Here is a 72,089-nt window from a genome sequence, read left to right as displayed (position 1 = left end):
CCCATCGTGTGCACTTGTCTTTGAGCGCTGACCTTGGCGTGGAGTTCCCCAGCGACCAAGAAGAGATGGAATGCATGTATTGGAGATCAAACCCTCTGCTCAGGAGCTCACCTGGCTCTGAAGTCTCACTCCTGTGCTGCAGTTTCATCGAGCTCCATGGCTGCAAATTAAGGATAAAAGTTAATTAGCTTCGGTTCCCCTCGAATCTGCAGCAGATAAATGATCTGACATTGACAGATCGGTGGAGTATTTACCATCTTATACATGCCAGCCGGATTTTTATAGCAGTATATGGACACAATAAAGTGAATGCATATAAGAAAATGGTTACTCATGTATATTAAAGGAACATATAAGCACACAGCAAAAATGTATGAGATACATGTTTGTTTTTTTATCAGACTCTGGCTTCTGGTTCTTTGGGTAATTTATTAGCATATTTTGCAGTAATAACAATTATCTCCACAGAGGCTAAATACAATTCCTATATTAGATGATCAATTTCCAGAGTTACCTAGCTAAAATCTCTTAGCTGACTGTGTTAGAGTATCTTCACTGCAACAGTGGAATGGGCATGTCTGGTATTACCAATTTCACTTGCATTTGCAAGGCTATGCTTTACACTGCAATTGGGTTTGCCAAGCACAAAGGCCACAATCACAGAGCAATCAATATGGAAATATCCCTGTGCTTCCAATACATGCAATGCAGCCGGTGGAGGTGAAGTGCTAAGAGTCACACTCCCAAAATGCAATGTTTGATGGACGCGCCATAAACACGGCTGTGGTCCTTACTGATCCACCTTGTCAATCGGCGGGAACATAATTATCGATTTGGCTTCCGTCTCCTGTGAGCCGGTGGGAGCAATCCCGAAATGCTTCAAAAACTCAAGCTTAACAGCCGATGGCTCAAAACGACAAACTTTGGTGAACTTACTGATGAGTCTGAATTACTTCAGCTGTGGCCCTGACAGTGATACTATGTGATTCTGTGCCTGAGAACTTTCAGTGCTTTCAGTTATCAGGCAGCTGACAAACACACACCACCATAGTGCAGACCTCTTTCATAAGAACATCAGCAACTGGACACATGATGTTTAAACACTTCTGACGAGCACCTGATCCGCCAGGACAGTGCTGATGAAGGCCTGTTAACTGTAGAAGGAGGTTTCAGGAGAAGCTCATGGGGGTTATAATCTATGTTGAATGATGTAGATTGACAGGAATGAAGAATGGCGTTTGCTTAATACTATTTGAAGCAGCGGAAATCTCCTATCTGTTCCAGAGCTTGAGGGAGAAAAAGAGGAAAGAGAGTTGCTTCTAAAATTTGCTATCAGTGCTGATGGTCATATTTAAACGTGTAACAGCCAATGAGGGAAGATGTTAGCCACATGCTGTAGTGAAGGTTGACTAGAGGGATCTTTTAATTGCACTTGCTACACTGCAATCAAATGTGCAAGAGATCTGCCAGTTAGTTGGGGATAGAATAATTGTTTGGAATTGGGATTCTCAGTGGACTCCTCAGAGCGTGTTGGCAGGCGTTTGAAGTTTGCCCTGACATTGGAAACACTCGGGGGGGGTGGGGGGTGGTGAGAGATATAGGCTGGTTAGGAAACAGGGGCTCTCAAACAAGACCGGAAAAGTAAGCAGAAAAAGAAAAAAAAAACAGATGGAGGTGAGTCAACTTCAAAAGTCATAAGTGCCATTTTATTTTGAAGTCAAGAGGAGAAATAAGCAGTCTTTGCACACTGAGCAGGCTCTATGTGTGTGTGTAGGCGTGCGTGTGAGTGTGTAAGAGGGAGAAAGCTCAGGATTGGGCTGGTTCTGAGCTCACTGCTCTCATTAAATATGAGAGACAACTGTTACCCTGAGAGACTTCAGCAAGGCTCCAAAAGCCTGTGAACCTCAAGGACCCTGTGTAAGACCTTGAGCGTCCCCCCCCCCCTCCCAAAAAAAAAAAAAAAAAAAATCAACATAAAAATTCACCGGCTCATCACCTTGAGAGTCACCCAACAAGAACCAGGAAGGAGGAGGCGAGGGATAACTCTCCTAGACTTCACACAGGTGCGCTGCCCTTCATCACATATGAAGAAAAGACCACATCTGAATCCATTGTACCCTTAACTACCTTGAAAACATTATCAAACGCCACAATGCCCGGCAGCCTGCCCTCCAGCATGTGCGAGGACGATCATCTTATTGTGTTGGCAAACTGCTGGAGCACGCTGGGCCCGAGCAGCAGGGACACTGATTAAGGCTGCAGTGCCCTTAAGCTTTGCACTGGGTGATGCCCAGCTCCCTTTGGTTCTCCTCATTTAAAGCAGTTGTATTCAGCAGTAGCTCTGGGTTGAGTATAGTCTATCTGAAATGACACATCACATGCATGTAACAGGAGAGCCATGGTCAATTAAATATATTGGAAATAAGAGAAATATATTTGGCCAAATAAATGATGAGGTTGCTTGCTTCAAGATGGCAGCATGATTAAAAAATATAAATCTAACAATATTGTAAGCTCCCTGAGGTATGACATTTTCCCAATAGCCAAACATGTGTCATTGCAAGCAAACAGTTGTATTTCAAAGGAACAAAAAATATTTAGTTCACAGTCTACACATAAAGCTGCAGCCGTGCTATTCTCACACACTTCAGAGTGAAAATGTGTAGACTCAACCCAGAAACAAGGGGATAAATTATGGAAAACAAAAAGTTGCAAGATGTTTCCTCGAGTGTCCTTATGACAGCCAGCAAGGCAAGTAAAATGGCACGTCGTGACAAAGGGGACAACCCACTAGACAGCTAGATAAGAAAGGCAGCTGTAGTGGAAAAAAGGAGACCTTCTTATTCTCTTCTTCAATACTTTAAAAACGAGCTAAACAGGAAACGATTAAACAAAATCTAGCATCAGGGGGAATATACAGCAAAGTTTTTTTTTCTATCAATCATGACTGACAGAACCGTGATGAGCTCTTTTGAAAACGTTGGGGGAATCTAACTGGGGACCTCGAGCAAGTAAATAAAACACGGCGCTTTTTCCCCTCTCCCCTCACCTCCGCTGGTTAATAGGGCAGCTCCCGCTGATCAAAAGAACATTAGCTTTGATTAATCAATCAATGCCTCTCCCGTCGATGACAGGGGCCTGGAGTGAGTGCAAGGGATGGAGGTCAGTGCAAGCGTGAGGCCCTGGTGTGCAGCATCCCAAAACCTCGTCCGTACTTCTCATGCTGCACTGCGCCTTCTCGAATCCTCGCACATCGATTTTCTCCCCTTCTCACTGTCTTCTCTTATGCATTCTTTGTAGTTTCTGTATTCATTTACAAAACAAAAAAATAGGAAATCACTCCATATTAACCTGTTCTGTCAATGGTTGTGAAGATCACATTACATATAGTACATGTATGAAGTTGGATGTATGAATACCATGTTATTAATGAAAGAATGTAAGTGAGCTAAAGGATATTTTCAGTGGTTTTCAACGCTTGCCCTAATAAAATGGCGTTTACCTATAATTATAATCAGTGCAAGCACAACTTATAGTTTAGTATAGTACAATAGTACAGTATAGTAGCTTTAGTACTGACAGACCTACCATACTTATGCTTCTCAGTTAAGAACAGTCCTTTAAGTAAAGTAAGTTTTCATGTTTTCAACATCCTAGACAAACCTTTTTTCGTAAATGTTAAATTCACACTATAGTCACATGGGTCTTCAGATGTTCTACCTGAAAATGGATGTCACAGCTGGTATAACTCAGGTTTGTTTGTTTTTATATTGCATTAATGTGAACATATTCTCTCTTGTGTTTAAGTCCAAAGGGAAGTTGTAGAGGAGTGGTAAGTTACTCAGTTCTTAAACCAATGGTGTGGTTATACTACACACAATTATATAGTTATAATTATATGTTTTATATAAAACTATATAAAACAGCAGTTTTAATAAGGTCTGAGATAAGAAACATTGAAAAAATTATTGACTCAGGCATCCTTTAACTCGAATCGCATTACTTATAACCAGAATCAAACACTGGACACAGTCTTTATGGTATTCCTTATATCCGCTGTAACTGTGCTAGGACTTGAGTCTAATATAATAACCATCCCGTGACACGGACAGTTTGGTGCAATGCCGAGGGAAAATATTTGCTTTTATGCATTTTACAACATTTCTTACATTATGTTCTTTAATTTTAGACTGATGGAATGAAAACATTTAAATTTGAACATAGGCAAGTATGAGAACACATTGTACCCAACTGCAGGAAATATTCTTGCAAACAATCAGGTCTGAATTGGTCCAGAGCTGTGTAATATAAATTTGAGTAGTTTCTAGAGTCACGAAATGCCAAAATAAAAGTTCCAAAGAGCCTTGCCAAAAAGGTTTCCAATACTTGCCTGTCTAAAATTTTATGAAAAATAATTTCAAAATCTTTGTTTCACTAAACATTCATATCCAAACTGTCCATATGTAGGAAGTCTTCATATAATTGGTACTATAGTGCACCTTATGAAGAGTCCATGGCCAGAATTCTCCTATAGACAACCAAGTAAAGTAGAACAGCCTGGAAACACCTTCAAGGACTTTGTCGGTCTCCCTTGGTATAGGTCAGAGTTCATAAGTTCATCAAACACAAGACAGAAACAGCTGTTTATTTGTATGGCACAGAACACATACACAGTCTTGGAATGCTGTTTTATGGCTATGTGAGCAAAACGGAATAACTACTATGTATAGCTAAAAACAGACACGAGTCATTAATATGGACGACTTTGGTCACCAAATACAGGAGAGAGAATGACAACATTTGGAACCACTGTACTCCATCAGGAACTAACCAGCAATGAAGGAACTGCAAAGTGCTGACAGTATGCCATAACTTGTTCTGAAGTCAATGCCCACAATTCTGTTCCTTAATACTAAAAGCTTTTAGACAGCTGTCGCAGGCCTTAGGTCAACAGCACTTTAAATCTTACTGTTTCTAAGTTGTCAAAGCTGGATTGGATACTTGAAACACTTATCTCTAAGATCTGGTTTTCATGGCATGCATTTAATCCTAGACCTGGACAAAATGATAAAGTCAGTAGGGATTTGTCATTCAAAATCCTCATACTTTAGAGCAGATCTTGATTTCTGCCTATTTTGTCACATTAAGGTCAGGAGCTGGAAAAAATACAAACAGATACAATATATAAAAAATAAACAATTTGTAAGATGCCAATTAAGGCACCTCAAGTTCATTACGGCCCAAGCCATGTTGCTGCTGGGTAATGTGATGTCTGTCACGACTGAATTACTCGTCTGAGGTCAGCAGAGACGACCCAATAGCAAGGACGCAGGTGCTTTGTTTACAACATAAAAAGGGTCCGTATGAAAGAGCCCTTCCTCACTCTCATCTTATTTTTTAGCACCACACTGTGTTCTTCTTCTCAAGTGGCCTGCTTCTCCCTGCAAATGCAAATGAGCGTAATTTCCAATGACAAGTAAAGTAAACTTTCTTTTCAGAGTTGTGCGTGTGGCGGGCTCCCAGTGGGGGACAGTGAGCTGTGGAAGCCCTGCTCTAATTCTGTCATTGTCAAACTTTGACATAATAAGCGACTGTTCACGCGCCTTTGTTGAGTGGTACAATGCAATGCAGAGCGGGACCCCAATTCCTCCCTATTAATTTTTTTTTTAAAGCAAAGCTCCCCTTCCTTTAAGGGTGTTTGCCGCTGCTTATGCTAAATACTATAGCGTTCTTGGCGTCATGTCTTTTTGAGCATCCCTTTTATCTCCCCAGATCCACAGGAGATGTTTACCTTTGCCATGTTGCTGAGTGTCGGCATATCCGAAATAATTTAAGTAGCCCCTTTTTGAAAGAGTATGAGTAGTTGAGAGAATGCAGATCTAAGATCAAAGCCTCACAGTGGCATCGCCACTGGAGTACATGTTGACTCTCTCAATTTCTACATGATGAACAAATGTTGAATTTTGTTAAAGGGTTGTCCTGGATCTCAAAGCGTTGTCCATAATTCACAGACTGACTGCATATTTACTGCCAGGTGTATGTATGTACAGCAAATGAAGTGTCAAGTTGAATGACGTACACAGATGGAGACCAGGAATTCATCATTTACAGCTTTATCACTGAGAGCAACATTAATATAATGTCAACACTGCCCATTTGCCCTGTTAACTGATGTTATTTCTGCAGGTCTTCACTACTTAAGTGGACACTAAGCAGTATTTTTTTTTAAACCTTGACATTTTACATGATCCATATTTTTTCACTAGTTGTTTCTGGGGAAGGTCAGACAGGCTATAGAAGTTTTCATTTTTTTCTGTTCCAACTTTCTCTAGTTCTCCTTTTCTGACAGACAAATCTGCAGGGATTTTTTTTCTCTGCTTCTTATCCAAGAACTTCTCTAATTTCATCAGCACCCCAGACTGACAAGTATCATTATGGATAAAATTATCTTGGTAATTATCCTGCCGAAAAGAGATTTATTTCCCTTTGTGTGGAGCAGCGAGAATGTGTGGGGCTGTGCACAGATCTGCAGCGGGGAGATGCCTCGTTAAATAAGCAACCCAATGATCCTCGGGCTCCCATAGAGAGCTGTGGGGTCTCGGCGTTACAGTGTGCAAAACGCACTTTCGTTCTAACATGCATCAAGAAGAAGCGAATGCACAAATGCCTGCATACTGAAGGCCACTTATGGGGGACCCTGCTGTCTGTAATTATCTTAATTTGCACCCTCAGGTCATGTCCAATATAAAGTCTTCCCATTGGGATTATGCCTTATTCATAGGCATATATGTACCACTGCTGCAGAAAACGAGATAATCCCTTTAGAATATGTTCTCTACAGACCACTATGCACCAAACTGACATCCTCTATAACCAGCAAACTCAGACGCTGAATGGGTGTGTTTGTTTGGGATTGTTGAAAGTGATCAAAATGTTCTCCTTCATATAATACAGGATTACTGGACTTAATATTTTTATGTGAAAACTGTAAAGGTGCCAAAGTTATAATGTATATGCTTGTTGGTATATGCTCTATGTAAGAAAATGCTTGTGGCTTAGCTCTGGTTGTGAAATGCAACACAGCTAAACTTTATGATAGAAAAGAAATCAATGTAACTACACGAGAGATTTCTACATGTGATATATGCCAACTTAATGCATTCAGGAGCTCTTCCCATTTTAAAGTGATGCTCAGGGTCATTCTCTAAAATCTTGACAAAGACTTCACAATGCACAGGCCTCCTTAGCATAGTCCATTTAGCCAACTTTCCTCCACGCTAAGGGCTTTGAATCTTATTAATCTTATGCCTTGACTCATAATTTGTGAAGAATTATGTAGAAACACAAATGATATGGCGCTTGTGACTCTATATCCAAAAGTAGTTGTTTTTTTTCCCAATAGATACTTCATTCACTTTTTTCCCTTTCCTTAACAAATGCCTGAGGAGATTACCTTGACACGGAAGAGGGCCTACTCCATAATGAATCCCGTTCTAACGCCGCACTTTATTCACTCAACAATTTCACTCATACTGCCACTCAAGAATGACACAAGGACAGTTAGTTATGTTAGATATGCATGAGAGAAGGAAAATTCAGCTGAACAGCACTTTTATTAAGTCTAGTGTTTGTCTTACCTCTCAACCTTAAGGAGTGGATTCTTTGTGAACGCAGATGCAGGAGATATAGATAGTTAACTCGCTTATAAATTCTTTGACATCTTATACAGGAGTGGATGCCAGTGGGATTCATTGTTACCCACGTGTGACCTTTGGAAGTGAGGTATTTCTGTGTATATCTTCCTAAATGTTCTGTTCGTTCCATTGTTGTTGTTTTTTTTGTGTGTGTGAATGTATGCTTTTGAACCATAACCTCACACTTCAGTTAACTATCCTGAAACTGAACAGTGACTAAATGGCTCGAAAAAATATTTTCCAGTTTAAAATGACCTCCCCCTATTAATGGATGCCTTAACTTTGTTGAGTACACTCAGCTGACATAAAGTAAACAAGAGGACAAGGACAAGCTGTGCCCCTTTGCCAACGACTTTTCTGGACAGAGAGTTGTGGTGTCTCACCCAAAGCTAATGAAAAACATGCTCTTTGATGACAGAGGACAATGAAACTCTGTGATGCCTTTAATTAACAGGAAAACAACCAGCTGCTCAGTCATGGCTTTGTTCACTGCTGGTCACTGGTCAGTGGATAATGTTTAAGAGGACATTGAGGTTTACTTTACAGGAGCTACAGAACTCTTAGATTAGCTGGGACCAGCATCTTAGTGTAGACACTGAACAATGACCAGGTAGAGAAAGGGAAGTCAGAAGGCTCCATTCAAAAAGCATACTGCATTACTGATTACCTTAATTAGAATATTAACTAATTAATCTTAGAGATTGCATTAAATTTGGATGACTTTCCATTCATTTAAACATACATGCCCCTTATTCGCTCACCATCATCTGCCGTTGAAACCATTAGGTGTTAGAGCCTACCTGTTCACAGCGAATGATGCGCTAAATGATACATTTATATAATACACCTAGAAGTGTACCAGGAGGTGGTCAGTAGGTGTAGGTGCAAAGTAAGTTTTTCTATTAAAGTGTTTGTGGCATTTATGATTATAGACTTCTTTCTGGGTCATTCTTACTGCCAGGCTGTCAAATTTAGCTATACTTTTTGTACACATTTTCTCTTCTGGTGAGAATTTATGGGCTAGTATGATGCTTGAATAATTCTTCTGATCTGTTTCTCCCCTGTACATTTTTCACAGTATTATAATGGATCACATGTTCTCAAGTTTTCAGTTTACTTCAGTTTTCTAGTTTTTAAAGACCAGGTCCTCAGTCAACCTGTACAGCAAAGGGAAGACTGTTGAGTAGGTTTATGCAGGTTTATGCAACACTTCATAAGGTGGAAGTGTTACCTCCATGCTCATAAAGGACATGAGCAGAAGTGAGAACTTCATTCTTTAGGATTCCTTCATGAGTGAGAGCTTGTGCATTTCCCACCATACTGCAGTTTCACACTCATCTGCCCTGCCAGTGGAGGCCAAGTCTGGACAGTGCCCATATGATGGAAAAACTCCTGTGCACACCTGCGTTCAGATTGTGCTAATGCACATGCTCAGCATTCCGCAAGCATGGATTGGTTGGGCACAGGGCATGTGACAGTGCAGGAAGAAATGTGGACATCACCCCAGGTCGATAAAAAAATGTATGTGCTGGGAGCCAAGGAGGCTTTCAGTAATGAAATCAATAGCTGCGCTTGGCTCCGGGCATTAAGATCATCAGGCGGGCTGTTATTTAGTCATCGTTGTCCTAACAGCTCTAGCACAAGCTGGATACCAGTTAAAAATCAATAGAGTGACACCACAGCCAGCATCCCAATTACTGGTGAGTCTGGTGAGAGATCAATGGAAGAGTTTGCCATTACCAGGTCCTGGAGGAAAATCATATTGCATTATTTGTGTTGGGGGGGGGGGTGTCCCTCTCACACTCTGCCCAGAGGAGCTGCTGGATTGTAATATATAGGCATGCAACATTTCCCTATGCTAAACGCATGGGCATAACTAAACATCATACAGATATGACAAACAAAATTAGACTTCAACAATCATAAACTAAATTATCTAATAAAATTACATGAAATTGTATTCACTCCGGTTGTATTCACTCCGGCAGCCTGGCGTATAGGCTAAATACGCAGTGTTTTACGTTTTGTTAAACTGAGGAACAGGGAAACAATATACACGCACGCAGAATTCTCTGAAACCTAACGCAAAACTTCGCAATCTCGTATGCTCGTAAGAGTATGACTCACCAAGGCCTGCGAGAGCTCCTGCTGGCTTTCATCTCCCTATCAGTACCACTGATCAAACCGAGCACTGCTCACGCGACTCCTAGTATTACCGAAGTGATGGCGAGCGCATCGACACGTCACATCGACTCCCCCGCTCCCACTCGTGCCCCTCAGGCTAGAAAGAGGCACCTCCTCACCTCCTGTCCCGTTGCTGATTGACATCTCTCAAGTCTTCTTCTGACAACGGAGCCCCCCCCGCTAGTCTTTAGCATGCTAAATACCCAAGCAAGTGCAAGAGCCGCATTACCGGTGGGGTATCCAACCATCTGGCACTAGTTATCGCACACTTCTCCAAGCTGCATCGTCTCTCTCCGACACCTTATACACATGGAGAGGAGAAAATGTCCCATGTGAGATAAGAACCTGGAACCTATTCCAGAAAGTGGCACAATGGCAACAGGACGAGCGGTGTCTAGAGCAGCGACGGCGCAATCGTGAAGGACAGGCCTTGTTTATCACTCCTCTGGAGAGGGGACTAACTCCGCACACTACCATGCTCAATAGAGCACGAAGACTTGACCGCTCTGGAGATGATTAGATTACTTTAACGTGTCCATGGTGAGTCTGTGTAAATGGCACGGCGGTCCAAACTGCAGTGGCGGATACCACAGACAGAGCTTAGTTTGCGAGCGTACATACAAAAAAAATCCTAAACACAAAACGTATTCACTGCACTCTTGACACATAATTTACTGTTCCTTATAGCGATAAGACACAGCTGAGAAAACAAAATTCGGGCGACATATTCACAAGAAACGGTAATAATTGCCAGGGGGCGTATCAACGCATCCTGATCTTCCAGACATCTCGCACTGAACAAACTCGCGACACTTCCTGCATTGCCAATGTGTGTCTCAAAGGCCAGCTGAGCGCTACACGGCGCTGCCAACTCTCACGCAGTAAACGATTGAGACAGGTCTCACGCCACACACACCTACACGTGTGATTTTTAAGTGAAGGAACAGCATTGCGTGCAACAACATCATTGCGAGAAACAAATGCATGATGATAAGTGTAACGGTCATTCGTCTAATTTTAAGACTTACTTGGTGTAAAGTTGCAGAGGTGGCCCACGTAGAGATTAGCAGAGTTACTGCTGCACTTATTTACATCGTTTCTAGATTAAAACGTGATAAAACACGGTCCCAGTGAAATATGTGGACATATAGTTAACGTAAGATGCTAATGTTTTCTAAAGAAACGACTGTCAACGACAGCTGAGCTCAAATTGTATTATTTATATAAAATATATATTTATGATGAAATATTTTTAAAAAATCTGTCAAAAAACCTAAAGCTTGGTAATGCACAGTGCAGTTATGGTTATACAGTGGAGGGTAATGACACTAGTTTTCCTAAGCATTTTTCCTAAATAAAGGTTTGCCTTCTTGGAGCTGGCATCTATTGAATGAAATAATTGTGTACATTTAAGTAATTCAAAATCTAATGTCAATGCAAATGTATCTTATATACTTGGAGGGCAGAATTAAACATTGCTGTGATGCTGACAAATCATAATACACCACTGGTTATATTATGATCATCATCATCACTGATCATGAAAGAATGCTTCAGAGATCCAGCTGCTGCAGAGGAGTACAAATGCCCAAGGACCATAACCTCCTGTATTATAAAGCAGTGACCCCATGTTTTGACAACATCCTGGTAATGCTGATGAGAGACAGTTTTTACACCCTCATTATAGATGGTTCAAATGACACAGGTAGGAAGAAAATGCCATTACATCCTGGTATCCAGTGAACATTCTTTTCTTTTTTTATTCTGGCCATATTTTTGTAACAATGTGAGCTCACTTTAATGTATTTGTTTGATTTGACCAAAGATAATGGGTTAATTCTTTTGTCAGTACAGGAAGAGAAAAGATGAACCCCCTTACTGTGTGTGTTCATGTGAACAAAATGGCCCATCGATTCCTTGGTATGTGCACCACAACTGGTACCAGATCTAGCCAAGCAGAGCTCATCTTCCAAAATATTGATGTCACTTTAAAAGAAAATATCATTCCATGGTGCACCTGTGTTGGCCTCTCTGTAGACAATACAGCTATGAATATCAGATAACGCAATTCAGTTTCATCAAGTGTTCTAGGGTACAATAAAAATATATAATATTTAGATGATGTACAGAGGAGGAATTCACTAAATAAACATGTAATTGGAGGTGTCAAATTTTGATCCAGAGGATGTTGTGGTTAATGTGGGCTTTTGGTTTAAAGGCAGCACCAACTGCTAAGGCTTTCTGGCAGGTATCAATTTTCCAATTCCACTTTCTATTTTAAATCAATGAGTGTTAACAAATATCCATATCTATTCTATAATGTGCAATCTTGAAATGAACAGTATGTGTATGAGTATCTTTGTTTTCTTTCACTTAAAGAGGAGAAACAACCAAGACTGAGGAGGATACAGGGGGTGTTTTTGACTCCATGACCACTACTTCATGCCAGCCTTCAGCTCTCTGAATCTCCTTCCCAAGAGAAATCCTTCATCTATATTTTTATTAGATTAGTTACATCTAGAAGTGACTGAAACTTGCATTCCTGCATTTTGTATTCTAGGAAATGTAGGCATTTGTAATTTAGTGCAAAGTAAAGTAAGATAAAGCATGCATAGTAAATGTCAAAAGCCTGGACATGCTTGATATGTCATTTTTCAACTATATTGAACTTTATGTATAAATACAATAATGTGATTAGTCTGATTGTTTCATAATTTCACACACACACAAAACGTTAATCTGCCCACAACTAGGCAGATGCAGACTTTGGATTGGCACTGTATATGTATGATTGTAATACACTGTCTTTTGGAATTATATGACTAGTATCAGTAAACCACTAAGATAAAGCTCAAGGAAAAGTATATGTATTCTTATGAAAATACTTTTGATTTGATTGTTTTCTGTATCTGCCTAACAGGAAATAAACTGAATGTCACCTACACCACCAGGGTGCGACTCAGCTGGCCCTGGTGACAGCTGTAGAGTATGCACTATAGCGGTTGTCTCTGAGAGACCCCTTGCTTAAGCGAGACATAAGAAAAAAAATAAAACAACAACAACATATATATATTATATATATATATACACTGCCTAGCCAAAAAAAAGGTCACACACCAATATTTTGTTGGACTGCCTTTAGCTTTGATTACAGCACGCATTTGCTGTGGCATCATTTCCACAAGCTTCTGCAATGTCAATATTTATTTCCCCCCCCCCCCCCCAAGATCTTCTATTAATGATGGGAGATTTGGACCACTGCGCAAAGTCTTCTCCAGCACATCCCAAAGATTCTCAATTGGGTTCAGGTCTGGACTCTGTGGTGGCCAATCCATGTCTGAAAATGATGTCTCATGCTCCCTGAACCTCTTTCACAATTTGAGCCCGATGAATCCTGGCATTGTCATCTTGGAATATGCCTGTGCCATCAGGGAAGAAAAAATCCATTGATGCAATAACCTGGTCATTCAGTATATTCAGGAAGCCATCTGACCTCATTCTTTGGGCACATAATGTTGCTGAACCTAGACCTGACCAATTGCAGCAACCCCAGATCCATACACTGCCCCCACAAGCTTGTAAGGTAGGCACTAGGCATGATGGGTGCATCACTTCAGCCGCCTCTCTTATTACCCTGATGCGCCCATCACTCTGGAACAGGGTAAATCTGGACTCATCAGACCACATGACCTTCTTCCACTGCTCCAGAGTCCAATCTTTATGCTCCCTAGCAAATTGAAGCCATTTTTGCCAGTTAGCCTCACTGACGAGTGTTTTTCTTAAGGCTATGCAGCTGTTTAGTCCCAATCCCTTGAGTTCCCTTCACATTGTGCATGTAGATATGCTCTTACTTTCACTATTAAACATATCCCTGAGTTCTACTGTTGTTTTTCTACGATTTGATTTCACCACACGTTTAAGTGATTGCCGATCACGATCATTCAAGATTTTTTTCCAACCACATTCCTTCCTCGAAGGTGATGTTTCCCCACTGTCCTTCCACTTTTTACTAATGTGTTGGACAGTTCTTAACCCGATTTTAGTAGTTTCAGCAGTTTCATCTCCTTAGATGTTTTCTCTGCCTGAAGCATGCCAATAATTTGACCCTTCTGAAACAGATTAACATCTTTTCCACAATCACAGGATGTGTCTTTCAACATGGTTGTTTAACAAATGAAAAACTACTCACTGCATCAGTTAGGGTTAAATAAGTTGTGGCCAGCTGAAACATAACCACCCATGCAGTAATTATCCAATTGGAGGCTCTTACCTATTTGCTTAGTTAAATCCAGGTGGTGACCTTTTTTTGGCCAAGCAGTGTGTGTGTGTATATATATTTCCTTCTTCAGGAATTAAGAAATAAAAACAAAGATACTTGTACTGAACAGCTAGTATTGTTCACCTTTCCCTTATCTCATATGGAGTGACTAGAATATTTTAACTATGTACTTTAGTAAAGGTATTTTCACCTTCTCCCCTACCTCAGCCCACAGGAACATGACACACGGGGAATGAGTTCCTAGACTGTGAGACAATTCCTGTGCCTGGCAGCAGACCCAGACATTGAGGGCTTCTGGGCCAATATGACAAACTTAAAAAACAAGGTCAGCAATGTTTCATTCGAAAACCAGAACTTATTTTCAGTGACTTGTCTCAATGTATTAATTGTGCAACTTAACCCTGTTGTCCATGTTTTCCAGGTAACAGGGGTGGGCAGATTTGAAACTCTCTCCACCATCGCTAACTTTGTGCTGCTACACTTCACTGCTAATGCAAAGCGGGTATTTTGTTGGGTAGGCTTCAACAACACAATAACTAGAAACCACCTGGCCCTCCAAGGAATACTCACATCTCTATTGACAATTAAGATGGCAGACTTGAAGTCATGCTTCAAGTGGGAGCTATTCCAGTCAATGATCAAGGCTGCAAAATCATCCTCCAGCTCTTACACCAGAGCACACGAAAATTTGTGAACCTGTTTCTGTTCAAAATTTCAGATGTTGGGTTTAAGGATTTCAGTAGGTTTTAGGGTGGTTTTAAGGATACATTTAAGGACTGTTCAGTAAAATGTTTTGACATTCTCAATAAATGTAAATGAACGTCGCACACTTCTTGTGAACACTTTACACTTTTTAAAAGCATATCACTGTGTAAAAAGTACTCCTAAAATACTCCTCTCCCGGGAACAAATCTCACTCCAAGCTGAGCTCTAAAGCTGGCGCCCCTGTACTGTATGGTCCGACAGATAAACTCACATTGCAACAAGACTAAAGTTCAGGAACAACTTCCTTCGTCGAAGTTTTTGGCTTCACTTTAAGTAGGTTGTCCGATAACAACGTCAGCATAGTCCCATAGATTGTCCCCTGATTTGTCTAGGCATTCTTAGTCTTTGCGTAGGTTCAGTCTCGGTCTGCTGCACTAAAAAGGTAAGTTTGGTCATTTTTTCTAGATTTCGATTTAAACGATTTCGGTCTAAAATTCATGCGCTGAATATTGTATGCGCAATCGGTGCAGCTCAGAACGTCTTTCATCATTTTTACAACTCGCTCAACCGGGAGGTTTAATATGGATATCTGTCTTAGTGAAACTGTCGGACCATAGCTCCCCCCAAACGGAGTGACCCGATTAAAGGAAAGTTAATAATCAAATGTTTTCATACAGTGGAATAGCATGATAATAAAGGTCATTTTATTATTCAAATATAGATTACGTTGCTGTAAAACCCGATGTTCGTGTCTAAGACACAACTGCAAAATCAACTACGAAAAATTCTTCTTTCATAAATACATTCTCTTCTTTAATAACAACCCGTCATATTCGAAGTGTCCTTTCGTACAGATTCAACAGGCTTTCATGGCAGTTTTCATAAGTTATTTTAGAGCTACCTTTTAACTGGTGGGACCGGTTGAGTATTACTGCTAGCTACCATACCTTTGACCTGTAATGACTGTTTACATCAGCGTACATTGTGTAGGATATAATGCCCTCTCCAGGAATTTTAAGAAAAATGTATTTGATCGTTGGATTGTTTGAGTCATAGCTCAAGACTAATGAATATGGTAGATTGTGCGACTAGGAGTTGGGTTAAGGGACATTACTACTGGACAGTCTGTATAATGGCTAATTTATTCAGGTGACTGAGAAAACCTGCTTCTCTAAAGTTACAACTGAGGTCAGATTGAAGTGCTGAGAGCGTTTGCTTTGGGTGATTGCAATATAATTTTATTCTTGACAGAAAGTTTTAAAGCTTAGGAATGGCCAGCATAATTGACAGCGAGGTGTTCTTGGCCTTCTCCACTTATGCCACCATTGTCGTTCTGAAAATGATGCTAATGGCTCCGCTGACTGCATACTTCAGGATCACCAGAAAGGTATTGTACAAAACACAGGATATTTAATTAATTTTTCTTTAGCAATGGTGTATAAAGCCGGATTCGTTAGCTAACAATGATCACAAGCTCAATCAGCTCCTCTTGCAGTGGTGTGGTTTTTCAGGAATGTTCACCTCTGAAACAGTATTTTAGGTATGTGGCTCACCAGTGTTTACTGGTAGTTAAGACATCTGTATACACACGTTTCATTTGCTGAGAAAAATCTGCTAGTAAGACATTTTACAGGAATTTTGAACTGGTATTCAGTACACATTGCATTATTCCACAAACCAGGACAGTTACAGCTATGAATTTCTTGTTGTGCATGAGCTTTGCAAGAAGTGAAGTCTTTTCACCAACAGACATTTGCAAACTTGGAGGATATTTGGCCCGGTACAATTCCAGAGGAGAAGAAAAAGATGTTGCGGACCCATGATGACGTGGAACGTGTCAGAAGGTGCAATATCTCATATATAATGACTTGTCTCCCCATCTGGTGTGCCCATCTGGTGTGGTGACTGGCTAGCAGTGCACTTGTGATCATGTCCACAGGTGCCATCAGAATGACCTGGAGAACATTGTTCCCTTTGTGCTGATTGGCCTGCTCTATGTTCTGACGGGGCCTGACCTCTCCAGTGCCCTGCTGCACTTCCGGCTGTTTGTGGGTTCCCGGTTCATCCACACGCTGGCCTACGTGATGGCACTGCCCCAGCCCAGCAGGGGCTTGTCCTGGGTGGTGGGCATGGTCACCACTTTCTCTATGGCCTACAGGATCCTCACCACTATACTACTGCTGTAGGGAGAATTCACTGTGAGAAATTACCAGAGCCGATTCTTGTCATGGTGTTACTTTTAATGTAACACGGCATGCTGTTCACATGCATAGAAACAAACACCCTTCTATCCAGTGTAAACAAGTTTACTCAAAACTGTTTTTTTTTATACATAGAAATACCTCTAGATAGTAGAATACAGATTCGCATGCTAAAATACTTATAACAGCAAAGCAGCGTATGTCTACGAAGAAGAATGTCTGTTGGCAATTACGTTTTCACTGTGACTCAGCAATAAAGTATACGGCCACACCACGCTAGTGGCATTCGTGCACACGGAATTCCTAGTAAACGCTAAACTGTTTAACTTGTGTTAAAAAAAAAAAGGTTATACGTTTTCAAGTGTATGGGCTACTTACGATTGGGAAGCACATTTTTAAAGTGTCGAAAAGTCATTAAAGATTTTTTTTGCGTATTTTAATGATGGACTGACCCCCTTTACCTACCACACGCCCCCTGTGCACTAAACACGTTCAAGCATGAGTATTGCGTAACATGCAAGACAGTCCTGTGGACCAATTCCAAAAGCATTCTGTGGCACGCCCAAAAACGCTCTACACTTTCCCCAAACGCTTAAAATAAAAGTTCGAGCAGATTTTCAGTAAGAATGTATGCATAAAAAACGTTTCAGGTTGCTCTTTATTATTTAACTCCATTTATTTTTCGAATAGTTGTTTGAGTGCGTGCATTCTTGAAACAAAAGTACTTTGACGTCTAACCGCGCTATTTACTCATTCTACTGCAGTGAAACTTAAATACCAATATTAAATACCAATAAACTTAAATATCATTATTAATTATAACAAGGTAAGAACTGCCTTTATAAATCGCAAAAGTGGTAGTTGTTCATCACTCTGTGCTAGTATAGCACATGTATTTTTTTTTATACCAAAAACACATTCCATTGGCGGTAAATAGGCAACAGAAATAATACGTTTTGTTCGCGACATAACACGTGTCTAAACAAAAGTAGAAAACATTCTACTTTCGCTGTCCTCTGCTATGATGGCTTGGTAAAATTGTTTTTGGTTTGACAGATTGTTTAGATCAGGGATGTTTAGATCTGGTCTTGGTGATCTACCGCCCTACGGAGTTTAGTTCCAACCCTAATCTAACAGAATTTATCCATTTAATGAAGTTCTTCCGTAACATTTTAAGATTAGAACCCAGTGTGCTAGATTTAGGGTTGCAGCTAATCTACCAGGGTGGTAGATTACAAAAACCAGATTTGGGCAGCACAGGTCTAGCTTGTTTGTAACATTTCAGTCATAATTGTGCCAGTGCAGTCCGAATAAAGATGGCAGAAATCGTGCACATGATTGACAGCGAGGTCTTCATGGCCTTTTCCACCTGTGCAACAACAGACACCCTCAAAATGATGCTAATGGATCCCATGACCTCATAGGTCCATTTTCAAAAGAAGGAAATAAAAATACAACTTCACGTTGATGACCTGAATACACTCCATTCATTTTGCAATTAAATATTTTGTTATTGCATTCAGTTTTGATTGATCAAAATTGAGCAAACACTCCAAGCACTTTATATGCCTATATGGTGGTTTTATGACTAATTAAATATATTTTTTTGGCTCCTTTGTGGAGGTTAATACCACAGGTGATTGACAGTATGGAGGTTATTTTTGGGGGCTTTGCTAAGGAGAGGAAGAAGATGATGGACACTGATGTCAAGCATGTGTGAAGGTACAGCAGTCATTTGTTTTTGGTTTTCGGTATAAAGTACAGCCCGTTTGTCAGTGGTAGGGTATGAAAGGTAGGCTATATGGGCTATACAATGCAAACAGTTATGATCACGTATTTGCAGCATTTGCAGTATTTCTGTTTGGTGACTGATCAACAGTTTTCCAGTCAGGCTCACAGAATTGCATTTTCTGAATTTTGAACATTTCCTTTCTACCTACAGCTGCCATCAGAATGACCTGGAGAACATTGTTCCCTTTGTGCTGGTCAGCCTGCTATGCAGTCTGACGGGCCTGACCTCTCCAGTGCCCTGCTGCACTTCCAGCATGTCCTATGGGGCTTGTCCTGGGTGGTGAGCATGGTCATCACTTTCTCTATGGCCTACAGGATCCTCACCACTATAGTCTATCTTTAAATGCAAAGCAAATCTGTCTACCCAGTGTTGCTCAGTTCAGTGTGAATTACATTGGATAACTGGCTGACAATGATGACCTGCTCAGTAAGTAAGCTGCTTACCTTAGCAAACACTTTATGCCATTCATATCAAGCATTTCTGTAGGTTAGTTTTTGTAAAATAGTTTATTCTGAGTTTATTCTGAGAAAAAAAAGTATGAGTGAGTGCAATAATTTATACATAGTTGTAGATGGATAATTTTTCAAATTTAAATTTCTATTCTTTGGTACAGACTAAGCTTGAGAGTGAGCAAAGACAGATCACTTGAAAAGCCCCTACATAGGATCTCACTCTTAAAATGACGTTAATAGAAGCGATGTTTCTTTTGTCCACTAGAGGGAGGTGTCTGAAAACCCAAAGTATTGCACACGCTCAGACTACATGTCCACATCCACTGCACCTACATCCCAAAGATCTGATCCTGTGAACTTAAATTTATTTAAGATACTGCCAGAGGGAAGTGATAGACTGCTCAGTCATCAGTCTACACAACTGAAGTATATTCAGTACCACTCTGGACTACAGGAGGATAAGCACTGTTGCCTCGTGTAGCCTACTCTTTAACCCCTCAAAGGCACCAGTATTTGCCCTAAACTAGTTCTGTCTGCTCAACAGACACTAAAGCCATATCATATTCTGCATCAAGGTGAGGCATAGCATTCCACTGCTCTGATTGTTTGCTGTCTGCTTTACATGGCCTTCTAGTTGTAGCACATTAAACACTGCCACTTAGCTCCAAGGCCAGGGAGCCCGGCCATGCATACAGTTCATGGGCTGTCGTTCATTTGCTTTGGGTCTATGCCCAGCTCCAGGCCCTGCAATATTTCAGACAAGCCGAGCGTTTTACAGCCCAGCCAGATGAGGAATGCCTGAGCCCTACTCTGTGATCAATAGCGAGTGATCCTCCCACTCTCCCCACACCACTGGCTCAGGGCTGGCTGGACAGGCCTGCACCTGGCCTCTTGGTGAAACTGGAATTTTCTTCTTCTTCTTCTTGTTCTTCTTCTTGTTCTTCTTCTTCTTCTTCTTCTTCTTCTTCTTCTTCTTCTTCTTCTTCTTCTTCTTCTTCTTCTTCTTCTTCTTCTTCTTCTTCTTCTTTTTAAAATGAACAGTCCTGAAAACTTTGCAAAACTGATCTCAGGGCCTGTGGGATTCACTTATTTGCACTTATTTGGATTTCTTGGTCAGTGTGACTCACTTCAGAGATACATTCAGAGGAGGATGAACTGACTGATTGTGCCTGCTCTAGGAATCTATCAGAACGTATCTATGCTCTTTGGGTCTGTATTATACTAGATGTCATATATTTCCTCAGATCTGCCCACTGCCTTATTGTCAGCCTTATTAACTGTACAGGGGCTTAATTAGGCAGAACTTCAAAGTGGTGGCGTGAGCCACCACTGAGGTGCAGCACAGATTTATATCACACAATGGCTCCCTGGGTCTTGAAAAATTAATGAACGCTTTGCTGAGATGCGACTTACGGACGATGCAACGCATTATAATCAATTTGTGCCTGAGCCTCACTATCTCACTACCTGCGGTATGCGACGCCGTGGACGTGCTGAGGGCAGAAGGCGATGGTAGGGGGACAGCTCAGTAGCTGAGGCCCTGAGGTAACACGCCATGGATGCCACTGCATCCAGCCCAGGCCCCAGAGTGCCAAAGGGTAGTTCATAATGGTCACAGGCACAAGATCACGCACGCACACACAACCTTTTTGTTTTCAGTGAGTGATGTGATGGAACAGCAGTTCAATCTGAGAAAGAGAGTAGACCATAATGGAATGACCACATAATGAAGAGTAAATAATATCTTCACAGCTGCTCCCTCGCTCTCATCCTGCAGCAACTTTTTCTGCACTTTCAGCATTGGGTCACACTTGTCATATATGTACATTTTATCATCCTTTTGATGGTCATCATATTACACTGTTAATTATGCAGCCGGACGCCTATCAGATTTGGTGTGATTTTCCCTGGTAAGCAGAAATGTTTCTGCACTGCTAAGAACCAAGTCTTTATACTACTTTTGCCATGTGCTGTCTGTAGCCAGGGGCTCTCAGTCCATAGTTGGTTGTACTCTCATCAGTGGTAAAAGATGACCTCTGTCCCTTGATGCTATGTGTCATATTGGACAGCAGAGTGCTGGGCTGCTGGCAGCACTGAGACAGCTGTTGTAGCCAGTGTTTAAAAAAAAAGAATGGGCTGATTACATATACATCTAGAGCAACTTGCCCTCATAGTTTGATTGTAGCATTGTTAAATGGTGACAACACTTGTGTTAACCAAACGAAACTGGAAAATGTGTACAACAAAACGACATAAAATCCGTAAATGTTCTGTAGTGGATTGAAGTGTAGAGGCACTAATCTGTCCAACCACATCAGCGTGTAACATGTGGCACACCAAGCTGCAGCTGTTCTAGAACATGTTCCTCAGCCAGCGGCTCCCATGCGCAGGAGCCGGGTTCCCGCAGCCCCCCCCAGGTCCCCGCGCACGCGCAGCCCATTTGTTTCAGGTAGGGGATCGTGAGTGCTGGTGCGGACGTGCTGTGAAAGCTTGGCTGGGGTCAGCAGATTGCTTATGCTGATCGCAGTGATTGGAACGCAGGTGATTACCATAAGCAATTTAAATGTTATTGATTTAACCTCGCGGATGCAGTAATTGAACACCCCGACCAAGCCTCTCCAACCTTTACACGCGCTCTCTTTCTCTCCGTGCAGATCTCTCGGCCCCTGTCCCTTCCTCGCGCGTGCTGTCTTTGCCGAGCTGAAATGCAGCCGTTGGACTAAAGAGCATAGATCACTGGAGAAAGGGGACACACGAGGGCGCGAAGGATCAATCAATAGCCAGTTTGTCATGGCAACAATGGAACGGTTCAATTAACATGCCGGGTCTGGTTCATTTAGCTGCTTAGCAGTGGACCTCTCCCGCTTCTTTTGAAGAAGCCACCGCTGAAGGAGCCGTGGGACCACTCCCCCAATTTAAATCCAAACATCCATACTGTATCTCATGTGGACAAGAATAAAAGAAGAAAACACTATTCCATCAGAACCTCTAATCAGATTACTCTTCCCAAATGTAAAAACCCTTGGAGTTAATCAACTTTCTTTAAATCAAAGGTCCAAATTGGCTGATAGTTATAATTTGGCATTCAGATAACACTGACTGAGCAAGGTGATGTAGGTAACAGGACAATGCGCACGACTAATGGCATTTCCTTTCATGAAAGCTCCATCAAATAACTTTGCGGTATCTACGAGATTCCACCGTGCCATTACGTGGAAGTTATATTTGGTGCTCTGATCAATTAATGAACAGCGAAAACTGTACCAGGGAGAACACACTAGCGCATTCTCCATTTTTCACTCACCTTTTTTCAGCTCCTCAGGAGAGTGCGCAATTTCTTGTTTTAATATTTTAGCGTTCTAACTTAAGCTTCAGACTTCTCTCCAGGTAGTGCACTACATCATTTTGACATTTCAAAGTACTAAAACCTTTGGAATAAAGTGTTTTTTATTCCATTCTATTAACATAATTTATGCTTGTCAGGGAGCCCACCTCAGTGGAAGCCAAGTTGGGGGGGGGGGGGGTGTACCATCATATTTCATTGCCCCCCCCCCCGTGTGGGTGTGTGTGTAAGAGAGAGAGATCATAACAGCTGTGCCTAACATTTGAAGTAGACATTCAACTTCATTACTCAACTCTGAAATAGTGACGAACAAGAGAGCAGACTCAAATGAAAACCAGCCGTCTCTGTTTGGGAACCTAATAACACTGAGATCACTGATGTCTGCTTCTTTGCCAGACTCTCATTCCCATTGTGCTTCACTGATTTGATCAGCACTTCATAGTGTGTGCCTGTTGTTCAGTAGTAACACTTTTGACCATGCAGATATCGCTGATGCAAAGTTACAACAAAAGGATTCCACCACTGAGATAATTTACTGTGGCTCCATGCTCTACATTCCTGACCTGTCATTACAGAGGCCAACTGCAGTCAGCAAGCTTTATTCACTTAAATAGTCCAGAGCAAATCTAACAGTACGGAACATTACTATAGCATAGCACTAAATGTGTACGGTAATTTACCTTGACCAAGTCATGTTTAAGACTAGTAGAGTGTCCAGGGAGAATGAGGCACACGTGTGATTTAGTTGACAATATTGTCGTATTGATTGGGCTGATTTTTAAATTTTTTTTTTTTTTTACATCCTGTGTGAACATGCCTGGACTGAGCAGTCCTGTATGCCACCGCCGCTCCTGAAACACTAACATCAGCATGCTTCATGAGCCTACTGGGCATACCCGCATCACATTCCAGTCCTTGAGCTGTAATAAAGCCCCGCAGACGAGCGTGATTTCCCCTCGGCCCAAGCCGTGACCACCCCATCCGCACGTGTGTTTGAGCCGCTGCTCCGCCAAATGCATAACCAAAACTTTTTTTTTTTTGTTCAGAGTCCCCATCTTCGGCACTTGACCCCCGCTCCGGTCTCAAGCACAGAAGATATATTGTATAAATCTGCCATTTAAAACCATTGCAGAGTGAAACAGCCTGACTGCTCACGGAGGCAACTCCAGTGTATCCAGACGGCGTTCAGCCTGCGGACCAGCCAGTCATTCAGCAGCGGTTCTCAGAAGGCGAGCCGGAGCTGTTCGGAGTGCCTGCTCAAAGCTCGACGGCCTCCTGAAGGAAAATCAATAACCTGGAGGCAAGCTAATTAACTGCAAATCATTTAACCCTGTCTCAGCAATACATAAAATGTGGCCATTATGAGTAGCAGAGTTAATAATAGATAAATCTGCCTGCTTTTATGAAAGAAATAAAAGTTACCTCCGATAATATAAGGGGTGTGAAGGAAGTGGCTGGGACTTCAATCATGCTGGAAATATGACACAGGAAATACAGATTCTTTCCATCTCAAAGGTTCGTGTCTGGACAGTGAACAAGTGGTCTACCAGACACAAAGCACATCATAATCATGATAACATGGCAGCTTAAAGGCATCTGCAGGGTCAGATGCGTCCAGATGAGATACATGGGGGGGGGGGGGCATTTTATATATATTCAAACCTACTAAATGAAATTCCTGAAGTCTTTAAAGTGTTTCTCTGACACTGAGTCAGTTTTGGGACTGTTACGAGTCTCCCAGTCGCAGGCTTAGCTCTATGGGTTGATCTGCTCTTGATGTAAACTGAACCTAGAGCTGCAGCCAGTCCGGGCCTCGCTCCGATCATGGGAGGCTGAGGAAGACAGAGGGATGGAGACACAGCCCAAAAAGTCCAAACAAAGATTTATTTGGTCTGCGCATTCTGCGCTCTCCCTCACCCTGTGGCACTCGCAGATCAATAATTGAACAGACCGAGGATAATAGCTTCTACACACACGCACACACACAAACACACACACACGGCACCGTTTCAGAGAAGGCAGGAACACAGGAGAAACTCATTTGGAGGCGAAAATAAATTCCCGCTCGAATTCCAGACACCGCCTCTCTTTGACAGACAGACAGAGAGCATCTCAGTGTTCTTCACGTTAACTCCTGTCCAAAACATGCATGGCTTGCTTAATTCTCTGCCTGCCCCTCTTTCACATGCATAGGCGCATGACTCCCATTTAGGCGCTGCTGCACCATGCGTATTGCAGAGGGAGGAGACAGCCTCTGCGGCCCAGCTCCACAGCCACGGCAACACCTTGGCTAATGGTGGCTTTAATGGGGGCTTCGCTTTAGTACAGTGCAATAGCATGCTCCCGTGCCAGCTGTGGAAAGTGTGGCTCAAACAATGGCACAATCCCTCCTGGAGATCAGCTGGGCGGCGTTTGGCGAGGAGAGAGGCAGGTGATGAGGGCGAACTGTTAAGTGCGCAGCTTGCGAGAGCATCTCTGAGCTGCGAAAGAGCCCCATTATTTTAGGGTAAAGAGGGGGTGAAACGCAGAGAGGCACTTCCCTGCCGGGAGTTAGACTTAATGCAGTGCAAATGGGCTAGAGTGCACTGTCACCTTTTAGACTCGATGCTCTGCCAGCCCAGCACGACAGAGCTGGGGCAGTTTGTAGCAGCTCTACAGCTCTGTTACTGCAGATAGCCAACAACCGCTGCAGGATCTTGTACCTACATTCATGTTTTGTTACTGGCTTTTTAATTTTAAATTTGAGGTGGACAACACAATAAAGTCTAATTTACAAGATGAGATGAACAGCTAAATATACAGAGAAATCATTCTAGCATTAAAGGGTTGAAAAAAAGGATTGGTTTGAATAGGGAGAACTGTCACTCATCCCTCATTTGGTGCAGAAGGGGGAGTTGGAGCTATCATTCATCTGTCCCAATTAGAGAGAGGAGAGGGGAGAGAGGCACTGATGGGTGTTTGGGGCCATGGGTAGGGCCACCCCATGTTAAAAAAATGCCCTACTGAGAGCAAGAGTAGGGTTCTAAGATGAGAGAGAAGGAGACAGAAAGAGAGAGAGAAGGGGGATAGTTATATTCTGTGTGCTTATTACTTTACTTCTCACCAACCTTGGCAGTGAGTCCGGGGTGCAGGGCAGGAGATTAATTTTTGACGATGCGATCGATCGAAGGAGAGTTTTTTTCACCTCCCTCCCATCTCCCTGACACAGACACATCTAATTTGCTGCTTATCTAATACTTATTGAGTTTTGAGCATTGTTAAATCACACCTTTCAGCTGTTTAATTTCACCTGCCGCACACACTCCTCCCTCCTTGAGTGTACACAAGCACTTTATAACCCCCCACCCCCCTGACACACACACAGGCACACACACACTAGAAAGAGAAGCTAGGAAGCTAGGGGAAGAGTCACCCATGGGGTGATGGGAAACGCTCTCCTCCTAATACGACTGCCACCTCCCTCTCTAGCTCCCTTTCATGGCTGAGGTGCCTCTTATGAAATGCTGATGTGGTTTCCCCCTCCCCTCCTCTCCCTCGTTCCCTCTCTCTTTCTCGCCCTCCCTTCCGTCTCTCCCTCAGGTCTTTCTTCTCCCTCTCTTCCCTGTGGCAATAGATCAGATTTCCTCTGGGGAAATCATTACTTGGCATCATTACCATCTCCAACACTTTTATCTACCAGGCCTTGTTTCCAGCCCTCATCACTTGATTAAGTTTAGGGAGGAGAGCATAGGAAAGAGAGAGAGAAAGAGAGAGAGAAAAGGAAAGAGAGATGAGAAAGTGAGAGAGAGATGAGAAAGAGTAAGAGAGAGATGAGAAAGAGAGAAACCTAAAGAGTAACTTGAAGGATTTCTTTTGATTGAGTGCAGTTAGAGTACCAGGGTACGTTTTACTTATTAATGAATTTATTTAGAATCTCTCCTTAAACTTTCAGACAATGTGCATGCACACAAACATTTTTATGTGGTCAAACAAAATCCTCAGTGATGAAAAAACACTCTTATTGTAGGTGGGGATTACGCCTAGCAGATGTTCATGCGCTTTCGTCTTATTAGCAATGGTAATGAGTGCTGAGGCCTGCTGATCTGGCAAATGTCACTTGTTCCAAATGCTGCCAGTTAGATTATACTGAACCCAAATGCAGAGAAATTGTTTCGATCAAGGTGTATCAGACTTTTTCTTTACTGAAAGAGAATGCCATATTTATGCTTATAAGGCCACTGAGTTTGTGAGGATTGATTTGGCATTGTTGGAATTCTTTGCTCACACAATGGCTCTTGGATATCCTGATAATCAATAAATCCTTTGCTGATTTTTTGCATGCTAAACCAGAACATTTGCATAATTAATTTATGTGGAAAACCTTTCATTGCTGTACTGAAATAGCAAACATTAGAATCCTCTTGCACGGGCTCCTAAGGAAGCTCGTTTTTTGTAAGATTTGCTGGGAGGCTGAGTGACACACACACAGATGTGTGCACACACTCACTCACACACACACACACACACACACACACACACACACACACACACACACACACACACACACACACACATACACACACATATTCCATCCCACATATCTGACCCGTAGCTGTTTCAGTCCAAAATGCACAGCATGCACGTGGGCGTACTTTACCACGGGTGCACAGGGCACCATTCGAAGCGGAAAAAAGACATCTTTCTTTGCCACTACTAATATAAACATATCTAACTTACAAATAAGCAAACAAACAATCAGCAACACTGAACAGACAGCAACTTCCTTAATTCTGTTAAGTACAAACATTGGCTTTAATAGACAAGTGATACACTTATGATAGCACTGTCGATATTGGAGAAAGCATCTTTTATTTAAATGTAGATGCCTTATACTGCACTTATCTTAAGAGAAACTCATAATGGCATCAAGGTGGATCATTATGACTGCTCATGGTGTCCGAGCAGGTTGTGGCTCTGATTCACCACAGAGGAACTTCCCAAGTAGCCATTAAGCCCTGTCAGGTTAGAGCACGCCCAGCCGGGTGTTGGCTGGCTCCAGGCGGCCGAGCGGGTCAGGCTCTGAGAGGGGTCAGCTGCTTCTGCATGTCAACCCGCTGTTTGTGGAGTCAACTCGACTTGCAGCACAGGAGCTGTTGGATTCGTACATGCCGGCTGATCCTACAGGCACTTGGGCCACGCTCAGGCACAAACATAACCTTCAGCTGTTGTTGTGTACACAAGCTCACCCCCCCCCACCATCCCCCTGGCAAATAAGACCATAAAAGCCAGGAGTCCAATTACCCACCTGAAAATAAAGCCCTTATCCACTGGAGGATACAGCCTGACATACTGCTACCGCTTCAAGCATGCACTCAAGGCCATAGGTGTACAATAGGCTATACTGTGTGCTAATGCCTAGTAGACCCATGCTCTCTCTGCCTCGTTCATCACCTCTTTTTGGTGTTTGCTGCTAAGATAACGAGCCCATCATCTTCCAGTAGGCCTGGGAGGAGAGCGCACGTGTCTGAGCTGGGTGAGGATCAGACTGCCCCTCACTCCAGCACCTTCCCTCAGCTCCTTTAGTAAATGCAGTTTCACTCAATTACTCGCATATCCATGTTTGGGGAGAATTTTGAGTTGCCTGGATGTTTCAGTCCAGCGAAATAAAGATGTTTTAAGTTGCATGCTGCCCTTACTAACTGCAAACAGGAGCTGTTCAAAAATGAACTTGCATCGGTTTGTATCTCCTCTTTGACGAATTCTGGGAAGGTTATTTTCTGCCGTTTTGTGGCTCCAGCACCCCCTGCTGAATACAATCATCTCTCCAATTTGAGATTAGACTACATGGAAACATTGCAAGATAAACAAACAGGATTGCCGTATGCACTGGTGGGTTTCTAGCTGTGAGACTGACAATCACAGAGTGTTCAACAGGACACCAAAACCAGTCACACAGTGCTGGGAGATGACTTGCGGTCGTTGTCTAATTACAACAGCTGTGCTGTTTCACAAAGCACATCCTGCCTCCTCTGGACATGTATATGATCAAAATGTAGCATGATGCAGGCTGTTATTTTGTAGGTATTCGTATGTGGGAGAGACAGAAAGAAGCAGAGACAGAGAGCCAGTGAAGCATGTGGCGAGAGAGAGAGAGAGAGAGAGAGAGAGAGAGAGAGAGAGAGAGAGAGAGAGAGAGAGAGAGAGAGACTATAGCTGTTGTTCTGGCATGTACATTCCTGTGTCATTGCCTACTGGTCCAAGCCTAGTGCATCTGGTATAGGTTAGTATGCCACATCAAAGGGGAACTTCACAGAGGAGCTGCCCTCTGAGTTTCCCCCATCCCTTCTCCCTGAGCCATTTGCCCCATGCTCCGAAATCCAGAGCACATTCTCTGTAATGGCAGGCAGCCTTTGCAGATCGCTCACTGCCGATAACACATTGTGCATTTTTAACATGACACATCAGTGGACTGTGCCTCACGGAAGAAATTGCTAGTGGCATTTGAGTGTGTTTTAGGTGAAATTCCTCTCATTCTTCCCGACTTACGGTTTCTTATGTGAGCCACTTATGTGAATCTGCTGACTTAAGCCTGGGTTGATAAATGGAACAGGACATTGGTGAGAATCTGTGTGTGTATGTACGAGACCAGGTGCATAACTGTCATGTCAATCATCTTGAGTGACTTGATAGCTGCTGAATACCTGAAGGATTTTATCTTGGGCTCTCCATGGGTTTAAGATCATGATAATTCTGGTGCTATGAAAAAGCTCTAGTAATCATCCCACTGCAAAACACCATTCAAATGACCAAGCTCATCTGAGAAACAGATAAAATAGCCAGGCTCTGATTCAAGCCAGTACTTGGTTCTGAGAGATTCACATTCCTGTTCCACTTCCAAGGACTGACAGGGTCTCAAAGAAATCACATCATTCACTCCCCAATCAATATCAGTTTTATTAAAACAAGCATGTCACTGTTTATTGGCAATACCAGTCAATGATCCCTGAATCTGCAATAGCACACCGACCACAGCACATTGTTATTGGCGGCTGACTAATGTATCTGAAGGCTGTTTTTTTGCCATGGGGTAGAACACACACACACACACACACACACACACGCATGCACACGTGCGCGCACACACAAAACGGACCAAAAATACTCAAGTCTATTATCGCTGCAATAAAGAGATAATGATCCAACAGCGGGAATACATTTGCCAGGGCACCCATCTCTACAAAAGGGGCCGAAGGATAAGGAGTCATTAAGGCAGTGTTATCTGGTCCAGATAGCATTGGCATGTCTGCGTAGATCATTATTTTCACCCCTGGAGCCGTTTGCCAAACGAGGAGCAGCGTGGCTAGCGGAGACTTGGGGGTCAGCCGCCGCATGGGGATGAAGCCGCTAACGATACATGGCCTGGCAGCGGACGCTTTTCTTCTAAATGGTCCTAATGACTATTTTGTGGAGACTCGCACGTTTTTTCTCCCCCTCTCCTCCTCTTCTGCACTGCTTCGCGGGCTCTGTATTGCTGAGGGGGACAAAACTAAGTGTTGTTTTCATATATATATATATATGAAAACAACACTTAGTTTTGTATATATATATATATATATATACACACACACACACACACACACATATATATATATACACACACACACACACACACACATATATATATACACACACACACACACACACACACACACACACACACATATATATACACACACACACACACACACACACACATATATATACACACACACACACACACACACACACACACACACATATATATATATATACACACACACACACACACACACACACACATATATATATATATATATACACACACACACACACACACACACACACACACATATATATATATATACACACACACACACACACACACACATATATATATACACACACACACACACACACACACACACACACACATATATATATATATATATACACACACACACACACACACACACACACACACACACAACTTCTTTCTTCCTTTCTTTCATTTCTCTCATTGTCTTTCAGGACTTCAGCAAACGCCCAAGCGAGTAGCAAGGGTCTGATACAATAACAACGGCGTGTTAAATAAGACACCGTGCGCGTCTGTCTCCCTGCCTGATCTGGGGGAGTTGGGGGCTCCGCTGCCTCTCGGAGGACAAAAACGAGCTGATGTAACCGGGCTTTATTCGCAGTCAGGTTGATGTTACAAGGTGAGATGCAACAAATGCACTGCAGAAGCCTGGAACTTTCTTTCCCAATACAGTAGCAGCTTTAAGACTCATAACCGCAGGCAATTCGCAGGGCAACACGTTGTGTTTGCAATGTCTCAAACTAACACTGAGATGTAACAACATTCTTGTAATGATAACACTTAACACAAGTTTGGCCCCTATACACCATAAATACAGTATTAAATTGCATTACGAATGTTTATAGGTTACCGTGTTTGTGAAAAACACAAGACACATCAATACTGCAATGTGGTGACTCAGGTTAATGACAGTCTACACATATTACTGCATAGACTTATTTAAAACAGGAAATATTCACAGTATATAAAGCTAGAAATATTCACTGTATAACTCTTGGATTCAGCAATGTATTGATTTATTATGATGTACGCTGAGAAATGATCAAGTATTTTTCTTGTCTGCATGTTCCTCCAGACCTCCAGACCTCGTGCAGTTCCAGTGCAGTCTCTGTCTCTATTGAGACATTTAACATCTTGAATCTAATCAAAGACATTTTTTTCCTCTGTGTTTCAGGCTAAAGAAATTCAATTAGTTTAATTGGTTACTTATTATGGGCTGTTATGTGACGAGTGTGCCGCTATTGTCAAACTTCACAGGCTACATTCAACTGCCTTCCTAATTAGAGAAAAGAACTTTAATCTCAGTGTTTTACTTGTACAGTAGAGTATCACAGCTTGTCTGGCTTCACTTGTAAATGAAACTACAAAAGGCATTAAATGGCTTGAGTGTGGGCCTCTGTTGGAACCTGTAGAGCTTATTGAGGTTTAGTAAGAAATCAGCTTTCAGCCATTTTAAGGTGTTGCCATTTTCTTCCCACACAATACATTAAAAGCCCTCCGCATTTCAGCTGAAGGCGATTACCACCACTCCTCTATTCAACTGATCCCCCTAAATGCACTCGAGTGCTGACAGATTCCCTGGCAGATCTGTTTCTCCCGCACATACCCCTCGCTTTTCAGTGGAAGGAAGGGGGCAGAGAAAAAAAGAGAGGGTGGCGATTTTTGAGGTGCAATGACAACAAAATGGCTGACGAAAACGATTGCACTTACGATCAATCATAGAGCGGAGAGCACGGCACGGTCCGGCGGCTAGGCTAATGGAGTGGCGGCCGGAGGGGCCTCCACCCGCTCCTCTGCCTCCCCGCTCGAACCCCTGAGTGCGGCACTTAACCCAAATTGCTTCAGTAAACACCCGGTGCTGCGAGTGGGCGTAAGGCTAACGGGAAAACCGTGATGCCGCCTCACCCCCGGCAAGGACGTGTCGTCAGATTGGAGGCTTGAGAACGCAAGAAGAAAAGACCACCAGCACACAACATTAACACAATAGAACTGTATTACGTTTGTGCTTAAAATGATTACAATACAGTATATACACGTGTCCTAAAAATAAACATCTCATGCTGAGTGACACATAAAAAGAAAATCATTATACAATAGCAAGCAAAAAGGAATACTCCCCCCCCCCCCCCCCCCAGCCTCAAATATGTACAATCACCATTTACAAACAGTTTGTGTTTTCTCTGGGCCTGACCCTCGATTTTAAAAGGTAACTGAAGCATGGCAGAGGGAGGCTGCTTAATCATGGTACAGTAGCGTTTACTTGCACATAGCTAGTAACTGCGAGCCAATCATCTGGCCAAGGCAAAAGCCCCTGGAGCCCGGAATTCGGATGTTACACCAACACCCTACTGGCTTGTGTGGCCCAGCCTGATCTTCAAGTTACCACAGGGGCTGGCCAGCGTGCAGGCCCAGTAACCAGAGAGCTCAAGGTACGAGGCCCAGCGACCGGAGAGTGAATTAATTCAAGTATAAACATGAGAAGGACAAAGCCTCTGTACGATGCGCAATGACAAAAGAAAAACAAACAAACAAACTAATAAATACAGTGTACAAAAGAAGTAAATCAGACCCCGCCCCACCCCAACACATTTATGCCAAATTCCGCAGTAGTCCCAAAAATGATTTAGTGCACGTCCCTTCCCCCGAGACCGCCTCCACATGGCCGGTCACCTCTGGAGGCTGCGTTTTAGTTACAAAGCAGACTTTTTTTTTTTTTTGCAGGACACGGATTATCTTAATAATAAAGTTGCGTCACTGAGTGTAGCCATCCCGGGCAGGTCTGCAGAACCCATGAGTCAGGAGCAGAGAGTCAGAGGGAGGGAGCTGGGTGGTGCCCAGCTGCACAGGGCTACAGGGATGACTGCCTATCAGACTCTTTTTCTCTCTTGCACAGGGAAAAGAGAAGAAAAGTAACAGAAAAGAGAAATAAGGAAACCCACTCAACCTGAGATCGTATGTTGACATGGCTCCCTTGCTGCTGGCTGATGGTACCACACTCATGCCTTTTCGCCAATCAGTGTGCTGATTGTTTTCTCTTGCTTTTTTTTTCTCTTTTTTTGTGGTCCTCAGCCTGTAAAGGGAGTGAAATGGGGGTCACTGTGACTTGGAGAGGGGTCTTGGAGAAGACTGTGGTTGTGTTTTTCAGGGTTGGGTGTTTGTGTGTGTATGTATGTAAGAGAGTGTGAATGTGTGTGTATGTAGCTGAGGTGTTAGGCCTTGGGAGTCAAATATTTCTTTAAGGCCATGGGTTCTTGGGGGTGGGGGAGAGGCAGGGTCATTTCAAAAGAGCCACAGCAATGTCCAAGTACACAGTCACTTTGCTCTTAGGGGGGACTTGTGAAAACCCCCTTCCCACTCACAAAACGTCTCTATGGCTATTCTGTACAGCAGTGCCCAAAAGTGGGCGTTTCTTATGTACATTTTCAAGGACAGGGGCTGGAGAGGATGTTAGTGCTTTTGCTGTCTGATTGTATGTCCCCTTTCAGGTCCTCTCTCAGCTCTCTTCCCCACGTGCGGAGGGGTCGTGCAGGGGTCAGCGGACCTGCGGGGCGTAGCCTTCCTTCATCAGGCCCTCTTCGTAGTCTGTCTGGCACAAGATCATGTTGTTTTTCAGGAAGAATTTGTCTCCCACACAAAACCTGAGAAAGCAGCACAAGACAGGGAGAAGCAATGAGGGAGGGAGGGGGAGAGAGAGAAAGAGAAAGAGAGTGATAGGTTTATTTCATGTGAGTCACAGACAGGATCATCATTAGTGATCGGCTGTGGGCTTCCCACGGCACGGTCAGCGCGGCTTGTTCTCAAGCTGAGGGACTGGGGGAAAGGGAACTCGTCGATGAGTGCCAGCCCACCCCCTCAATGCTGTGTGAGGAGAACTTGACCTGTGGAAAGGCGATGTGTGCGTGTCTGTGTGTGCGCACAGCGTGTGTCTCTGGAATGCATTAGCAGCATGGAGATGCACCTCCACCTGCAGCGGCTACGTAAATAAGGCTCCATTGCAGCCTGACCTGGTCTCCCGCTGCTCACCAGGCCGCTGTCTCACTCAACCTTTTTTAGAGGAGATTATGTTGGCCAGCTGAGAGAGGGACAGAGAAAGAGAGGGAAGGAGGAGAATGGGTGGGACAGAATACATGAAAGAGAGTGAGAATGCCGACTATAAGAGTGCGTGTGAGACAGGCAAGCAGCGAGAGGGAGAGGAGAAAGAGAGATGGGGAAGAAAGAAGAGAATGAAGAGAGCGAGGGAGTGGGGGTGTGAGAGAGAGATGGAAAGAGCACTCTTCTGCTCATTGAAATGTCCTAAGGGCCGCTTATCTTGTTCACAGCGAGAGTTCGACAAGGTCGGACTACGAGTGCGTGCTTCTGTTTACCAGACCCCCCTCCCCAACACCTCTCTCTCACTTGGCATGTCTATATACCTGAGACTCCCCCATTGCCATTTGAAGGGGAAGATTAAAAGACAGGCTCGTTCAGACAGGTGCTTGAGGCTGTACCAGGAGCACAAACAGTGCAGTATGCTTAAATTCCCCCGCGTTCCCATTTGCTTTCAATTCCGAGTTCTTAAACGCAGCCTGTTCGCCGTGCTGCATTGTTTCGGGGGATAGAAAGATCAAGTGAGCGGGGATGCGTTAACCCCTCCGTCTCACAAGCAGTGGATACCTGAATAAATGGCGCCTAATCTCACCCCCACCACCCCGCATCGAAACTTTTGAGAACTTTTCGTGAGTCACAGGTGACAACGATAGGCGGCAGCTGTAGCCATTAGGTGGGATCAAGTATCAACAAGTAATATCCATTCATCCTGCTTGTTGACATGGTGATTAACACAAGGCAGAGTTGGGCTTAATGTAATGGTGTCGTTGGCTCCAATAAAAATGTCCTGTTTAAATGACACATTCTTCCTGGGAATCCATTAGTGTCCGTCTCCTCTGACAGTCTGGCCCTCTCCTCCTCCCTGTACCTCCATCCCTCCCTCCCTCTCTCCCTCTCCCTCTTTCGTTCTCTCTCTCTGCTAATAGGATCCTTCTGTGTTTATTTAAAGCCTGTGTTTTCTGCTGCCTCTTAGACTCGTCACCGCCCCATTTCGTAGCGCCAAATTGTTTCTGCTTGGTGAAATGTCAACAGCGCTTGTGACATCTGTGCACCAATTATGACGAGGATATTGCAGACAGCCCATCAGAGGCAGTGGTAATAAATGCCCTTGTGCTGCCCTGTCTTGCAGCACTTGCAATCATTACAGAGCACCACATGTTCCAGGCCCTGGCGTTACCTTTGGCTTCAGGGGCAGCCTCTCCCTCTGTCTGACTCAGTTCAACTGCCTTAATTTCCTTTAAGTAGTTTTAGTTTTGAGAAATGACATGCAAGTCTGATTTAGAGTTTTTACTGTCAGCAGAGACCAATAGAATTCTCTTTTAAGATTCATTCATTCATTCATTCATTCATTCATTCATTCATTCGCTCTCTCTTCCCCTTCTCCTTCCGTCTCTCCGCAGTTCCCCCTCAGGTCTGACAGTCATGATGAATATGTCTATAGAGACCCATCTAGTTCAAGAGAAGATTCCAAGGCAGTGCACTTAATGATGTATGGCTATGTCTGCGATTTGCCTCGGAGGTCCGTGTTAACTATAGTAGTAACATTTTCTCGACAAAAGAAGAGGCAGCCACTGAATGAGGATCTGTGAGAGCTAGACAGAATGTGAGGTAGCTTGAGGGAATAGAATAGAACAGAATAGAATAGAATCAACAGTTTCATGTAAGTTTTTATTTTTAACCTCACAGTAAACATTCGAAGCCATGTGGCATTACTGTGATCTATCAGAGGTAGGACACAGTTACCTGGGGCTCACAACCCACTGATCTGTCCTGAAGGGCAGTCCTTGAGCAATGTATGATCCAATTTGGCTCCACCAATCTCGCCATCCTGTCCAGCAGGGACAAACACCCATGGAAGTGACCTCCTCACTCCTGGACCCCAGGCTCGGGGCCCCTGCATCTATCCCCTGGGTGCTCGGAATCAGCCGACAGGCTGATCAGCCTGAGCTGGGCCATGTGGAGTGGCTTGATGAGGCCCGGGTGGACGACAGGTTCATCGATTAGCTGCTTGACCAGTGCTGAGCTGTGGCTAAAGGATGGCTAGAATCTGCCAACCTCTAACACACATGCTCAGACACACACACACACACACACACGCGCGCGCGCACGCACATGCACACACACCTATGATGGGCCGGTACTCATTAACTAAGCTGAAGAAATAACACAAAGGCACACGAGTCAAAAAAATGAAAGTTCACATGCGAGTATGAATTCTTCAGTGGACAACGCTGACGATGAATGATAATCTCCTTGTGCTGGGAGACACATAAATCATACCTGAAAATGTGCTATTTTGTGTGACTGACAATCACATTTTGTCCATCTAGCAGCAGGGAGATGGATTTGCTGGAAGCTGAGGTTTTAGCCTGCCTCTTTATTACAATGTCTCTAAATGGCATCCACTCCATCCCTGAGCATAAGAGGCAGTCCAGTTCAGTGCAGGCGGAAATCGGGCTAATCGCTGGCGGTGTGCAACACTCTCTCCTCTCAGCTGTGCTTCTGTGTGGGCTGCAGTGACTAATAAAGCTGCTTCAGAGGAGATGATGTCTGTGTTGACGCTGAGAGGGGGAGGGAGGGAGGGAGCTCTGGTGTGGATATAAGCTTGATTGTGGCCATTTAACCACAGAACACCAATGTTGGGCCTCTCTTGACCCATCCAGGGGGAGAATAATTACATACTGTGAACCCTGCTAACCTCCAATAGTCATCTCTGTGTATCAGAACCTGGCAAAGAGACCATGATGGCCATTTTGTTAGAGAGATTATATGTCTCTATCTTAATAGAAACATATAATGGCCAGGGCTCCCCGCCCCTTATTTTACACAGTCCAATGACACAGCAAAGGCATCAAGATGGAAAAGGACTGCTTATTTTTAAGGTGAAATTCTACAGTTTTTTCTTTTTAATTATTATTTTTATTATTGCCTTATTTTCTACCAATTTCTTTGTAACCAATGCAATCGCTACTTTAGCTGGGTTAATTTCCAGTGCAAATAAGGCCAAGGACCTTCTCTGACCCCAAACTGTGTGTAACAAGTGATTCATCTGTCTCCCTGCTTTAACGGTGCCACATGGTGGTGAACGTTCTGGTCCTGATCACTTCATGGAGCTGTGATGGCTCATTTTCATGGTTGGGGCTCCCAGTTTTGACTCTTCTGTAGCTTTGCCTGCAGAACTAAATGTGGAAAGCAGGCATGGAGTGCAACGCACTGGAAAACCCTGATAAGCAAATCAACATTCAAACCGAATTCGGTACGAGTGCCAGTGGAAACCGATGGGAGTGCACTCCCCCCCCCACCCCCCACCACCACGCGTTCTTTTTTTAAAATATCTACTGCCATCGCAGGCAGTTGACAGAGCCTGCCTGTCCCCACCGATGCTTATCATGGAACATCACAACACTGGAGTGAGCTGATACAGGGGTGAGGCGTGGAAGCGTTACCGTGACAGCAGACTGCTGCAGAGCTTCGCCATTCCCCCATCCGCCTTTCTTTTCGGAGAGGTGCATTAAAAAAAAATTGCGATGCGCTTTCCTCAAAAGCCCTGAAGGGAACAAGAAAGTCGCCCAGTAGTCTCGGGTGGCACGTATGCTTGTGTTTGTCTGTGGAAGTAACGTCTTGTTAGGTTGTTGCCGAATGAATTTGTGCCCAAACAGCTTTTCGGGAGGGGAATATTTTCATATCGCAGCATTGATGGTGCCTTCCCACACATGAGGGTCTGAAGCACAAGACTACTCTGGACTGGCAGCTCCAGAGCTGAGAAATCAGAGGTCTAGAGAAGCTGGAGCAGGTGCAACACTCAGCTCATGTCTCCCGGGGTCTGTGGGGAACAGTGTCACCTGTAAGACCATCCATTTAGGTGACACCCCATGCTTCACTGCTGGCACTGTGACATACAGGCCTTATAACCACCCTTTAAATGTTATTATAAGTATTCCTGTCCCAAAGTGTCAAGAAAGTGTGTGAAAAGTTAAGCCTTAGGGCAAGAAACAACAGCAATTAGTGCTGACACCATGCCATAAATCTTGTCGTGAGGGCGGGCAAAATTGTGATGGGCAGGCGAATGGCGTGAAGAGGCCCCGGCAGGGAGCACGCGGGACTGACGTCGATTTTATTAAACAGTTGATTGGCTGGCCTAATGTAAAAAGAAAGATTTGCCCGAGTCTAAATGGGTTTTAATGGCAGCCTGGCCAGTACACCAGGCTGGGCCCTAGCTGATGGAGATTAGCTGACTTCTTGCATTAGGTGAGCGTGTCTCGCGCAGTGAAGTGAAGTGGCAAGACAATAACCCGGTGCTAATTGTGCGTAACCAGAGCCTGCAATCTGCCCCGCTGATGTGCACTGCTCTTGTGTGTGTGTGTATGGGTGAGTGTGTGTGTTTGTATGTGTGTTGGTGTGAAAAAGAAAGTGAGACAGAGGTATCCATGAATTTTCTTCCATGTGTAAAGGCTCTGGATTCTGTAAGGACTTCACCTTACGAGAGTTCTCTACAATGAGATTACAAATGCCTGTTTTATCTCACTCTTCAAGGAAGGATGAAATAATAAATATCAGGCAAGGGGAAAAATCTAGTTGTGCGTAATAATTCAAATACTGCACACTGGGAGTTCACTGGGATTACTGGCCAGTTTCATACATGAACATGAGTTGCATATGCTGTGTGTGACTCAAACAGTGAAACCGTTTTACAGAACAGACTAAGAATCCAGCAGTGGTCCTCTGCTACTGTGTGCAGGCAGAACCCGTGAGAAAATAGCCTACTTTGCACGGTGGCAGCTAATGATGACATCACGTAACCATAACAATGAGGAGACTGGCAAGCATCACGTACAACTGAGCGGGTCTTCACTTTTATATCTGCCCTGAGACGTGTTGGACAGGCGAGCGGGCTCTGATCGTCACTGCGACCGCTCCCGACGGGCTGGGGCGAGATGCGGCGGTGCCTACCTCTGGTTGCAGAGCTGGCAGGCGAAGCAGTCCAGATGATAGACATTCTCCTTGGCCCTCATGACCATCTCAAACGCTGGGATGAGCTTGCTGCAGGCCGCGCAGTTTCCCGTCACGCCGAACAGCCTGCCGAAACAAGTCAAGGTCAGCGCCCTTTTACCAAGAAAAAAAAGAAGCAACAAATGGAAATGTGGTGGAACGTGGGCCACATGGGGGCTAATTCCCAGTGTCATGGGTTAAACAATCATCATAATAATATGGACTTAGAAAGTGCCCTAAAGGCATGAGAGACGGGTCAAGTGCAATAGAAATATCATGCCGGCGACTAGTGCTGCTGACATGAGCGAGACGAGGTTAGCACCGTGGAGGCCACGCAGCCTCACACTGCCCAGGACAGGCCCTATTCTTTTATTTAGGCTGCTCACAGGGCCACAGAGAGCGAGAGAAAGAGGATTCATTAGGGATGCATTGATGTTACTCCACCATGACCTAGCTTGGGTAAAGGGGGAGGAGGGTGAGAAAGAAAGAGAGAGAGATCTGATAACAAAATCATATAACAAAATAACCTATTAGGCAGACTTCTCCAGGCACTTTTTAGCCATCATTGTTAAAATGATAAAACTGCATGCCACTCTCCGAGCCTGTAAGAGATGGCAATCTGATAAATGATCTCAGGGCCTGGGATATGCAGGGTTGTTTATTAACCTTCAGAAAGCATGTTCCCCATAGGCTCAAATGAAGAAAAAAGAAAGAAAAGAGAAATGAAAGATTGTGCTCTTATGAATAGCTACGGAATTAAGGGCTATTGTCAACACACCTAGAGCGCAGGCGAGGCTATCTCCCGCAGCGGTCCAGGGAAATGAGGAAGAGCAAACGAGGTTTCAGCCATTGGTTTGATACCAATGTAATTAAAAGAATTATGCCTTTCCCTTTGAGCTTTCTAAATATAGATGCATTCGCCCCCCCCCCTCCGCCCCCCCTTCTGCTGCATTCAGGCCATGGCATGAAACAGATCATTTCTTTACTTCAACCAAGACTGCAATTGATCTGAAATATCTTATATGTATATAAAAGGACACAAATGATTGATTATGTGATAAAATGCCTATTCTGACAGCCACACACAGGGAGAGATGCACCTACATATGATTATGATGAATTAAAACAGGAAAAGAGTCAGACGTGCTTCTAAGGTTGCAAAAAAAGAAACTCCTTGAAAAATGCTGCCAAGATGATTTGTTTTAGGCAGAGAAAACATTTTGTTTCACCTGATGAATGACAAACGATACCCATATGAAAAAGTGATGCCTGAAGCTCTTTGTGCCATGTTGCATTTTTACTATGCGTTCTGCGAGCTTCACCTTCCCAGTCTCCTGCAAATGCAAACGGGGTCCACACCTTCAACTGGGCCTGTCACGCTACTTGGGTTTGAGCAAGTGCGCCCAGAGGTCTGGTCTTTGCAAATACATGAAGCTTCCCATAACCCCCTCTCCCAGAGTGAGGGACAAGCCTGCATTTATCTGCCTGCTGTCTCTCAGGGGATCATCGTGGTGGAGTTGCACTATGAACAGCATGGTAGAGTAATGGAGTAAAACACACTGGTATGAACAATTCAGGTCATCAACTGCTTTAGAACCCATCTGGCAAACTGCCGCCTTTCAATACTGCTGACTGTTCGTATGAAATGGCATATAAGACGTTATGATGTTAGGAAGACTCGTACACCATTTTACAGTTTGAATCAGACACAGACTATGGCAGCTGTGAAGCCAGAGATAGGAAACTCATATGTGTTATTCAGCATTTCTACAAGAAGTGAATAGCAAACGTGAAGACGTTAACCAAATGAATTTGCACAAAATGTCTCTGAATGTTGTGTCAAGGGCCCTGCTGATTTCATTTGAATTTTTCCCTGATTCTGTTTTTTCCCCCCCCCCCAACTTATTTTCTGTGATTTGCCTGAATTCATTTTTGCCCTCTATTAGCTACATAAATATTTAAGTAGCGGTTGAGAACACTTGTATAAAATTGCATAATTTCTTTAGTTTATTATTCTGTAGTGCTTCATGTTAGTAATGTGTATGTAAAACTATTCCAAAAATTAAGGTAAATTAAATACATTCACATATATGTCACTTGAAGGATACACTGGAGGAGTGGGACGATGAGGCATACACTATCATACAACACTCCTGCACATCAGTACTTACAAAACATTTATTACATTTATTATTTATTAAGGTCGATGTGATGTTGTGCGACTAAAATAATGATAAAATAATACTGTTAGCAGAAACTCTCATCGTAATTGAACTAAAAATGCTTCAAACCTAAAATAGTCGAACTGAAACGAAGTGCACTTGTCAGGGCTTAAATAACTGCAGAGAGTGCGAGTTTTCATTTCTAGCCCTTATGCTTTGAAATATCTATTATGAAACAGGCACATATTCCTTATTTAGTCTAATACTTTCATCTGAGAGACACTTTTCCATTAGAGTGCATCATGGCCAGGTACTTGATTTTTCTTGGTGAGGGACTCTTTCGTCAGTCGAGATGCTTTATTTAGCCTACAAAAGCTTCTCCCGCTGCAGGCCGAGCACACCAGAAAGTAAATGCGAGACAGTTCGCTCTGACATCTTTGATACGGGACAGTAACTGGGATACTGGTCTGCACCAAAGTTTGCTGATCCTGCGGAATTTTACAGCCTGTTCATTAACAGAAGAAGCATCACTGAGAGCAACACTATAAAGACAAACTAGAAGCCCAGTGTACTAAAACTACGGCAAGAATTATGCCTGTACTCCAGCTGCAAGGCCAGTACCTGATCTATGGTGTATGACAAGTTTGAGAAGAAACTGCGAATTTGCGCTGAAGCTCTAAGTGTCTATGCCCCTGTGGGTTTCTTTCACCCTTATTCTGTTTTCTCTCCTGAATATATATATATATATATATATATATATATATATATATATATATATATATATATATTCCAAGTGCGAGAATATATAAAAAAAAACTTGGCACACCTCTATCACAATGTGTACAATGGAGGAGTGGAATGTCCAGGTATAAGGTTTCACAGAAAACACCTGTACATCAGCATTCACACAACCTTTACTGGTTGTACTGACTTATTGCAGGTTTGCCTACCTAGCCTACTGGAACTCAAACATGCTGCCAAGTGATTTGTGTGTGGGTTAGGCTGCTGTCACACGCAGCCATGCAACTTCTTCCCTTCTGAATCTCTCAATAAGTAAAATGCTTTTGCTTAAGTTAGACGTGTGAAAGATCATTAGGCACTTAATGTACTGAAATGCATCACAATTCCACGCAGTGCCACATTTATATGTAAATTCCATTTTTATGTGTAAATTCTATGAAATCCACCACAATTCCATATGAAAGTGTGAATCCACAAGGCCCTATATGTGCATACGGCAGAAAGGAAACCCAGCAGGCAAGTGTCCCAGGTAATCCACCTACACGTACTCAGAGCATGCACACGGCCTTGTGCATGTGGACATTTACAGCTTGCCACTATCTAAACCTATGTACTTTAAGAAATCACCATGCTACCACTCAAAAAATTATAGATGACATGATTGAATGTCCAGATCCTAGAAGTGTCCAGTGCTTAGGGATGTCACACAGAAGTAGTACTACTGCACAGCCACAAGACCCATCAACCAGGCTAACATACGACACCTTGTCCATAAAAACTCCTATGTTAGAATGCTATGTCGATTATAGTTAAGCATTCAGTACAATAATATGTGGAGAACTTGTCATAAACCTCAGCAAGAGCTCAGAGAAGGAGACTTCTGTATCTCTCCCTGCACCTGGCTGCTGGACTTTCTGACAGGCTGACCAAGGAAGCGAGGGCGAGAAGCACATCTTCAGAAGTGCTTAGTCTGACTCTTGTTGCCCTGAGAGTCATGTCCGATGCCAAGATTACACTTCTCGTACACTCAACTGCACAGATACAAAAATTAACAGTTATAACATCAAATTCAAAGATCATGACACTAGTCAAAGTGTTAAATAACAACAAGTAATCAGTTTACAAGTAATCAGTAATCAGATTACAAGTAATCAGTAATCAGTTATTGGGGCGATGCTGATGAGTTACTGAGGTGTAATCAAAACAGGTAAGTGCCAGTGTCTCAGACCCAGTTTAAAACTGCTTAGACTAAGATGATTTTCCACTGGGCCTCCACCATTAGCAGGTCAGTCCAAGCTAAATAAAGAGGCTGAATCCATGTACAGGAAACCAGCCTTAAATGTCTTAAAAACAGAACCACACTCTGTGCTTTGGGGAAATAACCACAGTCATGTAGTGATTCAGAGAGATGGAGCTTCAGTACTTCAGTAAACATCACTATCAAACTCAGCTTGTGCGCCATCTTAACAATGCAAGCCAAGCTGCCACACTCACAGAGTACATGTCCGAGTTTTGTATGCTGGCTCTATATACTATGTTATTTACTGCCTTGAGGACATTTGGCAAGCATGAATTCCATTTTATCTGTACATGTACTGGTTACATATAACAAATAAACCTTGAGATTGAAACTGAAACCTTTAAAACAGAAAGCAAACTGCTTTTTAGGGATCACACACGATTAAGTAAGAAATCTATCGCATATAGACATGTATGTTACATCTATGTTACATCCATATGTTACATCCCATAAGAACAGACACCAGAAGTGTGCAAAGAAAATGCATGGAATTGACCTTGAAAGTCCTTGACGGGCTTCCCGTAGGGAAGAGCCTTGTCTTCTAAGGCTGCTCCAGGATCAAGCAATGGAACATCTCTGTGTACACTGCAGCTCTTTTGGGGATACACTTCTCAACTTCTCTTCAAGCACGTAGTACTCTGGGCTGCTGATTTCGGTTCGAGTTCTTTCAGAGCCTGACAACTTCAACACACTCAACTATTTCTAGAGTTTCAGAAAAGGCTCGACTTTCAGCTTATGAATAAAGCAGAAGACCCTTGAGTCCTAATGCCTCACAGAAACTCAGCCTCAACTGTATGCTCTGTAGTTCCAAATGCACTATAAGGACTCAGTTATTTAAACCCACTGATTTATAGGTAGAAGACATGGCTGAGAGGAACTCTTCCACACTGCATGGGTTTTGCTGGAACTTCAACTTCAGATAGCTATATTATTTGCTGGGAAAAACAACAACAAAACCCAAGAACATTCAGGAAAGTGTTATAAATGTGGATTAAAGAAACGTTTGGCATTATTTGTCTAGTGATGTTGAATCAGGTAGTTGATTCTCAGGATTGCAAGTGATGGCAAAGTAAAAAGCTGATCTGCACATCCTTAGCACAGTACAATCTACACATCAAACACTCTACTGAGAGCGTTTCAAACGCCGTTCCACAGACGTTCCAAGTTCTGCTTTTATAATAAAGTAGAGAGAACCATATTAGAGATGGTGGTGGTGCAACCAATACTGACATCTCCTGAGGTAGCCCTGCTCCTCCACCAGGCAGGAGTTGAAGGGGGAGGGGGAGATGGATGGAGCCCTGCCTGCCACTTCTCTTTCCCTGCTCCGCCAGTTTGATGCCACAGGCGCTAATGGCTCTCAGGGGAGGAGGCGAATTAAGCGTGCTTGGCTGGTAATGAATTCAGAAGGCACATGCTCTCTATGTGCAGCCTCTGAGAGGCCTGGGAGTTCAGAGTGCAAAACAGGTTAGCCTGCACCATTTCAACTGTTGGCTTCAAGAGCATGTTTGTGACAGAAGCAGAGTGACAACCAGTGATGATGGCATTCGTGGTCTTTTCTGGGCAGATGAGTTTGGTCAGGAACTGCGCAGGATCTTGGGGACATTGCACTCTCTGTGCGCAAAGGTTTCACACAGAAACGTAGATTTGGAATATTTAAAAAGGCTGAAGGGACAACACAATTCCAAATGAAAAATTCATGGCAGGTCACATGAGCAATCAGCAGTGCTTTACTGGAGATAAATGCGGTGGAGGTACATGGCGCCACCTCATGGCTCAGTGGTACCTATTTGATGAAAAAGAAACAGACACCAATTAAATTATTCCACAAGGCTTTAGCCCAGTGGTCGCACAGGCGAAATCCAGGCACTCAGCTAGCCTGTAATCATTAGAAAGACCCCATTGGAAAATGTACAAGTAGTATCACCTCAACACTCTCTACAAAATTCTTATAATTTACTGATTGTCAAATGCAAACGAGGGTCTATTGTCATCATGATATGCAATCAAAAGGGATTCAAAAAGGCAAGGGGAAAAAGCTAGCTGCAATAACCTGCTTTCAGTGATATGTTATGACCTGAAACATTTCATCTGGGTTCGTTAAGCTTACAGGTTTGTATGCTTGGGCATTCTCTAACTATCAAGGGCAACAAATTAAGCTTTCTTCATTTAAAACAAATTATTACTTTCTTTCAGGGCTAATAATTATTTTTTCTTTAAAGGGAAACAAGAAAGAGTGATAACTCCACCACTTCCAGAGCCATTTGAAATTCTGACAGAGGCTCCCTCTCCCTCCATCCTCCTCTCTCCCTCTCCTTCTATCCTCCTCTCCCTCCATCCTCCTCTCCCCTCTCCACATCCTCTACTCCCTCTCTCTCCATCCTCTCCTTCCTCTCCCTCTATTTTCTCCTTCCCCTGTGCCGCCCCTGCCGCTTCAATTGCTCTGGCCCTGGCGTGCATTCATCAGCTGCCGAATTAGAATTTGTTTCCTCACAAACCATTGATCATCGGCCTATTACCAGGCAAATGACAGTTAATTACCCACTACATTAACCACCGGGACCTGGGGACTGGCTCCCCGTGCCATCAGTCAACATGATGAATGTGGCAAGTTCAGTAATGCACGGCCGTTCCCTCCGTCCGCCTGCCACGCTGAGAGCAACCCCTGGATCTCACTTCCCAGCACCCAGGGAAAATCTATGGCAATCTGCATAATTACAGGCTCAGGGTTAAATAACAGACAAATGATTTGTTGCGTCTAGAGTAGCAAGCGCCCCGCACTAGCATGTTCTCGCGGCCCGTGCCGGCGCGAGCTTTTAAACGGTGGCGTTTAGCGGGTGGTAGGTGGGGTGGGGATAGGGACAGCGAGCTGCAGCCAGTTGGAGCATCTGAAAGAGCTGGAGTGGGGGTGGGGGTAGGCGGTGGTGTCAGTGCTGGGAGACGAGAGACTGGGCAGGGCTGGCAGATGTGATCAGACGTGTGCTTTCTTCAATTTACACCCTCCTGCATGTGCGATTTCCCAAAGATTAAACAACTCTTGGGGCAAAATTATTTCAATTAGGGCGGCCGTGACCTGGGAATTGTCTGCGGGATAAGATTTCCCTCTTGAGTGCCCTGCCTTGCCTGGCTGCTGGCTGGATCAGTTCTAATCTGCACCTGGACTCTGATATCCTAATGATGAATTATGGGCCCTTCTCTCTGCCTCTTGCTGCTGCGCTGCAGCCGGAGCAGTTCTCCCCACCTGACTGTCAGTCTGCACAGGCTGAGGTGGGGGATCACAGCTAATCGCCCAGAAAACGCCCGCGCACATGTTTCAGACTCATGAGCATCTCATGACCACCTCTCACTTATTAGGCTTCATATCCTCTCCCTTTTCAATGTCTCTCTCTCAGCCTCTCCCCGTCTCCTTCTCTCTCTGTCTCCCTCCCTCGTCCTGTGTCCCTCCCTCTCCCTCCCTCGCTGCGTCGCTTTTCTGGACATCAGAACCATGCAGCACGCACAACTCAGTAGTCGAGTCACGAGATCTAATGCACAGAAACTTGCCTGCTAAAAAGGGTAATTGTTTCCTGACAGTAAAGGTTACGGGTTCTGTTTGCATCTACAATGTAATTAATTGTAAACAGTCTTGTAGGAAGAAAACAACTTCAGAAAATGACTACATTATAAGGGCGATAAAACATAGATGAGCAAATATCAGATAAGACGGCAGCTTAAATTGCCTACAAAAGGAATAAGGGAGGCCAAACATTTGCATTTGAGTGTATGAACACAGACAGAATGGAAAAGGCAATTCCTTTTTTAGTGACTCTTTCAACTGAAAATTGCAGGGAAACAAAGAAAAAAAAACATAATTATGCCCTCACTAAATACTACCATCCAAAAGGCTGCAGGGCCTATCAGTGCTGAAATTTGGCTGCAGCATGCAGGGACTCGGAGGGCATTTTGAAGAGGGTGTAATGAAAGTTTTCAGCCCCCGCAGGGCCCAGATGTGCACTTCGATAGGCACTTGTCGGTGCCAACCCACCTGCAGCCGCGAGCTGGCCGCCAGGGTAGCCCCAGCTAGGCCTGCAATTATCTGCACCAAACACGTGCAGTCCCACGAGTCGGTGCTCTTCACAGCTAATTAAGCTAGTCTCAACTGGAGGGGACTGTCCAAAAACATAATGTGTTCAGTCCGCTGATCTTGAAGCCGTTTACTTGGAAAGGAAATACCAACGTTGTGATCTTTTGCTACAGCAATGGAAATGCAATGATGGACAGAACCACTGGTGGCGTGGAGAGCTTCTAAATGGATATAGTCAAAATGCAGACTTACTGCGGCCGTGGGGCAGTGTTGATGCCAGCATGAATGGATTCCTTTTCTGATATATATCATGCTTTAGATATGTACTCAAAGAAAATTTACAAGTGCAAGATGAATTTAGTGAATGATAGGGATCAATAAAACACTTCTGAGCATGCCGGATGCTCCGAAACGATTTCGTTTTTCCAAGAGCAACTTTCAACCTCTGCTACCGCCCCGTATTCTTCCTGAAAGACTACTCCAAAGATGAATGCCGTTCAAGTATAAAGGACGCTCGTGTTGCACTTAAGAAGTTCAAAAGGCTTTTTCTCTTTTTAGCACATATGCTAAAATATCCATCTGTTAAGACAAACAGAGCATCTTTTCATCTGCTCATGGCAGACTCCATTTCATTACAACTTGTCAAGGACTAAAAAGGGGAAACAATAACGTCCTACCCTTGACCCGTCGAATGAGTACCTGACCTTTCCATCACGACAATTTAGTGAGGAGGAAAAACAGAGGATTAAGTATTTGCACTTCTACTTCAGATTCGATTGATGGTGATTACACATGCCCATTCTGACCTGCCTGCATTTCCAGATTACATGTGAAAAGCCCAATTTAATTACAGGAAGTCAAGAACACACGCATTTGCAAGAATGGGCATTATTGGCGAGGTAATTGCCAGACATGTGAAGTGAATTGTAGTGCAGAGAGGTTAATGGTGGCCAGGCTCCTCCACCTCCCACCCCCCAAGCACAACATAGTAATTACGAGACGCCTTCAGAGCTTTTAACATCTCTGTGTCATTCCATGACAAAACAGGGGCTAGCAGAAATGTCACTTTTTTGTGCTATGGCTTTTTAGGGGTTTTTTCATGGTAAAGGGACTTTGCGGTAAACTTCATTTAAATAACAATATCTACAACAATGATTGGCTGTGTAAGCCTTTGAAATGTCACATAAAAATGTGCAAATGGAAGCTAGCAAAAAAAAGAAAAAAAGAAAAAAAGAAAAAAGGAAAGAAACGGAATTGTTAAAACAGGTCCTTAGTGGAACATTCATGTCATGAACACAGACAACAGATGCATCCATTCTAAGCAGGAGATGTACAACAGAGCAAGATGCACATTGCTCCCTGCATGCAACATACAGCTTTCTCCATATGCTGATGCATCATGTATCACATTTACACTCAAGGGATTGTGTTTACATTTCCAGCCTTGTGTAGAGGTTTAGGAGTGCAGGGTGGATATGCTGCGGTTATGACCACGCTGAGCGCAAATGGCTTCGAAAAATTCACTCTTCGTCTTCGGACTGACCGGCAAAACAGACAAGTCTGTCCATCTCGGTTACGATTGTGCTCAAGAGTGTCACTGTGTTGGAGAGAATCACTGTGCCGTGATTCAAAAGAAAGAAACTTAAATGTTAAAGCAGGCAGGGATCAGATGAGTCATAAAATGCACTGATCTAAGATGAGCATGATGTAAAGCTGTGCTGCTGCAGAGGCCATCCGAGACCAGACAGAGGCTGAAATCCCCACCGCACTCGGACTCATGAGCAAACCCCCCTGTTCACATCTGATCTGGGGGAAAAACCCAGACTTGAAAACCCACCTGATTAACTTCCCTCCCCTTTTCATATCATGAATATGAGAATTAAGAAATATTTAATGCATGTTTTTAATTAAATGAAATTCTAAATAGGACCCCACTTTCAGCTTGGAGGGTGTTTTTTCACAGACATAATGACTGAAATGTTTTAATCACTGATAAAATACAGATTTCTCAAGAATTCCCAGTGCTGGCTGAAAGGAAAATCCACCTTAATGTTCTTCAGACTAAAAGTAATTAGTCGAATAAAGATAAAGCCAAATGAACTCATGATCAATACGCTCTTTCCTCCCGCCCTCATTTAAAAATCAAATTAATTATCCACCCCCACCCCCCACCCCCCATCCCCAAACCACGCTGGTATCAAAAGCCTTCTCTGCTTTGTGCCAGGGACATATGGGGATCACAGAAATGCGTGGCAGAAAGCGGCACTTCGTTTCGCTGGGTGTGATGTCTCTTTATTACTTCGATGTGTGGTGGAGAGGAAGGAATCAAGGAGAATGATCTCACCACCCATGCCTAACAATGGTGGAGTCTCTAATGAATGGACTAAGAGCAGCCAATTATTTTAATGAGAGTACACAAAAGCCTCGGGCTCGATCAAATCCAAATATCTGGAGCTGTTCAGATGTGGGGACGCAGAGGCCTGCGCTAACTTTGACTCGGGGAGAAATGGACAAAACTGTTTCATTACGCCATGCCCTTTCCTCGCACAGGAAAAATAACTGCTTTCAGCACAAATCTAATTACAGACAAAGACAATGGTTCCTACAAACTGTGGAGCAACACGGTAATCTGAACTATTACTCATAGGCGACAGAAGGAAAACGTATCACATAGAGATGCAGACGGAGGCTAAACTTGTCTGGATTAAAGTGTGCCTTTGCTGACACCTTAGAAATGCATTTACGGTTGCAGGACATCAAATTCTATTCCATGCTGGAACAGTGTCAGGTTGACTCTCTTATTCCTGGGAGCTGCTGAAGTAGCAGTGATAGCATTTAGCATGCACGCTGGTGAGATAGCATTAGCTTCCTCTCTGTGCGAGGCTGAGCTGCATGGTGAAGGCAGGGCTGTGTGCGCGTGATCCATCGCTGCATGCAGACCCCATGCAAACGAGAAGCCACTGGGCCCAGCGCACGCTCACCCACGCACGCCCACACACCCATGCGCTGGCGATTCCTTTTGATTGCCTCTTTAGCATTTGAGAGAGATTAAAAGCGTATGGAAAAGTGGCTGAGTTTCAGTGCAATCAATGCTGCAGCAGCACCGACAGAGGCTGCCTCATCTCTCTCTCCCTCACACTCACTCTCTCTCTCTCTCTCACACACACACACACACACACACGCGCACACACACACACACACACACACACACGCACACACACGGAGCTAGATTAATCCCATGCCCTTATTTCCCCATGCTCAGATAGGCATTTAATGAAGAGGCTGGGTGTGATTTTAGGACTGCATCGATTACTTACAGCTCCACGCCATTACCCCACCCCCCACCCACCAGAGCTCTCCACACAGCAGAAAAGTCTTAACACCAAGTGTACAGGGGAATAATACCTGACATATATTTAGTAAAATAAACAATAACTTGGAGACATCTACACTCCGTCCAGCACTGCGCACACGTCAGTGGAGACACTCGCGGTTTGATCCTCTGAAACAGCAGTAACTGATGACATCAGCATTTGCACAGGAAGTGGAGGTACCTGTCAAGCAGTGTGGGGCATGTTGTCAGGTAAAGTAATAAAGCTGTTAATTCCTTCGGTGAGACGGGCTTGTTTGTGGCTGCGCCTGGGCCAAGGGCAAAGCCAGAGAGGCTCATTTGCATTCGTCTCTCTCTATTGGTTCCCTCATGAATAAATCAGACTGTTAAAATGGCTGCATTTACATCTCATTTTACACAAGTACAGTTGAGTGACTGGCCTAGATGGGGCTCACTTATGCAATTTGAGAGAAAAGAAATCTGCAGTTCCTTTCATGTTCATCGTGCACTGCTCACAATGCAGCATGTACAGCATCCGATGGCAAGTGAGGTTCAGCTAATACCTTCTTTGGGAAAGGTGCGATCATTCGAAGTCTTACTCCCTGTGGTTTTTCTTGGGCTTCTGAAAATGTGGCTGAGTTAGTAGCAACCTGCAGCTAGTGCGACAGAAAGTGGCTACAGCCTCTACCTCCAGGCTGAGCCGCGCTCTGCTGGGCTCAATATAAGCATGTGTACTGATGCTTTATCCACGGCAAAATAACCCTGAGCGTGTGGCCGTGGGAGAGATCTCAGGAACCACAGAGCATCCAGCGGTGTCTCGCAGTTCCGCTAGGCCGCACACTAATTGAGAAGTCACTCAGGGGTTCAGGATCGGGAAAGGGAGGGGGAATGCTGCACTCCCTATCCAAATCAAGCTCTTGTAAAATGGGCCTGACATGGACCAATCACCATCTGGTGGTTTCTCTGCCCCATCACCATGAGAATAGCTGTGGCCTTCACTCTCCCATCCAGCCCCATTTCATCTCCTGGAAAGGCTTATCACGCCGGGGGCGGGGCTTTTGGGAGGCGGGGCCGAGGGGGCTGCAGAAGACCCTCTCTCTCTAATACTGTTGGCTAATTGCTGGTGAGCAACGGCGACGGCTGTGGCGAAGCGCTGATGAGGTCAGCCAAGCTGCCAGTCACAGGCAGACACGGACGGATGGGCTCAGAATCCCAGAGTGGACTTCGTTAGAACAGCAGGCTCAACCTGGTAACGCATGCATAATGCTAGAGACACCTACAGCAGGCAGGGTCTAATGAAGGGGGTGCGGGGGCCAGACCTGTGGACTAGAATCTAATGTAGCTCCAACCAAATAACAATATTTCACTTAATCACTTTTCTGCAGCTAGGTATTGTTTAGGTATTGTTAAAAAAATGGGGCATTCACATTCTCCAGAACCCAAATGAGCTTTGCAGATCTCATATTTCCACTGATACCAGTACTAAAAAGCAAAGTGCTTCTCCCTAGACCACTGTGTGCTCTTCAGCCTGATGTAATGGGATCACAGTCTTACTGCCTTACACTCTTATACACTGCTGGTGAAGGCCAGTAGGCAGTCAGGCAGAGCTGGCTCTCGTGCACATACCTCCAAACAGGGGTTCTCCCAGCTGACCGCTGCACTGCTCCCCAGAGCACCTCACCAGGCTAAATGAACCTTGGGTAGTCACTTTTGATCACGCAAAAGCCAAAATGTTTTTGTTTCACTGCGAAAGATTTAAACTTGCTTTGTCCAAAACGGAACCCTGCTGTAAGAAGCAACTTCCCTTGCCTCTCCCTTGGGAATGGGGGATCTGTTTCTGTCTCACTTCCTGGGTTGCGTGTGTTGTTCACAGGTGAGAGGAGAGCAGGGCTGGATGCACTGCATTGCTCAGAGGCTGAGCTGCGGGCTTTCTGGATGGCTCCCGTTTCTTGAGCCAAGATGGCGGCGGGCTTCCAGTGCCCAGAAAGCCAAAACCGATCGGTGTCTGCCAAAGCTGTGGGGTGGACGGTGTGAGGGGACGGTGGGACGGCCACATATCTGCGTGTGTCAAACGGCAAGGCTGGTTATCACACTCTCACATGCCGGCAGAGGAGAGATGCCAGCCAAGTGTGCGACAGCACCTTGCCCCCCCCCCACGCCCCAGCTGGGCCAGGCTCCACCAGGGCTCAGGAAAAAATACGCAGCCGCTGATTTTCAATTAGCATGTGCAGGGCGTGGACTTGCAGCAGCTGAAACCATAACATATTAAGCCCCTAGATCTGAGTGGCGCGTGATCTCTAAGACAAAAATGTGATTGGGGTCTTTTTATAATACAACAGTGACTCCATACGCTCTGAAGACAACCTCTTTTGAGAGCATCTGAAACTCTGAACAAAGACAAAAGCGGAGGCTTTGAAAAAGCAATCAAACCCTGTTGGCTGCTCCATTGTTAATGCAAATTAAATTTGATCACAGTGACAAAACGTGAGCGGCAGACAAGTCTCCATGCTGAAAATCAGTGCACTTTAAAAATACGCTCTTGATCCTCTTCAAAGATTCGTCACTGGCTCCAGATAAGACCTGGCTGGTATTCCTGAACCACACCTCAGACTTCATCCGGAAAGCCTGGTGGATCATGGCCAAGGCCGGAAGCTGTGAGGAGCGAACCGGCGGTAATATATGCATGGAAATGACCTGCAGCAATGCTCACAAAGAGGGGCCCGGAAAGGTCAAACAGCCTCCAAACTGTGCTCAAGTTTAATTAAAAAGACAAAGAAGAGTGTAATTTCCATACGGCCGGCCCAGATTACAGCCCTTCGTTTGGGGGAGCTGGGGCCAGGCTCTTTCGGGAAGCTCCGGGACCCTCTCCCAGAAGGCTGTGCGCCATCTTTCCTGTCCCTTTGATGTCAATATAGACCATTTATTAAGGGCGTAAAGGTTAATCTCTGAGGAGCGAGGATATCAAATGGTTTGGAGGGCAAGAAAAAGGAATTGGCAAGAATGTCTGCCAGTGAAAGTTAAATTTAGTCTGTCGGAGAGCAGAAATGATCAACCCTCGCAGCCTAGTCAGCAGGTGCTTGATTTAATTTCCTCATTAAGACTGCTGCAGTTTCTGGAAACTAATGTATGTATATGAGGAAGAAAATTAAGGGTAAAAATTAGGGGAAAAGAATGAATGTTCTTAATATTCTTAATGTCTGTGAGAATGTTCTCGACGTCAGAATTGGTATTGCTATGACAACTACCATCTGAAGCAGTGCTTAGTGTAAGACGTATGATGGACTCCGCTTGATATAATTTCACAAAAAGAGATTAAGAAACAGAAAATCTAACAGGCATGAATTTCATTGCTGTCATCTGAGAAAACAGGAGGCAGTCACAAACACTGCAAACACATAGCACATAAAAACAGGCCCTGCCAACAAATCAGGTGTGTTACAGGCTACAGCTAACAGCAGCTACTATACACAAGGAGGTAATGAATATCCTTAACAGCTTTGCTCCTGTTCTAAGCCTTTGCTCTGTCAATACACATCAAACCTCAGAGAACTGCATCGCTAGATAACGGGGGGTGCAAAAACTCATATTGGCAGAAATCAATATAGCAAAAACAGTAAGCTGCCGACAAACAGTTTCTTTCGCTGCTGGGATGATAAAAGATAATCTTGAGCCCAGCAGGTAGCTGCCGTGTGCAGCAGCGGCTTGAGGCAGCACGGTCGTCTACCACGCGCACACCCAGCCCGGCCACAGCGACACTACGGCAGGTGCAGCGGAGTCCAAGCGGCACTGCCATTTCAATGCTTACTGGCATCTGATTCAACGCGAATGACTCTGGCCCGCATGTCACCGGGCAGCTTTAATTGTGAAGACAAGAGAAAGTAAACAGGTCTACTAATATGTGAGCCAGCAATTTATCAACTGCACAACTGGGGCGATTTAAAAATCCTATAAAATCAAAATAGACCAGGGTGAAGTCATGAGGAAAAACAGTGGAATATATGTTATAAAAACAACCCTTACATACTCTCATCTGGGAAAGAAGTGATTTCTTTTTAATATTATATTGGGATTTTGAGAGAGGAAAAAAGGTTTCATGGTGGACATTTGCCTTCCGTAATAAGGCTGTGATGAAAAATGTGCTGGCGAGGGAATTCAGTGCAACAGCAGCGGTCCTCAGCAATAAATCCACAGGAGCTCCATTTCCTCCTCCGGACCAAATCAAGCCCATCCCCAGGTCCTGGGTGGCCCTTTCTGATCAGCAGCAGGGTCAAAGTTGACATTTAATCTAGCCTCAGACTCATGGAGTCCGTCCACGCATGGCACAGTCGGAGCCGTCCGACATTTCGCTTCCCATAAATCCACAAAACAAATAGGGAGGGAGAGAAGCCAGCCCCAATACCCCCACCCCCCCAACCCCTGTCAGCACTACGCAACACCTCCACCACTGCAGTTCTATGGCTCCCAGAGACAGACATGAGAATGTAATGGTGGCTGGACAAGGTTGGAAGGATTAGGCGTTTATATTCCTCTCGCAGATTAGATGGAAATCATAACACAGCCCAACTCACTGAACTCTGACCCCTACGAAACCAATTTCATTTGCAGAGATTGGAGTGATGTAGCTAGATGTCTATGTGGTAACGGGTAGAAAATTAAAGCGGGATTTGTAATGCATTCAAAGCCAAAGTACACAGGAGGGGAGGTTGGCATGAATAAACTGCTGTCACTACCACTGCACACGCCACTATCACACCACATATGAAATAACATTTCTTTTAATACAAGCTTGGTGGATTAGAATTGGTATATCTGATTTAAAGAGGTTGGGCAACATTTATTTTGAATTATTTTGACCACTACCTTTAAGAAACACATGGCACGACTAACAACTAAATGCAAATAGACAAATAAGCTGGTTTAGTTTTTATAATATGCTATACGTAAATTCATTCTCTTTAGCATTTTAAGCATATCTTATGGTCACATAAGTTGAGCTGTTATTTTACATCAAAGATCCTTTTACTGATCTGTAAGAGGCGCTACATACAATTTTCATTTAATCTTCTGTGTACATCACAATTCAAGGCACCACTGGAACAGTATACATGTATGAAGGCTTGGGAGAGAAGGAAGGTATTCACAAAGATGGTTAAAAAAAGACAGAAAAAAAGGCATTTAAAAGTTCCTTCCTTTGGTCTGCTCTGTTCTAACAGATAGCTTCCGTGCTCTGGCAAAAGGTAGCCTATGCTTAACAGTGCCAGGTGGTGACATCTTAATTTTTCACGGACGCAAACATGGCCGCGCGCTGCTTCCCGATCGCCCCCATGCATTATTCCTGCCTTAAGCGCTGATCCTCTCGGGAAGCGGGTGGGGCGAAAGGCGGGGGGTGCTGGGGCGGCGGGGGGGCGGGGTATTGTTTTACAAGGTGCCCAGCTGCGGCCTACTTGCCTTGCCCTGGGTTCTTTTCAAGGAGTTGTCGTGGGTGACCCCCTCTGGCTGACAGTTATTAATAATAAGGCACGGCGGGGAATAGTTCACCTTGTGGCGATGCGTGGGCCACTGTGGCTCCCGGCCCGGCTGGGGAGTCTCCAGGGGCACGAATCACACAACGCGCCACGGGGAACAAATAATATGGCCAACAAGCCCAGGAACAGAAACTCAGCTTCTGGAACTTTCTTTACAGTTGCAAAAGATCACATGTGAATCAAATGGAAAGTCCCAGTAAGACCATTTGGTTTTTGTGTAGTGGACCTTCACAGTCAACAATTCAGATTCTAAGCAGCCATCTAGCAATTGTGATAATGGCAATCTACCAAAACTGCTGTCAGCCGTCATCCAACCATTCAGATGGCCTGTTCAAGGTGCTCTTTTCACATTTATGATTTGCATGTAGGAAACAATCCTCAATTTCATTGCAGGCATTAGATGTAGTCTCAAATCTGACATTGCGATCTCAGATACACTCTTCTTAGAGCTCCCACTCCTGTGCTCACTTTCATCCACCCTTTTCTGCTTTGTCTTCAAGAATCATGGCATGGCACCCAGTGTTTCAGAATTCCTCGTTGTTCTGCTCCCAAAAAGTCCAAGTCAGAAGTTTCATCTTTTTTTTGGCTTCTTCTGCCTTTGAGCTAAAATGTTTGAAACTGTGCTGAGCTTTTGATAACGTGTAGCCTGAGAGACTTAAACTGCATCACTATTCATCAAGCCAATACAAAGGCTGTTTCCAAATGTCCCTTTTCTAGTTACCTTACTGCCTCATTAGCTTGAGTGAAGTGGTTTACTTAAATCTGTATCCTCACCGCTGCTAATCCCACAAGTGGCCTAATTTCCCACATGAACGCGTTCATCATTTTGATAAATGCCAGCTACTCCTTTAAGGATGAGATGAATCTGCCGCTGATACCAACAGAACGGCGACAAAACAAGGCTATTCCGGAAAGAAATCCACATCCACGAGGGCCCTCGGGGAATGCTGGTGAGGACAAGGGCTCAGGAGTAGGGGACGGGAGGAGATGTGCGGCTATCTAATGAGATGGAGAGGATAAGGAGATAAAGAGTCCGGTGCTGCAGGACCATTAGAGCCCTCAGCGGGAGAAGCCCTTTTGTACACACTGAGTGTTCTGTTGTAACAGGCGCTGCGGAGACAGAGGGCTATCCAGGGCCAAGAGACACTGTGCAGCCTCGGAGTCCACACCTCAAGTGCCTCTGATCCTGCTAGACTGAAGGTGCCTTCTAATAGAGCATGCTCTCCAAGGGGGATTTGCCTCCTCAAAGCCATTGAAATGTCCTCTTTTGAAAACGGCACCTCAGAAGTCTGCGCTCAGCTACTGAAGACCTAATGAGAGTATTAATGAACAGGCATGAAGTCTCCTCGTCTGCCTCGGAGCTTACATATCTAACCGCGCTTCGCTGGTGCAGCCGTTTGCCCCGAGAAGGGCCCGAGAACGAGTGTCACCTGCGACGCCTCTAAAGTGCTGGAGCTGTACGCAAGCTTGAGTCAGGGTCGACCCAACAAGGGCACAGTAAGCAAAGACAGCACAGTGATTGCCTAAAAGAAAGGAGTGTTCTCTAAAAAAAGACAGCATAGGAAAAAAAAATAATTCAGCATACCTTCCAAAAGAAGGGGAAAAACAATCATAACACAGGTGCAATTTCAGGTGCAGCCAGCAACACTGTGTTGAGCACAGTGTGTTTCCAACCTTGTATCAGCGTGGGGATTTGTCAGTGAGGAGATGTCATTGCTGACAAAGGTAGAGCAAAATCCTCATCAAATGTTACAATGTTTCAAAACCAGCCCTGTTTGAACTCCAAGGTTATTCATCTGAGGCATGTCAGAATTAACTTGAGATTGGTCTGTTTTTACCTTTTAAATATGTGTCAGTTTAATGCTTATCTTAGCTTTAATGCTTAATGCTGGACCTTTAGCCAGACAGCAAAACTTGTAGTTTTATACATCTTATGCATGGCTTGAGTTTATATCAGCCCTTCAAAGACAAGAATTCTCCAAGCACAAATCTCATTACACCATATAGTTTATACTTAATGCCGTAATACTACATTTATGTAATACACATGTGCATATGACTATACTTTGTTCCTCCATCATACAATTTGCCCATGACATCTGTAAAAGAATATAATTTTTACTTGCAAAAGTAATTTAATTTTTCATGGTGACATTTTATGCATTAAAATCAAGTATGACATAAATAGGAGAAAATTAATAAATATATAGGAGTAAATGCTAACATCAATAATGAATTAAAAATTAAAGTGCATAATTAAACGTTCTAAAAAGGAATAAAATGTTAAATATATTAGTTTTAGCAGGCTTTTAAAAGTTATATTTAACGGGAACTCAAAACAATAACAAATCTCTTATCAAACTTTTTACATCTTATAAGAACTTCTACCTCTTTTCTGATCTCTTTTGTTATAAATAATCACCCGAATATAATTTTCACTTAAACATAAAGGCACATAGATTCCAACAAATTACCATAACTACATTCCTATTTAGTACCATTTATGCGTTATCTTCATTAAAAACACTTCTATTAAAAAGCATCGTTGAGGAGATGACCACATTAAGACAGAAATCCAATAAATACAGGAAATGGTGAATAACAATAGACACAAATCTACCCCTTGTAGCCTGAAGATGATTTGTTTGTTTGTTTGTTTATAAATTAAACTGATAAATCAGGCTCAATTGAATGCACAAAGGAGAATCTGATTTCCCACTGCCATCAATAAATGAGTAGCAATAAATTGTGGAATAAGGCATCATATAAAGTATCTATAAAAAAAGCTCAAGAAAATCTACATACTGATCAAAGACGAAGAAAAACCTGATGTGTTATAAATAATGTTGTACAAAACCTCTGTGAAAACAATAAAGCATGTTATTTTTGTTCTATGCTACTATGGGGGTAGATTGAGAAGCCCTAGGATGCCAAATCAACTATTCAAGTCTTTATTTAACCCTTTTTTTAAAGTTTAATAAAATGGCTAAATAAGAAAGTGACCCCAGATTCATTGTGGGAGATTATAAATGAATATGCTCTACAACATATGCACACACACACACACACACACACACACCTTTTAGTGCAAACGCTCTTTGTAAGCTCTGAGGAAGGGTGACCACAGAGGACTCCTGCCTGGTGCCTCAGAGTGGCAGAGAGCAGGGAGACTACTTCTCCACATGAACATCTGCACTGGCCATTAAGAGGAGAACTGGCCTCAATCTTTCAACTTGCCTCACAAACTGGCACGAAGGCCTAGACAAACTGCAGCAGACTGCACTGCACCTGTCCCCATGGACAGCCCACGCTAACCTTTCGCACACCACACTCTCGTACTTTCATACGACTGCACCATCAGAAAACAATTAATCAGCTGACATATGAATTATTGTGCTATGATTCATTCACCTGGGGGTGGGGGGTGGGATTGCAAATGAGGGATTTGAAACTTTTTTACTGAGCTTACAAAGTCCTACATGACCTCTTTTAATCATGTCAAACAAAATGCTAAATACAGAGCAAATTGGGGAAAAAAGAACACACCTCTACACACCTGCACACATCAATGAAATAGCTGATTGGGACAAAGTTACCTGTGCACGAAAAAAAGCACTTCCAAAAAATTTGTCTCTGTCTTTTTAGGTCATTCTTTGGGTCTCTTTTTGGCACTGACCCAAATGTACTGTTTCTGGGAGCCTTCAAGGGCAATGGCACACACTCACGATAGCAGGATCAGCCAGAGACACTGACTTTTGGGCATGTGCATGATATGATTTCGTAGAAGTGTGCTATTCTCAGCTTCAGACAGACATTCGTCACTTCTCTGATGCTTGTGCCTACTAAGCAAATGACATCCATCTCATCTTTATTCATACGCTAAAAATCGATCGAAACAGAAATGTCGAACTGGCCCATATGAAACATGACAAATATTACAAAAAAAAAGTAAAACATGTTCAACAATTTAGCACAGTTCTCAACTTCCTCCAGATAAGACAAATGCAACAACACTGTGCTGATCCTTTGTATGACAGTGAAACATAGAGTATGTCCACAAATGCATTCTGCACTGCCTGCGATATGGCACATGCAAATATGGAAAAGTTAAAGATACATTTTTTTTATGGCTCATTTCCATGAGTCCAAGGTGGATGTGGTCCACAAAGTTGCTTCTGAATGAGTGAGGGAAACTAGAAGTTATTACAACTAAACCATGCTCTACATGTTGCTTATCTTCCACCGATAGCATGCTTTCCAAAACGGTAATAAATCCAGTCATGTTGACGGCTTCTGTGAGTTTGCTTGCATTTACAATCTTAGTAAAACCACTGTAGAGGAAAATTGAAGTTGGATTAAAAAAAAAATGAATGAATAGATAGATAAATAAATAAGTGGTCTCCCTGTGCTGTCTTTAAAATGGATGCCTGAAATTTACAGTTTTCCATTAACTGATTCCTAACAGCTTTCCCCCCGCTTGCCAGGATGCCTTGGTGGACAGCTTCCATGTCTGTGGCTACTCTCTGTGTGCAGCGACAGTTTATTTCTGCCACCTTCCCAACTTAAATGTCTCAGACTCTTTTTTCTCTTGGCTGGTTCTTTTAACCTTATCGCTCTCTGCTCTGCAATGCAACCACATCAGCATAAACACTGCTATTGCTGTTATTACCTTTATCGTTAATGGAGACGTCAACACAGTATCAAAAGAATCATTTGGTGATAGGGCAGCCCAGTACCGTATACCCATACTTTGAGTGCAATACAAGAATCGAGCCCACCGCGATAATGCCTTCTATCAATAATTACCTTCTCTATGCTCTGAATATGAAGCAACTGATATTCTCTCAGTTACAACCACACCCACACAAACCCACCTACTCCCACACACACACACACACACCCACACCAAACACTTCCTGCCCCTCATGCCAACTAGAGAAAGTCCCACACTGAATTTGTTCATACAGTACATAGCTACTGAAACAGGTCCAGGAAAACACAAATCTTTTTTTTGTCCTTATTTAATTTGTTTTTGTGTGCATTGTGATAGGGATTATTGTTCCTTAGCTGGTGGGATGGTATTGCTCGTGGTTGCTCATAGTTGTAGACCCCTGAGGAATTCTATTAACCCTGGTTATGTCAGCCTTAATAACATGCCACACTGCTAAACAGGACTGGATTGATTCTGTGGAGGGGTGGTCCGGGGGGGAGGGGCAGCCGTGTATAATAAATCCAGGCATAATTCACTATTAAATAGAACGCTGAAACAGAGCAAAAACGAAGGGAGCAAGGGATTAGGTCTCATTCTTATCTCTGTGTCCGATGGCAGTGCTAACTTAAGAAAATAAATAAGGGAAGGCTGGGATCGAGGGGTCCGTGCGTAGAGGCGGAGCTCTGAGTGCCTATTGATCGCCGTGGCGATGGAGACCCCTTTTCCTTTGTGCGGCCCTGAGTGCTAGTAAGTTGCCGCATCCTCGGGCGCATTCGCCATTCATTAAGCACCGGCAAGGAGAGGCCAGACAGGCAGCGCAGGCAGGAAGCTCGCACGGCGGCAACAATCAAATCAATCCAGTCACCTTGAACTTTGATGATGGAGAAGAAAAGAAGGAAGCAAGCAGTGCCTGTGTCCTCACAATCGCTGACGAGCATAAGAAGAGCTCGGGCACTTACTGAATGGAGAAGTGCCAAAAAAAGAAAGAAAAGCACTAACTAGAGCACTGAGGGAATGAACATTCAATCTGACACTCTGTATATAAACTATCTATGGTCCTTACATGTTACATCAGCCAGCAAGTATTACCAGACAACTAAGCTTTTTATTCTGTCAAAGGCAAAAGCAGAGATGTCGTCCTCTGTGGCTTAGGGTTATTGTCATCTTCCTTAGCTTCCAGAGCCTGCTGTTGTTTTAAGGCACAAAGATGCTTGTGTGTGTGTGTGAGTATGTGCATATGCGTGCGTGTGGGCGTGTGCGTGCGTGCGTGCGTATGCATGTACGTGCGTGCTGTTGTGAATGGAAGCGCAGCCAATGGGGCTTGCTGTAGGGCGGTAATCTGAGCTTCAGCCCTCTGGCAGGCGCACGTCTCCCTCCCACCGTCCCGCGGTCAGCTCCTGCGGCCCACACCTAATGGACACTACCCCCTCCCCTCGCCCAGGTGAAATGAACTGTGCCTCTGCCAGGTGCCAAGCCCCTCCTGCAGCTCCTGCATGCTTTCTGAAAACCCTGCATCCCTGGAGTGCCCTGACCAGCCTGCAGGCTTGCACCGCCCTGTACACTTACACATGTCATAGTGTAACTGCTGCACATGGTGGCACATACCCTAGGCTTTCTGGAAGTGAACAATGAGCCAGGCTTACTAGACTTGATCCATAGGAAGAAGGTTTTCTTACCTGGATTAGAAAAAAGTCATATACCTGGGAAAATATAGATTGGGGTGGGGAATGGCAGTGCACATTGCAACTAGTAGTTAAAAGGATTTAACTATCTCAGCCTCGAGGGGTCCCACTTACTAACATCTCATCATCATTATCATCATTACCATCATCATCATCATCATCATAATCAATATCAATGTCATTCTCAATTAATGACATCTGCTTCATATTCTAAACCTAAACACAAATACTCTAGAACACAGGTTCATGTCTAAACTGAATGGCTAATGTGTTTTTCATGATCCCCACTCAGTATAGAAAGAGTACACATTTATCTACAACATCAAGCTAGGTTTTTATTAAGAAGCTACATTTTCTGTTTCTGTTACCCCCAATCAAATGTTTCTTTTGTATTTTACTGCTGCTAAAAATACTTCTGTTTTTTTTAAATTATTTCTGTTTATAGTATTTATAGTGCCTATACAATCATGGGACTTACATTTAACAGTTTATATGTTACAGTGAAAGTGTTAGCAGTGATTACTGTTCCTTCACTGACTAAGCAGACTGCTTCTGTGATGGAATAACAGTGAGGTAGCGTCCGTGGCCTTACTGGGCCGGCCCAGTGTGCTTGCAGCCAAACCATTAATGAAAAGTGCAGAAACAAATGCACCAACAGTCTGGTGTAGCCCGCCATGCTGTACCCAGGCTAGGAAAAGGGCTCGCTGGACTGGACACTGAGACCTCTTTCAGAGAGAAAAGATTTTGCAGCATTCTAAAACTTAATGCTTCAGCCGCTGTGGGCCAGCAGACTTCCTAAACCAAATCTAATCAGAGATGTCGGCTGTTTATTGACTCAGGAATATGCCCTTTTCATATTAAGCAAACAGCATATGTAAAAGCATAAGCCAACCCTCAGAACAGCAGTACTGAGAGTACTCATGACCTATGAGATGCCTGCTTTCACTGAAGGGCTCAAAGAACACCCGTACAGCCATGTGTGTGGAATGTGGCAGATGTAACCTTGTTGTAGATGTAAAAAAACCCCCCAAAACTTAAAATGCAGTTTTGCCATGATAATTTGACTTTGATTTGATTTCAGGTGTCAAACAGGAAAACTTTCACACCCTCCTTTAACTGCTTAAGTAGCTTCTCTTATCATTGTGTGCTCTATAATCGACCTTCTTAGGATTTCCTTCTCTCTCTCTCTCTCATGTCTATAACATTTGGTATCATTAATACATCACATAAACAAAAACCTTGCACCAACCTATAATAACCTTCAAATATGTAACAATATTAATCACTTTATATCTACCTGCAAACTAATTACATGCTTGTTACAGAGTGCGTTACATGAGGTGCACGTTTCTTTGGATACAGAAGAGTAATTCAATAGCTCATGGTACACTTCACACATCCAGTGACTGGCCGGGATGGACGATAGCCATCCCAGAGGAAGGTGAGGTGGAAGGAGCTCTTACCGGAGGTAGTCCCGCCGGCACAGGATGAGGTTGGCTTTGGTGTAGAGGGTGGAGCCCACCTCGCCCAGCCGGCAGTCACAGCACGCACACTTCAGGCAGTCTTCGTGCCAGTACTTGTCCAGGGCCTTGAGCAGGTAGCGGTCCTTGATCTTCCGGTTGCAGCCGGCACAGCCCTTTGGCTTGGTGTCCGGCTGGACGGAGAGCATTTGTATACCTGGGGGGGGTAGACGAAAAAGGGGGACGTCAGTGAGAATGCAACAACCAGCAGAACAGGAGTGGTTCACACAAAGCTACAAAACAATGAAGCCTGCACTGACGGCCCATCTTACTGGGTATGGGACAGAGCTGATATTTTAAGAAAGTGGGTTAGAAATTTGATACTTCAATGAGGACATGAAAATGCACTGCTGGTTGTCTACATAAAAAATGAAGGAGAAAAAAAAACAGCCAGTTGCAGCTGCTAGCTTGCTAGCATCTTTCTGTCTCTTGCTCCCTTTTCCCTCACTCTTTCTTTCCTCTCTCTGTGGGAGGGGCCAGGAGAAGCTTGCCCCCAGAGCAACCATTGTGTAACCCCCATTTAGGGCTGTGAAAGGGCTTTGTTGGGTGGAGGGAACAATGCAGGCCCATGCAGACGGCCTGTAATTAGCATTCCCCCTCCGTGCAGAGAACAGCCAGCTCTGCCCCACGCCTGCACGCCTGCTCGCCTTTTGTCCTGCCCCAATAGTTTTTGTCCTCCGGTACGAGTGCATCTGATTCCTGCCTGTTGGGCTAAAGCGGGGACGGTGTGCCTCGCTCACCGCCAGAGCTGCGCTCCCCCACAACGAACGCGCATGTTACTGGCTCAACTGTAAGAGAACAAGCAGAAATATAAGAAGTGTGTGTGTGAACTTTAAGTTAAGGAGAGCCACTGGGTGCTCTTGGAGACCAGAGCTCTTTGACCTTACTCCCTTCTGCATTACAGGGATAAAGATATTGATTAATTAAGAGCAAAGAGCAAAATGAATAAACAAAAGCAACTGCAGGTAGTCCTCATGATTATGAGTTTAGACAGGAATGCCTTACATGAAAAAAAAAACTTTAAGACACACACACAATCGAAGTTAAGATTACCATCAGGATGCATATAGGAGCAGCTACACAGGGTCTTATCACTGCAGGTGAAATGGGTAATGTTGAGCTAGGTATCGAAGAGTTGTGCGCAACATCGCCACTCTGATACAGAGACGATCTCAAGTTGCAGGAATTTATAAGTCGGAGGTTAGTAAAAAGGTGTAAATGGACAGACATTCGTGTGCAAGTCTTCTGAAGGCCAGAAACTCCTTGATCATATTTGTAAGTTTAACGCAAACAAAACGGTGCATTATTTAGAAGGTTTTAAAAAGCTGATTAAAGTGTTTTTTGTCAGAGAGAGAAAAATGGCAAGGACGCAGTGTATGCCAGCCATACTGTTTGCGCTAATGAGCGAACACTATTTTGGCACACTGCGTTTAAACTGTTGAGCTTTTAATTGGCTGGATTGGATTGTGAGAGGCGCGCACGGCTGATTGCGCTCGCTATGCGGTCCTGTTCAGTAGCACTCATCCGCACCGTCCCAGCTCGCCTGGCTAACACAACAAAGTCACCGCCTCTCATTACCAATCCAGAGAAGTTAGAGTTTCGACTCCCTTCGGTCTGCAATCAGGTTCGGAACCAATCGAATCGATTGTGCAAGGTCGTTCTTTTCAAACGAACAATATCCTATTCGCGCTCTCCTTCCAGATCATGCTGTAGGGTCTGTTTGGACTTTAGGTGCATGTATCTGAAAGGAATGTGGCGTGTTCGATTTAGGGATTGCTGAGGGGAAGCGGTGAACAAAAGACTGATTTCCCACAAGGCAAAATAAATGCTATCCACAACCGGGCTCGATATGCGGGTCGTTTTTCGTCTTTACAGTCTCATTTGGATATTTCATTACGTCCAATTCACACGGGATAGGCTACTCTTTGTGCACTTCCCTATTCTCATATCGAAATACTGGTGTAGATTTTTCGGCAAGACTTGGCAAGCAAACAGGGCGCAAAGTACCAATTTGATTTCCCCTTTCAACCACATCACAGCTGCGCGAGTCGGAGATGCTGACATTTCACCCTCTTATCAGTTTAATTACTGTTGCCATGGCAGCGTAGTGCTTGGAAAAGACCAATAAGATTTGCTACAGAGAACCCAATTTTCGAGGCAGCTTGCAAAACGACGAAATGGAATCGTTAACTCGGAGACCATTAACACGTTCGAAATCACGCTACGCAATACCATGACAAAATATATTTAGTAGTCTACGCAAGGCGCAAAATGATATGTTTGAAAACGTAAATATATCCTAAAATACACGGTAGATTTAATTCAACACAAACATACTCGTTACACATATCGTTTAAACTATGAGCTATAGCTAACCATAAAAAACCGTAACAATTCAGCGTTAGTTCCACAAATTTGAACAGATTACACTCGCGATATTATTATCCAATAAAAGCCACACTTTCAGATCTTACCGAAACTTTTCTCTCTTTTCTGCATTTGTTGACTCGCTTCAGCACCCGAAAACACCATGCAACAAGAGGAGCCGCGAGCCAAGATTCCCGTCTCGGTAAAGTGAGCAGCTGTATGCACGCGCGCTCTCCGAGGGTGGCTCGCTTTTGTTAGAAGTAACAATCCACCTCGCCTCCCAAGAAAAGAGTGAAAATGAGGAAAACACCAATCAACAGAACACAGTAGGAAGGGAAGAAGGACGGCTCGCTATCGCTCAGCGCCACACGCTGTTAGGAGCGTTTGTCACAACAGTGCTCGACTATGAAATTAGATCTAGCAGCAGTCGTAGCGAGCCGAGTGACGGCGAACAAATGACAGCGGATGACAAAGGCATATGCTTAGCCCTCGCGGAGCCGTAATCTTATAATCCTATCGTGCTCCTCGCTTGCCCATCCAAGGCATTTGGTGTACGTACAATAATAAGAACATAAACAAATCCTTAAACGTTCGTTATCGTCGGAACTGTGGTATAATGGAGCTGGTAATATTGTGTTTACCTGTTTGTCTCGCATTTGAAAAAGAATAGCCTTCTCGCTCATTCTAATTTGTTACATTTTGACAGAACATCTGCAAATACAGTCTCCAATTCAAAAACTTGCAAGCGCACATAGATCAACTGGGAGAAAAGCACCATAAAGAAATTAAAAATCAGTGAAACACATCTCCACACATAATATACAACATTTAACCATATACATCTTCGCAAGCCTACACCTTACACTACCTGATCATACTCCTTTAACGACGAGCTTTAAACGTACAGTCGCTTTAAAAACCTTCAACACAAATAATGCTAATTAAGCCATAAATACTGCGTTACAGAATCATATTTCAAGGACGATTTCCTATACTGAAAATGCTGTTTAGTGGTGCATCCTGTTAAATCATAACAAAGTATATAAACAGTTCACAAAACAATTAGTCGACAAACCACTCACCTTCTTGACCAAGTTATGCAGAAGGTTAATGTCGGGTAGAGCACCGTGGTGCAGACTCCGACTCTATATACCTCGGAGCAAAAGTTCACGAAACCGACATTGCGCCGCGGATAACAGTGATCTTCAGGTTGAAAATAATGAGGTCCACATGGATCACCAACGAGAAGTTGTTCGTACCAAAAGCTACAGGTGTTCTCGCCCGAGTCGTCATATATTGAGTATAGCTAGTGTGAAAGGCTCAGAACAACTTGCCCATCAGCAAGTGAGAAACGAAGAATAGTGAAGCCTAGCTTTATTATCTTCAAAACCAATCCCTCACCAGTAAGACATTACACGACGAGGAAAAGGTCATTCACTTATAAACGATAGCAGGAGTAACTGAGCGCACGCGTGCAGGCGCGCTCCCTAGAGAAACTTGTGTTCTCCTTACTGACACGTATGGGAGGTCGAGACGCGCGCACAAACAAGCTCTGCGCACATTATCCTTGTAGTTTAGCATCTCCCACAGTTTTCTCCTGCGCTGCCTGGTAGCAAATTATATACCGTACTATGATACCTTTAGATACTGCGGAGATCAGTTTACACCCTAAACGGCATATACACAGGGATGTAATCTCCTTAAATGTAATTTATGCAAGTTCAATACTGAAACACGAGCTGGATATTCAGGAACTCTTGAAGTGCGCATTACGTGCATCTGGTTAAATTTTTTTTTTCCTTTTTACCATTTCCAAAAGTTCCATCTAAATAATATCTGATTGGCTATATAAGGCAATAAGCACATAAAAAGACAAAACATTAGACCTCGAACACGCCGAGTATAATGCGTATTATGTATATAAAACAGGCATGAGTAAGAAAGGTGATCAGTAACTAATCTTGTTTAAGGTTTTCATTTTTTCTAAAGTTACTGTTCAGTTTCTGAATAATTTCTTAGGAATTCACCAACAACCATACAGGCCTTACGTGTGACTACTTCGACCAGGCTAAAGCATTTCACTGGCCTCAGGCCAACTGCCACGAAAGGTACCACTATGTAAAGTTAATGTACACAACAGGAACAGTTCCGTAAATAAATAAAATAGTGCATATATTTCATTTTATTTTCTGTTTGTGTTTATAACCTACAGCACAGTTAGTGGTTTCCTCGAGATAAAATGCCGCTTTTTGTGCATATCTTCGTGCTGATTACTCTGTGTGATGTAACTCTAAAGCTATTCCTTACCCATTGGTTACACCTGCGCGCTCTAATTAGCGCCTATTGATGCACACGTTGCCAAGGAGAATGATTCATAGGCCTTCTGTGCCCTCCCCTCATAGAGTACACGCGTACTCGCGCGCACGCTTGCGCAACTGGCATAATAGTTTTTGCGTTTAACATGCCCCCAAATTTTTTTAATGTCAGTCTAAATGTGAATTTGCAAAATACGAGAGTAGCGAGAATATGGAGAATCTACAGAACCGTAGAGATTGTGGCGGAGATGTGCAGTCGAATGTTAGCTTGCGGCCTCTTGCCAATCACGGCCTAAAAAGAAGCAATAATGAGATGGGTCATAAAATGCTACTCGCTACCATTATGAGTGATGAGACGCATTAAAGCTGACAGGGTATTACCTGCCAGTAATTAGGTTTTGTCATGGATTGAATTATTTCAAAGCGGGCTATCTGCGTAATCATGCAATTTGCGGCAGAGACGCTCTAGCCGCGTGCAGAGGAGAGAGGGAGAGAAGGAGTGGAGGCGGGGGAGCAGTAACCCCTTCTTCCTTTTCGCGCACCCCAGCCCCCTACCCCTCCCCGCTATCATTTCATCTTTAGCATTATCACGTCAATTATTCACCAAAGATATCTGAATTATTGAGAGCGATGAGCTAAAGAGTGCCATCATCAGACCGTGCCGAGCGCAGAGTTAAGTCGTCCGTCACGTAATGTGATGCATATTCCAGCAAACCTGCGTGGGGTGGTGTGCGATGCCTTTGCACTGACACCCTTGCAAACGGACATCGTTAAAACGAACGTGGACAATAAAACTGCTTGTTCAACGAACCATCCTCCTCCCCACATGCGCGCGCACTGAATACAGCGAAGAGGAGGATATCCGACAGACGACCACCCCACTCCATCCGACGGATGCAAAGAGCGAGGAATGTGGCTTCTCTTGGTAGAAATGAATGCACCGCTTAATTAGGATACCAAGCTTGGCAGAGAAAGTCTTTTCGGAAGGGGATTGGAGTAAAGAGATATTTCCTGGTACACTCAGTCTGGTTTAAGCCTCCTTTTAACATCTCCAGCGGCCATTCATTATATGGAATCCTCAACTTAATCCGAGTTTTTAAACCTCTGCTAGCCTACTAATGTGCACTGCTCGGACAGCATCTAGCGCGCGTACCAGTGTTACCCACATCACAATAGGTAACCTATTCATATTTATTCCATTATTCCATATTTATTCCAGTATTTTTTTCCTTTCTTAAGAAACCATTGATCAAGTTGTTGACAAATAATAGCCGAATTACTTGTATACTTCTCAGTGTATTTGATCATATTCGCGTCGCTTGTTCTAGAGAAGTAAAAGTAAAATATTGATCAAATAAATACAATTTCGACTATTCGTGTGTCCACGTGTTTCAATAATAGCGGGCAATTAATATGTAAGAATGGATACTATACCGAGGGAAAGTTGCCGCGTATGAGGAGTTCGTAGCTCAAGTATAGCCGGCTTCTTTTCAAGACGCGGCCGCTCGGATAAAAACGCAGCACCCTGTCTGTGCCTCCTTCCCGGCTCGTGCTTTAAAAATCTAAAGGTTTCCCTTCCTTCTCCATGCAAAGGCTTGTTCTTCTCTAGGTTTCGTTCTCTCCCTGGCAGCAAAGACCTGAGCCGGCCCGCACGCCTCCTCGCCTTTTTAAGCACCTCCACCAGTTCCCTAGTTAGCAGCGCACTCCAGCTCATCCAAGAAGCTGACAAGCACCGTTAGGGAAGGCAGCGCATGTTGCTCTAATGGACCTCATTAAGCTCCACTTACAGATGTTCTCTTAACATAATTGATCTGCAGCGAGTTGAGAGGACGGCAACCTATTCCCCAGCCCCCAATTATGGCCCGGTAATTAGATCCCCAACCTCCAGTTCTCTACATTCACCCTTCTAACATTCCGAAATATCAAAGTATCTCTTTCTCTCAAAGCCAGCCCTGTTGCCCCCCCACCACCTAACCTCTGTGTCTCCACCTCCTCCTCTCCCAAAGACTCCATTCCTCTGACAGTATTGACAGTCAGATCTGCTAACCTTTGTAGTGAAGCCAGACTTAGTAGTGCACTCACTCCAATTGACAGAGCTTAGTCTTCTTTTTCAGTCTCCCTCTATTTCTCTTTTTCTCCTGCTCTCTCTCTCTCTCTCTCTCTCTCTCTCTTTCTCTTTCACTTTCTCTTTCTTGCTCACACATTTGCTCTTTTGGCTGAAATAGCCTGGGAAAGAATGAAGGATGGTGCATCAGACACACAGGGTGGAAAGGATAAAAAGAGTGAGAAATAGATAGATAGACCAACAGACAGATACATAGATGGACAAAGTAAGAAAGAGAACAAGTTTGTACTTTTGATAAAAAAAAACGATTTTAATAATATCTGTCTGGGGAAGCTTTTTTTATTTTAAATAATTTATTGGAGGCAACTTTGAGTGTGGATAGAGGAGAAGTAGGTGGCATCAGCAGGAAGGGGTGACGATACTGCATTTATAATGCCAGTCAGATGCACTCTTATTACCTGTATAATTAGCAGCATGCAGAAACGCAGGGCACTTAAGGGAAACAGGAATGTCACCCTTCTTCCCTTCAAAAGAGGAGACAGTTTCATCATGCAGGGAGACAAAAGAACTGGGCGCATATGATGCCAATCATCACAAGGCATAATTTTCTGGAGCACATAGTGCACGTTTGCATGTGTCAAAAGCTGCATATAAATGCAACAGATCACATGGTTAGCAGTGTCATCATGTGAAAAAGCTACATACAAAACTTGGTTCAGTCTGGACAAATAATTCAAGAACACCTTGATGAATCGGTTTAAAAGCAGTCAGCATATGTACTGTAGTGCTTTTTGTGAGGCTGCGACATACGAAAGCAGAGGATAGCGTGCTAAAGTTTGAGATGCCTGTGTCCTGTTTCCCTTGCCAGGAGACTCTGGGTGTCAGTATCCAGGTGCGATGCCATGTGTTGGTTTATTGTGTTAGTTTATATCCCTCTCCTTCTGACTGGGGCCCTCTGCTGAGCATCAGTGAC

The 72,089-nt window shown here is 43.8% G+C and overlaps 2 protein-coding genes and 1 long non-coding RNA gene across 6 annotated transcripts; 2 read left to right on the top strand and 1 right to left on the bottom strand.

Moving 5' to 3' along the window:
* The first annotated feature begins 15,147 nt into the window (after positions 1-15,147).
* mgst1.2 (microsomal glutathione S-transferase 1.2) lies at positions 15,148-17,497 on the top strand. 2 transcript variants are annotated; one of them, XM_027002156.3, is made up of 4 exons: positions 15,148-15,304; positions 16,114-16,249; positions 16,612-16,706; positions 16,802-17,497. In XM_027002156.3, exons 2-4 carry the CDS (start codon positions 16,133-16,135, stop codon positions 17,046-17,048), a joined length of 459 nt encoding a protein of 152 aa, XP_026857957.1. In that variant the 5' UTR covers positions 15,148-15,304; positions 16,114-16,132; the 3' UTR covers positions 17,049-17,497. The 2 variants fall into 2 exon arrangements, with proteins under 2 accessions (XP_026857957.1, XP_081579285.1); XM_081723159.1 differs by having other exon boundaries at positions 15,189-15,304; positions 16,118-16,249.
* A 1,512-nt stretch (positions 17,498-19,009) lies between these two features.
* Positions 19,010-26,975, top strand: LOC145659846 (uncharacterized). The gene is made up of 2 exons (XR_014125979.1): positions 19,010-21,848; positions 21,962-26,975. It is a non-coding gene; the product is annotated as an uncharacterized LOC145659846 (long non-coding RNA).
* A 5,262-nt stretch (positions 26,976-32,237) lies between these two features.
* Positions 32,238-70,692, bottom strand: lmo3 (LIM domain only 3). Of its 3 annotated transcripts, none has more exons than XM_027002164.3 (4): positions 70,486-70,692; positions 64,313-64,526; positions 39,299-39,424; positions 32,238-33,900 (listed from the first exon to the last, which is right to left on the bottom strand). In XM_027002164.3, the coding sequence occupies exons 2-4, from the start codon at positions 64,516-64,518 to the stop codon at positions 33,795-33,797; spliced, it is 438 nt and encodes a 145-aa protein (XP_026857965.1). In that variant the 5' UTR covers positions 64,519-64,526; positions 70,486-70,692; the 3' UTR covers positions 32,238-33,794. The 3 variants fall into 3 exon arrangements, with proteins under 3 accessions (XP_026857965.1, XP_026857964.1, XP_026857963.1); XM_027002163.3 differs by lacking the exon at positions 70,486-70,692 and adding an exon at positions 67,819-68,209; XM_027002162.3 differs by lacking the exon at positions 70,486-70,692 and adding an exon at positions 66,844-67,173.
* Positions 70,693-72,089: the final 1,397 nt, after the last annotated feature.

This window comes from Electrophorus electricus, chromosome 11 (genome assembly GCF_041902795.1).
Source record: "Electrophorus electricus isolate QZ-2024a chromosome 11, ASM4190279v1, whole genome shotgun sequence".
Taxonomy (NCBI): domain Eukaryota; kingdom Metazoa; phylum Chordata; class Actinopteri; order Gymnotiformes; family Gymnotidae; genus Electrophorus; species Electrophorus electricus.
Note: the sequence above shows the minus strand (reverse complement) of the source record. Positions and strands in the feature narration are given on the sequence as shown.

Bases quoted from the DNA above. Each gene is read 5' to 3' on its own strand.
- mgst1.2 (XM_027002156.3), top strand. From the start codon at position 16,133: ATGGCCAGCATAATTGACAGCGAGGTGTTCTTGGCCTTCTCCACTTAT. The intron at 16,250-16,611 runs GTATTGTACAAA...TTTCACCAACAG, and splicing joins ACTTCAGGATCACCAGAAAG to ACATTTGCAAACTTGGAGGA. The intron at 16,707-16,801 runs GTGCAATATCTC...TCATGTCCACAG, and splicing joins GACGTGGAACGTGTCAGAAG to GTGCCATCAGAATGACCTGG.
- lmo3 (XM_027002162.3), bottom strand. From the start codon at position 66,901: ATGGTGTTTTCGGGTGCTGAAGCGAGTCAACAAATGCAGAAAAGAGAG. The intron at 39,425-64,312 runs GTAAGAGCTCCT...TTGTTTCGGCAG, and splicing joins TGCCGGCGGGACTACCTCCG to GCTGTTCGGCGTGACGGGAA. The intron at 33,901-39,298 runs GTAGGCACCGCC...CTGCTTTCTCAG, and splicing joins TGCCAGCTCTGCAACCAGAG to GTTTTGTGTGGGAGACAAAT.